This window comes from Neopelma chrysocephalum, unplaced genomic scaffold (genome assembly GCF_003984885.1).
Source record: "Neopelma chrysocephalum unplaced genomic scaffold, ASM398488v2 Primary Assembly neopelma1_22, whole genome shotgun sequence".
NCBI lineage: Eukaryota > Metazoa > Chordata > Aves > Passeriformes > Pipridae > Neopelma > Neopelma chrysocephalum.
The window spans coordinates 5025151-5097239 of record NW_020897689.1 but is presented as its reverse complement, the minus strand read 5'-3'; the positions used below and the strand labels follow the sequence as shown (position 1 = coordinate 5097239).

General features: G+C 40.8%; 2 protein-coding genes and 1 long non-coding RNA gene across 4 annotated transcripts; 2 read left to right on the top strand and 1 right to left on the bottom strand.

The window, feature by feature from the left end:
- Positions 1-18893: 18893 nt before the first annotated feature.
- Positions 18894-35311, bottom strand: LOC113969615. Of its 2 annotated transcripts, none has more exons than XR_003534912.1 (3): positions 35213-35311; positions 32040-32189; positions 18894-19175 (listed from the first exon to the last, which is right to left on the bottom strand). It is a non-coding gene; the product is annotated as an uncharacterized LOC113969615 (long non-coding RNA). The 2 variants fall into 2 exon arrangements; XR_003534911.1 differs by lacking the exon at positions 18894-19175 and adding an exon at positions 30467-31212.
- On the top strand, positions 35255-39016 carry MRPL53 (mitochondrial ribosomal protein L53). The gene is made up of 3 exons (XM_027687481.1): positions 35255-35387; positions 36697-36809; positions 38450-39016. The coding sequence occupies exons 1-3, from the start codon at positions 35299-35301 to the stop codon at positions 38575-38577; spliced, it is 330 nt and encodes a 109-aa protein (XP_027543282.1). The 5' UTR covers positions 35255-35298; the 3' UTR covers positions 38578-39016.
- A 9710-nt stretch (positions 39017-48726) lies between these two features.
- On the top strand, positions 48727-54047 carry LOC113969516 (fatty acid-binding protein 5). Its single transcript, XM_027687347.1, has 4 exons — positions 48727-49019; positions 51813-51985; positions 52934-53038; positions 53168-54047. The coding sequence occupies exons 1-4, from the start codon at positions 48944-48946 to the stop codon at positions 53216-53218; spliced, it is 405 nt and encodes a 134-aa protein (XP_027543148.1). The 5' UTR covers positions 48727-48943; the 3' UTR covers positions 53219-54047.
- Positions 54048-72089: the final 18042 nt, after the last annotated feature.

The window sequence follows — 72089 nt, the reverse complement described above, 5'->3', positions numbered from 1 at the left end:
ACCACTGCTGGGGCGACCAGCAGAGCAGGCAGTGGTGAGGGCAGTGACAGCCTGGTGGCCATGAAGTGTTTTGTCATGATGGGGAGGAGACTGTGCTGGTGAGGAGAAGCTTCTGTGCAGATCAGAAGACACTGCTGAGAGGTAGAAGCACGAGGGAGAGTACCACAGTTGTCCTCCAGGGCTTTTCTTTTGGTGAGAGAGGTAGAAATATCTATTAAAAAAATCTAATTAGTTTGTAAATGAGGGGATATCTGAGGTGATCCATCACGGACTATAAATAACACAGTTCAGAAAACAAAGTTCTTGCAAAGATTCAGTGGGTGGAAGCTGAAACTGAGTAAGTTCGAGCTAAAAATAAAATGTGGATCTTGACCAGTGAAACAGCTTATGACAGGATGCGGTTAGCTTCTCTCTCACATTAAATCTCTAAATCAAGATTAAATTTTCTTCTGCAAAAAATTCTCTCATTCAGTCAGCAGAGAGGAGTTCAGCACTGTGTTCCCAGGGTAAAGGGTAGAATCCTAGAGAGTTATGCTGAAGCCTGCAATGTTGCACCCTGGGCTTAAAATCTGTGACTCTAGAATAACCACCCTTGAGCAATATGTGATTAGAAGAGTTGAAAATGTGTATTAATTAACACTGAAAAGTTAATCAAAGTGGGTTGGTAAATCAGGCAACCATAAAGGACAAACTATAAAAACAAGTTAAGTTTCACCACTAGAAAATACGTAGGAAAGAAAAGCATTTCCAGAGAGTAATATTTCTCCTTCGACATAGCCTTGTGTAAGATAATTAATTTATTGTAGTTTTCTGTGGGTAATGCATACTTAAACGTTCCTCACTTGTGCATAGGTACATGAATTGCAAAAAGTCCATGGAGTGTAGGGCTATGTGGGATTACAGAATTGCCATTAGGCTGTATATTTTGAGCACAGTCTCACACTGAAAGCAGGGATGGGACTTGGGTCCTTCTGCACAGCAAGATTTTTTCTCTGAGTGGAGGATGTCAGCTTCTGTGAGACACAGCTGAATGGCTCCAGCTTTGACCAACTGAGAAAGGCTGCAAATGAATTTGCTACAGGAAAGTAAACCTTAGGAGCATGTAGATGCTTGTGAAATCCTCTTGGGATTTCACTCCTAGAGTCTTAATGCTTCTGGTTAATTGTCAAGTGCCAAGTCTACATCCATCAATTAAATGAGAATGATTACAAACTGTCTCACCCATTGTCACAGAGGCAAAGGTTCCTTTCAGCTCTAATAAATTAAATTAAATTGGCTCAAATCCTGCAACCCTAGACAGATTGGCTTTGTGTTGAGACGCATTAATTTGATTGACACCTGTCCGGTTGACCGGAATGGCTACCAGAATGAATATCATCAGACAATGGGGTTTTGTATGTTATGGGAGGGATTTTACAACATCAGTGGATGGATGCAGCACCTGGGAGAAGCATACAACCAGTTATGTAACATTACTGGCTTTAGGTTAGAATATAGGAGTCTTATGAAGCTCTGAACACCTGGCTAAATATGTTGTTGCTCTTTCATCCATCTCAATTCAAGGTATCAAGCAGGAAACACTGTGTATCTGCAGAGATCAGTAATTCAGTAAGAAAATATATTTCACTGAGGAGATTTTCTCTACAATTCTTCCTGGTTAGCCAATGCAGTTGTGACCACCAACACCTACAGCTTACCTTTGTTGACAGGAAGGGGCTCTAACTGATCTTTACCTTATCTGTGAGTTTTAAAAAGTCTTTTACACTGTAACAGCAGCCTGCTACCAGAGCTTCCTGTTTTTTAAGTTTCATCAGATCAGTGTCTGCAAGTGTAAGTCCCTTTATGGCATCAGTGGTAATTCACCTTTGCTAAATGTCATCTACCTTGAATATACTCTGAGGAGCTGCTGCAGTCTTGCATTCAGTATGGGAAAGCTGTATTGCCACACCAAAAGCCACACAATTGTGATCTAGCAGCAGATGGTTGCATAGAATCATAGAACGACTTGGGTTGGAAGGGACATTAAAGAACATCTAGTTCCAAGCCCCCTGATGTGGGCAGGGACACCTTTCTCTAGACCAGGTTGCTCAGAGCTCCATCCAATCTGACCTTGAACACTTCCAGGAATGGGACACCTGCAACTTTTCTGGGGAAACCGATGCAGTAAGTAGTTGTCTGGGAGCAGTTCAGGATTGGTGTCTACAGTCTGGCTTCCCAACTAGTACAAATCAAGATGGTTTTACATAAGCCATTGGGCATTCTTCCTCTTGAGGCTCTGGCACATTGGACTTGTGAGATGAATGGGAAAAGCTTGAAAAAAGATGTGCATATTTAAAAAATTTACTCAGATATTTTAAAGGTGCCCTTCACTGCCATGTTTTGTAGTTGAATTACACAGCTGTGTAATTCAAAATGCAGTTAATCTGGCTGCAATTTTGCAAACATTTAAAATTAAGGGTAAATAGCAGGGGAACTGAATGGCTCTGGTTATATGCAAATCATATCCTAACTGTATAAGAAAGGTCTAACATTCTGACTTGGTCTAATGAATTTAGGTACAAAAGAATTGAAACTGATAGTAATCAAAAAACAGATTACTGAGGAGGAATATATCAATAATTTCATCATGTAAATCTAACTGTCAGATAAATGCACTTAATGGGGTTTTTTTTCTGGGCTAGTCCTTGTAGATTACCTCATCCTGAGAAATGTTGAGTCAAATTTAATTGCAGCATTATCTTCCAGCCTCTGTTACTAGAAGGTCTAGGAGTGCCACTTCTGTCTTCCTTCCTTTCAATGCTTTTGGTGTGATTCTCATAGCAGAGGCACAGGTGGGTGTAACCACAAGCAAGTACCTCCAGTGAGGAAACAGAAGCAGCCTGTGGAGACAGGGTTGGTGGCAGATGGGCGTGACAGTGGATAATGGTGCTTGTGTTTTTTCTCAGCACTCTGAAGATAAGGGCTCTCTTTTTTATCAGTTTCCCTTACTCCTCTCAGTCATGCAAGCTCAGCAGATTTCAGTGGTTTGCTGCCTGCTTCTTCACGTGCTACAGACTGTCATATCAATCAGTAAGAATGACTCGTGTAGCAGAGCAGTTGGTGCTGGAGATCCTGTGTCTATACCATATGAAGAAGCTGTATTTTTACACAATTCATGATATGATTATGCAACGGCACTGGAAGTTTACCTCTTATGTCCAGGGAAGTGTTTGGAAGATGCTACCTTGAAATCTTCCTTTTGAGGCTGAAAGATGAAAAATCCAATACAGAAGTGGCTTATGAGGCTTTGCTACCTCACAAAGGAGAAGCTATGCTCTAGTGCTTGGTAAGACTCTGAATGGGCAGGACATGGCTACTCTGACAATGGAGCAGTTTTTTGGCATCTCTGTGTTAGGAATTCTTTTTTGTGGGTAGCATAGCACACAGAGAACTAGTGCCATTTTTATCTTCCCAGACTAAGCCATGGATAGAAATGATAAAATATAGGTTTTTCTTATTATATTAGCACAGGCATGGCTCTCCTGTAGATGAAATTGTGTAACAAGATATTAATAATTTCTCACATATTAAGTTTGTGCCTGCGAGGATGAAAAAATAGCTCCTGATGGTGCCACCACATGCAAAGAGGTGATCAAAATATTTTTTAAATTTTCAATATCTAGCATGTTCCACACTTTGCTATTCAATACTACATGCCAGCTGTCATTCATAAATTACTTCAGCTATGTTCCCTTCTTTAATGATAAAAGCACAGTCCTCAACAAAAGCTGGCTCTCAAAACAATGTATTCCATTTTGAATCAATTAATTTTATGCCTACATCTTGATCCGCAATAAAATATATGTGGAATAATTGTCTGCTGGAGTAGAGTTTATGCTTACCCAAAGTAATTAAAACTACATGAGGACAGTTTTGACAGTGTACTTTATCATCGGGACTTATTTTCCCATCACACACTCAGAGGGCAATTTGATGGGCATGTAAACAGTTAATCACCCAGGAATGAACAAGGAAAGCTTTCTCAACAGTCCAGAGATTTCATTTCCTTAGCAAGCCCATCAATACATAACAACAGCAGCATAAGTACCAGTGCCACAGATATCACGTGGAAGGTGCTGGTTGGTAGAGAAGCAGAAGAATTTGGCTCCCCTTTCTCTCCAAAAAAGCTACAGTCTGCTCTACTCTGACCATCTGAATCAAGGAACAAAAGTGATGAGTTACATCGTGCAACACAAGTTGCTACCAGACACTCATGTTAAAAAGATGTTCTTAATCCATCAGGCCATCATTATTTGATGACATGAATGCTTGAAGTAGCTGACATGCAGCATTCACCTTGTTATAAAGATGCATATGGACTTGGCTTCTCCAACTAGGTGGCATTCTCCTCCTTCTTGTCCTCCTGCCAGCCCCTGTCTCATGTTGCATGCTGTGCTCCTAATCCTGCAATGTGGTAGCAACTTCCTCCTCCATGTCCTCACCTGGCCCTGAATGCTGTGTGTTTTCACAAAACAGGTTAAGAAAGCAGTGGTCCTTTTTGGCTGTTATACAGGGTGGTTGCTCCCCAGAAAGACTTCTCTCACAATTACACATAGTGAGAAAGATGGGGTGAACTATTCAAACAAGCTGAAACCTAAATGCAGAGCAGGTCTCTGCTTATGGAACCCTAAAGGTTCATGCTTGTAGGATCAACATACTTGTGCCTTGTGTCTGCATAGATATCGGAAAGACACTAAATGCATCAAAGGTTAATGCATGCAAATGAGGACACCAGTGCACTGTGGATGGAGTTTGGCTGCATGTCCTGTGGCACACTTGTAGCATAGTGCCATGGTGGTGGAGGAATTTCAGCATGCAATAGATCTACTAGAGATGTAAAGCAATATGTAGGAACATGACCCTCTGCAGAACTTGGACAAATGTGAAAGGGTCCTCCTGCTGCAATAAGGGAAGTCTCTAGTATTGCATCCAGAGTGCAGAAACGCTAGTCCTGGATTGTCTAAACTTAATCAAAACTTGTCCTGGATTTGGGGTAGAAAATCCTTATTCCTTTCCTTAGGTTTCTCCCATTCCTGCCACTGTCAAAGAAGCATTGCAAGGAGTAAAATAGGGAATAGGTTCTTCGAGAGCCTGGAATACACAGAGACGTAATGGCAGAGTAAGAGCCTTGGAGACAGTGATGTACAAATTCACCTTTATCCTCAAAGGTTGAGACTGGAAAGTGTTGAGTACTGAGATGAAAAAGACTTGTGAGCTTTGTTTTGTTTAGAAATATGCATTTCAGCAGAAATAAGCAGAAAGGCAGTATGTACCATGGGAATAAAATTACCAAAAATAATGATTACCTTTTCAAAAACAGAAATTCCCAAATTTGTGTTGGTGTTGCATCGTTTTCTTATGGTTTGATTTGGTTTCTTTTAAGTGGACGCCTAAATAAAATACCTGCATCTAAGGCAAATCCTCTGAATTCCTGGGTTCTCAGTTCAGTTGTTGGGCCATGGACCTTCACTTTTAAAAGTTTTGTCTAATTGTACTGTGGCTAGTTTAAAACACAAAGCCATGCAGAAATCTGCTAAAGCAGAATTTGTATCAGAGCTTTTTGCTGCTAGAGCAGCAGTTAGCAGGAGTTGAGTGAGCTTAACCCAGACTGGCAGTGTTTCTGTGAACAGTGACTGCAATGCAGACATGCCCAGAACAGGAAAAGAGGAGTGGCTGCGAATGATGAAGAGAAAGAGTCTATCCCACATGTCACAGATTTACTATGATGCTAGGCAATTGCTTAAAAACCAGTATTTTCTGAGGTGTTTCCCCAACATGCTCCTCATTTTTACACACTGCAGGTGTGCAGGGCTTTTTTGTCCCTTTCTGAGTTAGACTACCAGCAGAGGGGCTCTGGCTGGGTGCAGCGTGTCCCTGCTGGATGCATCTAATCTAGTCTGGAGAGGGGCCAAGCAGAAGTGATAGCTGAGGGCTCAGAGACCTCAAGTGGAAGGCAGGTTTCTGTGTCTGGCTGAGCCTCTACAGGCTTCACTAGTATTTTATTAATTGGCTATGTAAAGGGGTGCCCTATTTGGAAAGGGCTGAAGAGGATCTAGAGTAATCTTAATCTGCCTGGAGAAGACGCTGAACTAAAGTGCCTGCCCGGTTGTCCTGGCTTAGGCTAGGATAAAGTTAATTTTCTTCTTAGTAGCTGATAGAGTGCTGTGTTTTGGATTTAGGATGAGAATAATGTTGATAACACACTGATGTTTTGGTTGTTGCTGAAGCAACAAACTGAGGCAAAAGTCAAGGACTTTTCAGCTTCTCATAGTGCCCTGCCAGTGAGGAGACTGGGGGACACAAGAAGCTGGGACAGATGACCTCAACTGGCCAGAGGGACATTCCGTACCATGTGGTGTTGTGCTGAATGATAAAACTGGAGGGAGCTGGATGGGGTGTGGTGACCCCCTTCTTGGAGACTGGCTAGGCATTGGTTCAGTGGGTAGTGAGCAATTGCGTTGTACATTGTTTGTTTTGTATATTCTTTTATTGTTATTCATATTTTCCTTTCCTTTTCTGTTCTATTAAACTGTCTTTATCTCAACCTGCAAATTTTACCTTTTTTTTCCCATTTCTCTCTCCCATGCCACTAGTGGGGAGTAAGCAAGCAGCTGGGAGGTGTTTAGCTGCCTATCGGGTGAAACCAATAAACTATCATAAATAAGCAAAATAGAATAGGGAAGCAAAGTCCTTCCTCCTCATCCTTGCTGATGAGGTGACTGAGGTTAGAAACTAACTGCGTGAAATAGAACTACCAGATAGAGAAGTCTGAAAGGTTTTATATGTATGAAAGAAAAATACACTGATTTATATTGTTAAAATTCCAATGTGCACAAATAAGAGGTCAGGATGCTCTCTGGTTGTAAAGGCTTTTTGTCTTTTAAGGGAGAAACTCCAGAGATTTGTTTAGAATAACATAACAGAAAAGCAAAGAAGATCCAGGAATTAATTATTTCTTTATGAGGACTTGTTAATTAATTCTTAATTAAGATGCGGTGTAAAAAGAGTTTGCTCTGTACCCACATCATTTATTTATTGAAGGCTGCTTCCCTAGTTAAAAAAGGCAGGGCAAAGCCATTTATATATTTACAGTCTTATAACTCCTTCTGTATAACATGTCTTGACTGGCAGGATCACTGTACCTTATCCAAACAATATGAAATCAGCTGTTCATCATCTCTTGGAAGATAGAGATTCATTTTCTTTAAAGAGAACCATTCTGAGTGGAAAAAGAAAAGTTCATTGTAATTTATAAATAAAAGCCAGATGTTTTCTGCGTGGATCATTGTATTTAAATGCAAATGTAGCCTTTAGATCATGCTCCATTAGATGTACAGGGTAGTGCTTCTGAAAGGATATTGCTGATTTCTGCAATATTCAAGTTATTTAATATGAATTAAAAAGACAACTCTACAACACTCAGCCAGCATTTTGGTGTTATAGGCATTTAAAGTCACTTCTAGATGCCTTCTTTTGAATTCAGTTTGTGTACTCCACTGGGTCCATAGAATGAACAGATCTAAAATATACATGTATAGTACAGACGTACTGTTCACTTTGTGTAGATGTCTTTGATTCATAGCAGAAATTAATTTCTGACTTACTTGTAATTGTAAAGCTCAGTCTCTTTGCCAGTTAATTGCTGCACTAGATTATGCTTCACACCATACGGAAACACCCTTTTAAATATGCAAAGAAAAAAAGCTAAAAATAAATCACAGCTGCTGTTAGATGGGGGTCTAAGATACAGCCAAGGCAGGGGAAAAAAAAAAGGAACTGTCTTAGTTTAAATACAGCCAAACCGCTTTTCATATTGAGAAGTTCTTTTTCTGTTCTCCAAATTATTCATTAATAGTATTCAGAACAGAGAACTTTAAATATAAAACACTGAGATAACACCAGTAATTACAACATGCAGTTTCATAGCTGTAATATTTTTGTACTCTGGGTTACTTTAATGATTACTGTAATAATTTGTATTTGGCTTATAAGGACCAATTTATATTAACACGTGTTTTTTGCTGGTATGTTCAATTTAATTCCAAACCTTGATCTTAACTTGCAACAGCACAGATCTCTGTAGGTGGAAATGAGTTTTCTCTTTGCAGCAGTAATTGCTCCTGACCAGTAATGGTAGCTTGACCTCACCCACACAAGATCAAGTGAATGTATTGGGCCCTGACATGTTACCTCTGATTTCTTACAACCAGCAAAGTACAAATCTGAGAAACACCTCACTACATTCTACATGTTATCCAGAACAGATCTGTGAGGGAAATCTATCATTTATTGCACAGTCACAGTTATTCTGCATAATGCCAACCTCCCCCAAACAGCAAATTTTTTCCTGTGTCGGATCTGTGGGAACCCACAGCACAGGAGTGGCAGTGAGCAAGGGGAAAGTAAAACCTTTTCTCTCCCACCTTTTGCCTTAAACTGTTGCAAAACTGCAATATTTGTTTCACTTGAGGGGTCTAAACTGAACATCAGCATAACCTTCATTTCATTTGTGGTCTTTGCAGGACTTCCCATTCCTCTTTGTAAGAATGGAAAGGAGGGGCTGGGCCCTGCCCCCTCCTTCCCATGGGCGGCAGCAGGGCTGGCTCAGCCCAGAGCCCACTGTCACTCACCTGCCGACAGGGAAGGAGAGCGGTGAGGATGCAGGGCTGGTCCAGGAAGAGGATGGCACAGCTGGCGGGGACAGCAGGGCAGGAACCTGCAGGTGTGCAATGACTGCAAAGGTAGCCTCGGTCATGCTGTCACATAGGGCACTGTGAGCTGGTGCGGCAGGAATGGTCTCACTAAGAAAGTTATTTTTTAATGCTGATCCTTCCCTGTCCATCTGGCTGCCCAGTCGACTGGGACCTGAGATGACACTGCTGAGGGGAGGGTGGTGCTAAGACTGAGAGAGAGAAGAGGGAACTGTTTACAACAGCCTTGCCACAGAGAAAGTGATCTGGAGCCCATATCCTCAGTCGTTCTGCTCTTCCCCATTCTCTTTCTTCAGGCCCAGCTAATACTGCTGGGAAACAGAAGGCAACCCCTCACAGGCAGAAAAAGAGAGAGCTGTTGCAGGGAGAATAATTTCTGAGAAAACATGCTCTGGAAACTATCTTAGCTAACAAGAGGTAGCAGCACGTTCCAGATTAATGACGAATGCATGCAAATTCATCATGGGGACAACCTGGTGATAACAGAGCAGACTCTCATGCAAATACCTGCTCCTGCTCTTCCTTAATCATTATCAAAATTTACATTACTATCTGCGTCCATCCAGTGTACCACCAACAGAAATTTTAACACTTCCAGTTTTACATTAGTTCAACATTTTTTGTGTGTTTGGAGCAGTCTTCAAAATAAAAGTGCCTGTTTCCTGCAGAAAGCATTGACTGACAAGAGCCACCACCACCTGAGACAGGCTTCACCTCTCAGAGAAAAGCTAGTGAAGCAGCTGGGTTACGTACCTAAAAGACTCATCTGCAAAAAATGTCAGGTGTATTCAGGACACTGAAATGATAAAAGATTGCTGGTTAGTAAAGTTCTCCAGGATGTCTGATTGTCAGATGTGGAAACTGAAGCAGTAATGTGTGAAAAAAAATTACTGTCCTCAGTATCAGACTTTCTTGCATAGTGAAGAGCAGGACAAGGTGCTTGGGCAGTATTTTGACCCTTGTGAACAGACAGACACCTGTCCCATCACTAGGGATGGCTGTCTGCTCAGTTCACAGCTTAAAAACCTTCATTTTTTCAGCCAAATTGCAATGAATGATTTTCCAAAGTAGTCTCTATCCTTTATTCTTTCTTATTTAGCAAGTACTTAGCAAGTCTCACCTCTTTGCAGTGTGGAATGAGATTATTTTGGATCATTGAATCCCCTGTTGCAGAAGGTGAACCCATGTCACCTCACTCTTCACTCCTAACTCCTTTACTGATTCCTGTCACAAAACAGGGCTGTAGGCAAGTGCTATCCTGGAGACAGGAACAGAGGCAGTCAGTTCAAAAACTGCTGACAAAATCTTCTGTCCCTGCTATTTTTCTGTTCTAAAACCAGAATTTCTCCCTCAGATGTAAGACATAAATCACAATTTGAGGGAATACCTAATTCTCGATGCCCATTTTGGGCCCCCCATAGGGCTTGGGAGTGCACTCACAGCCAGGGCAGCCTTCTCCAGGGTCCCTGAGTGGTACAAGCCCAGTGGTACCTGAGCTGTGGTGTGCCTGTGCTCAGCCCCCTACCTGGTGTGACTTCCTTCCTCACTCCAGCTGTCTCAATATGGACATATCCGTGGGCTGCATCTGAGCCTGTCACCATCACTGGCCATGCCCTTGGTTTTCTTGCTTGGCATAGGAGAACATCACCCCATCAGTGCAGCGCTGCCTGGGTGGCTGGGCTGTCTCTGCTCCGGGCAGTGCTGTTTGGACACTGCTGTGGTGGACACTGCCCTCTGGGAAGGCCTGTGTCACTATCAGTTTCAGCAAAGAGGCTTTCAATCAATGTACCCCTGATTCTGCTGTTAGAGCTCTGCTCATCCTTCCCTGCCAGAACTGGCATAAGTTACCAACTGTGATGGTTGCTCACTTCAGATCTGTACTAGTACCAGAAAATGAATAATAAAAGCCTTGCTCTTGCAGGCATCAAACAGAGCTAGAAAGCATATGTGCAGCTTGTTCCAGATACTCCTCCACAACGACAGCAAATGGTTTTATTCTGTCTTTAAGGATTTTCTTCATCCAAGGTACTGTGCAAGCCATGACAAATGAGCCACTCCTTAATAACTTATATCAGTTAATGATACTTCACTTCATACTGACAAACCTCAGGGCTTTGCTGGTTATGTGGTGTTTTTTAATTTTGCCTTCAGACACAGTCTTTTCTAATGGGAAGAGATGACCACTGGGGCAGGTGTTCATCCCACTTGCTTTCCTTGTAGTGATTCCATGCTGGCATGAGCCTGACTGCCAGCAGATTCTACCTCCAGCTACCATGTAGGATCTTACCTGGCCTCTGCAACCAAATGAGCCAAGCAACCCACAAGAGTCCCTAATCCTGACCATAAACAGCCCTTCCGTCCAAACTGGTACAACTGTAATGCAGGGCAGGCACATCCTATTTTGGGTGTTACATTCTGGTGTCCCTGCTCCCACAGTGTGCATCGCACGCAGTGCAATTTGGCTGTTACTTCTTAGCCCTCTGACATGGCACTAATGCACTCCAGCTGTGAGGTCTCCTCATTTTCCACCACTGAATTTGATCATATGGAGCAGTAAACTGAAAAACTTCTCAATTATGCAAATATGGATGCAAATGAAGGATGTGAAACCTGGCAAAGGTCCTTAGAGGGCTGCAGAAGCTGGGGCATGCTGTGACCCAGAGGCCATACAGGAGAATGCATGGAGACTGCTAACGCAGGCTGCAGCCTCTCTGGGTACTGTCTGCACTCCCCAGGTCGCAGGGGCAAGAACATGCGTAAGCACACACTGCTGCTTCTCCACAGTAGGACAAAAGGATTGAAGTGGGAATGTGAATTGCCAGTCACTGTTCCTTGCCCTCACAAGCCAGCATGTCACACTGTTTTTTTGAACTCAACAAGCACTGACTAAAAATCTCTTCCTTTATGTCATCTTTGCTCTGCTTGAATAGTTAGTCCAGAGAGGACTGGTTTAGAGAGGAGGAACATGTTCTAATTCCCAGCCTACCTGTATTTATATCTAGCAAGCAAACATTGTCTTCTGCCTTCATTGTCCTTTCTCCGAAGCATTCCTCCACTGTACAATTACAGGCAACAAGTGTGCTCCTCTTCCTACCCTCCTATTAGGATGACCAAGTTGAGTTGCCAGCCTTCTCTCACAGCAGAGACTGCACGTTCTCCTGCCCCTCCTGCCTGCATAACATTGTTTCCCGACCAGCAACCAGCCCAGCAGACAGGGGTCTTTTGAATGACCTATCCCTGCAGGCATGTTCTGCAACCATATTTGCATTTCACGTGATTGTCTCTCGTGGTGGTTCATAGTCATGCTCCAGTCTGTTTGCAATCACATGCCTACCTCTCTTGCTGGCAACAGAAAGGGCCTTGCTGTTACATGGCTTATGTTATTCTCAAATAGATAATCTTTCATTTTATTGGCATTCATCCCATCTCTACTACTGTAGTACTGAAGTTCATCTACTAATTCCAATAGGATATCCAAGCCTCCTCTCTTTTCATGTTACCATACAGGTTCGGGACTTTAACAATTCTTACCCACACTGCTCATATTTATCGTGACAAAATCACTAATGGAACTATTAAAGAAGATGGGTCTTAAGAATGAGGAATTTCTGCTATTAAACTCTCCCTGATTTAATGCTTTGCAGTGCCTCCTGCTCCATTTACTCTACAGACCCTAGATGGCAAGGACTAACAGAAGAGCTTGTGCATAGAGAGCCCTATCTTCACGGAGCTATGTGAAAAGGCAGCTCCAGCCCAGGCAGATTGCAATTGAGATCTGGCAGGCAGCGACTGTTACAAGCCAGCATCAAGTCACTCTGATGCCAGACAGTGAACAATTGATTAGTGAGAGTAGTGGTGGAAGTTTGTGAGATGATTACCAATGTGTTGTGGCTCCAAAATGGTTGGTTTTCCCATCACCCCTGCAGTGAGAGCCAGCTTGAGGAGGGGACAGTTCCCAAGAGCCAGTGACGGCATTTATAAGTGTTCCTTTCCTATAGGCACAGTGCTTGTGCTAGAGAGACTCTGTGGACACATCAGTGTGAAAGAGTAACAACACTGAGACTGGTTATTTTGACCAGGTGAGTGAATTCAGCTGCTCCTGTGCTGGTAGATTCAAGTGTGCCCAGCATGCCTCCAAGTACCTATTTCAGTAAACCATTAGATCAATCCCTGGCCCACACCTGGCCCATGGCATTGAGCACAGTTCTGACTAATGCCTGGGCACGGTTGAAACAGTGTGGGTGGTTTGATGCAGCACCCTGCTTAGGAGGATGAGACAATTTATTAGCATAGATGTAAGCCACTCAATGCCAGTTGGCCTCAGCACCTGGGAGCGTTCCTAGGCACATTTAATTTATTATTAAAGACACAGACTTTGTGAATACCACTGTGGGATACCTTGGCAGTGTGCATGGTGCTATGTGGCCCAGATCTATTTGAATAAGAAAGCATCTTTTTGCCTTTAAAAAATATGAGTACCCTGCTGTTATTTCAGAGGGGCTCAGTGTACCCTCTACTAGTCTGGCTGATGAGGCCATTCCCTGCCATGAGAGCACCTGGCATGAGATGGCTCAGTTGTGCACTGAGCTGCTGCTTAGTGGACGCAGAACCAGTTTTAGGCAAACTGAAAGCAAAATGGCACCGTCTGTAACTGAGCCGAGGTGCCAGGAAGCCCAGTGTTCTTCAAAGTAGTGGGGTGGGAAGTAAACGGCACAATATTTACAAGGATCATGCAAAGAGCTTTGGCCAAAGTGGGCTTAGGACACCATCAGTTTGCAGGCCTGGCACAGGCAACTAAACAGCTCATCTGTCATCATTGGAAGCAGTCCAGGTAGGTATTGCAAGGGCTTTGTGTGCCTGGAGCTTTGTGTGGCAAGAGGCAGTGCATGGGGAAAGAGGTTAAGGAATTGTGATACCATATTACTTTGTCACATTCATGCCAACTGGCAACTTCTTGATGTAATTTTGAAATCTATTAGAAGTTTGGATGAGCCAGCCTGTTTCTTGTGTTTCCTGAAGTACTCCTCTGCCAATGGACTGTGGAACTATGGTCTTTATTAAAGCAAGTAAAAGATATTTAAAAAGAATTTATATAGCTTTGCTGAGAACTAAGGAGACAACAAGCAAAATTTGCAAATGTCAGTAAAATGCCTGCCATGCTCTCTGTGGAGAGGATCCCAGCCCTATGCAGTATCACCTTCCCAGTGATGGGGTTACTTGTTACCAGTATCTCTGCACTTCCCCTCACTGTTGCAGTGGGCAAAAGAGGAAGAGGCCCAAGCCCCTGCGGGTGCCAAGATCCCAACAGATCCCCTGCCCACAACAGCATTTTCCAGGGGATTTCTCAGGTCTGGGGTGCAGTAGTAAAGAAATGGTGGTGGAGCTGGAGCAATCTGCTACATGGACCCCTCTGCTCATGCTTCCTCACCCTCCAGCTACACTTGTGGAGCTTTGATATCCCCTTAAACTCTCTGATCATCAGCAATCTGTTCCCGCCTCCTCTAGCTCCTTGTTCACTGAGGTGGCTGAGATCAGACTCGACATCATTGTAGTTTCTTTGTCTTCCCCCTATGCGCTGGTGGTTGAAGTTCTCTTCCCCAAAAGCCCTCAGTGGCCGTTGTAATCTAGGAAAAGAGCAAGTCCTGATTTACAACAAGGGAATCACAGTATTTTCTTTGTCCTAGGAATGTAATGAAAGAAAATACCTTTTCATAATCTTTCCTTTAGCAAGGTCACATCTTCTGACAGTTCACTGACCCTTTATTTCTTCTTTCAATGTGTCTCTACCAGAAGTGTTTGCCACCTAATTTATTTGATTGTAAAAACAATAGCAATGGTTTAAGATTTCAGTCATATTTATAAATAGGAAGAAAATAATTTTTAGCCTGGCGGAAGGCCTGGGCAAAGTTTAAACATGATCTTTTTTACTAACTATTGTCTTCACATGTCTATCCATGTTTTAATTTATTGCAGATGCTAAGTTGGAAAAGGCAAGATTTTATCAGCTCTCACATAAGAGTGTTTCTGTGCTAAAAAGCCTTTTGTCACTTGGTGTTGGAGCAGCAGATCAATGGATGAAGGAGCACTGCAAGTCACAAGAGGGAATAAGAACTGAGATGACATCAGGCTTCATCAGCAAAGAATCAAAAAATGTAAGCAAACATAAATAGCATCCTGAATAGTGATACAGAAGCCTTTTCACAAAAGTTCTGTCCTACTGTTTCACCCCTCCTGCTCAGGGAGCACTTGGAAGAATCAGACACCCCTCTAGTCAGCACAGTTAACAGAGTTCATAACAGAGACCACCTAGGACACTGTCTGAATGTTAGTAACAGCATCCTAAACTCAGTGAATGCTGTGCATAGATAGAATACAAACATACAGTCACTTCTTGACAGAAGTCTGCCATTTTAAATACTGAAAAGGCAGTATTTAGTTAAAGACCAGTAGAAAAGATCCCTAGCTGCAGGCTTGGATGATAGCTCTCCATCTGGGATTGCTCCTGATAGTGATGTCAGAGGAACACATTGCTTCTTCGCTTGGCTTACACAAAAGCCATCTCATAGCAAATAGAAACTACCAAAAAAATTCCAATCACTTGTCATGAAATTACACGGAATATTTCTCCAGGTAGCATCAGTTTGACATCAGGTGTGACTCCAGTGTGATGATGTTCCTTTCTTCTCTGCTTTGTTCTTAAATTTTACCAAGTGGCTTAGCAGACTCAGGTCTGATCCTACTTTCTCTGCTTTCTGAGCTTTCTCTAAGATTGCTACTACTACTCTCATCCCACTCTCATCAGTTCACAGTGCACTTCATAGGCTACAACACTTTTGGCTATAAAATTTGGCTGTGGGGCCCATGCTGGATGAAGCCTTTGGTAGCCTTGTATTGGGGAAATTGTTGCTGATGTCTTAGCTTGCAGGCAGGTCTGAAACAGCAACCTAGAACAAAGTCTATGTTTATGTCTATGGTGTAGTGCAGTGTGGGTAAAAGCCAGACAAAAGCCTGTGTCAACACTACAAATAACCCACCGTGGACAGGGAAGCTTCAGTCAAAATGTTTTCACAAGATTTTAGGTCTATTTTCCCACATAGCATCCCTCTGCCTTGCAGTCCTTCTGGGCCTATCACATGTGCAGTCAGGGCAGGGCTCTGAGGAAGGCCTGTGTTGTGGAGAGTGAAAGACACCTGGAGAGCGACTTACATCGTGTGTGCACACAAATGCCTCCTGTCCAACAGGCTGTTTCTACCACAGGGAGAGGAGAACAAGGTGCCTACTCAGACTCAAATACAAATACAATCAAATCATTGAACACAGGAAAAAGGATCTCTTTCTCAATGAGACATGGGGAGCAGTGACACTTTTAAGGAACTTAATCCAATAGGAACTTATTGTAGGACACGTAAGCATCAATCTGATAACAGCCCATGTGCCAGGTTTTGTCCTGGGAGACCAAGGTCAGCCTTGTTATGCCATAGTAATATCACTGGGTCTTATGAGTTTTCATTAGAGCAGGGGGAACGTAACTGCTTATTTGGATTTCGCCCTACCTAAACTTAGGCAAGAAGCTGTTCTTCAGGGGAAAAAAAACAGGATTGCACTAGTAGGTATGAGAACTTAAGACTTAGACTTGTCAATCAGGGCTTGACTACATGGGGAATTGGCTGTGATAGTACAGTCATGGCTGTAAGCTGGTATATGTCCACAGACCACAGTGGCATTTCAAGCATGGTCACAGGATTTCTCAGTTTGCCTAGGAGAACTTCTACTTTGCCATTTCAACCAGTATGTATCATTGCAATGCCATTCAGTATACCAGCGTATCTCTGTGCAAGGCTTAGCATTCCAGAGTAAAACTGGCACTGCTTCTGTGCAATGAGTATGTTTCCTTGATCAATTTACAACTTAGGCATGGAAAATCAAGAAAAGTGGTAGTAATAGTTTTTTCTGTCTGGTTGTAGCTAACACCTTCTCTGCTTTTCAGTTATAGCCTGAGTTTGCTACCATTTGCTACCACTTGCTACCACTGAACCATAAGGGGAAGAGAGGAAAAGTACAGAACAGCTGGGTTTAATGAGCTGGAACAGATGTAGGTATTAAAGCAGTGTGTACACTTGTCATGCAAAGAGGAGCTACATGTATATAAATGACAACCAATTTAAATCAAGACTTCACTTATAGAATTTACAACAGGCATTATACCCTGAAAAAGGCTCAAAACTTGGTGTTTTACATTCTTTCATTTACAACAAACAAATCCAAAGCAACTTAATTTATGGGGGCATAAACCATTGATCTATATTTTAATATGTGGTGAACTTTTCCTTCTGGACTATGTAATGGTTTACTTTTACAGCTGTCTGTTCCTCTTCTCTTGCATTTTATGTCAGGCTATGTGGGTGTTTCCAAGGCGAATTCCTAGAATGCTTTGGAGCATTCATTGCCTTGTTGAGCAATCATTTATTCTTTTGAAGACTACTCCAGAGGTGATGCATCAACACTTTGGAGTGTTTGTGTAGTACTCATGTGCAGCTGGAAAGGAAAAAAAATTTAAATCCCTTGAAGAGAAATGTGATAGTTTTATAATTTCAGTGAAAGCATTAAAAATAAATCATATGTTAAGAGGATCTCCATACTTCAACACTAATGCAATCTTAAATGACAGGATCTGGTATTGGGTACATGGATTTTTCTCTGTGGGATTAAAGATGTCAATTTATATTTATGCAGATAAATTAAACTGCTTCATTTTAGACTGAGATTAACTATTTTTCATGCTGGTATCTTGACAGTTTCCAGTATTTAAGCGAGACTGGGTTGAAATCATGATGGAAAAAATGTCAATCTGTAATTTATTCTTTAAATCAATGCAAATAGTTAGTCCTAAGGCTAGAAACTTAATAAAAACATAATGATTATTAAAGATGGCTTAGAGGAAATTGAATGTCCCAAAAAGGTGTTGCTTTTGCAATAATGACAGTATCTATGTTTAAAATTTGAAACAGCTTTTCCTAATTACCCATGAGAAATTACTATTTCACTTTTATGGATTCAGTCCATAAAAGTCTTCCCCTACCATCACACAGCCACCTGGAGACAGGTGGGCAGCAAGCATCACTAGCAACTGGCCACAGGTCAATGAAATCACCTGTCTCCAGAGGGGATTCAGCCTGAGAGAATTTGGCTGGTCCACTTTGCCAAGTGGCTGGTGCTTGACTGGTGTTTGCAAGGTGCCTCCTTCCAAAAGCTCTTTCCAGCAGATGGTAACAGCTGGGTTACGCCTGACTTTGGAAAAGTACAGAAGGAACCCTTATGAAGGACCCATGTGTGATCCTAATGGCTTTTTCTTGTTAGAGGGCTTTTTTTGTACCAGGGCATAGCTCTTGGGGAGGACATGGGTTGAGGGACCTACCTCGATACAGCAGAATATTGGTCTGGATCCTGCAATACAGGAGTCATCCCAGCCATTCCAACGGAATCTGACCTTTGTGAATGTGAAACACATTCCTTAAAGTAAAAGAAGTGTCTTCTTACCCCTGATTTGAAAATATTTATGACACTGAAAATTTTTAATTACTCTAATAGTGGCCATTCAGACACTGTAAGGCAACATAAGAAAAAGCAGAGGGTTGCCTGGACTCTCTGTGGTAGTCTTTTATTAATGGGTGGACTTATGCCACACAATGCTCCATACAACAGGTGATTATGTAAATTACTTCTCTCACTCCATATGTATATCACAAATGATCAATTTAAGCTAAAATCATAGAAAAATATGTGTTTTGATTAAGTGTATCAATAAATGATGTTTCATTGTTCTGCTTTTCTAACAATAGTCTTATTTTACTCCTATTATGCTGTCAATTCATTTTTGAGGGTGCTCTGGAGTAACCAGGAGCCTAATTACCAGGACTATAATGGTGCAGCAAGCTGTATTTTCAAGTCCTGGTTGACATCCAATACTTAAGAATCCAAATTTCATTCAAAGAATTTTTTCCTGACTGCACCTCAAGCACAAGTCAGAGCTGTAACATGTGCCAGTTTCTGCACACTTTCAAAAATTCCAATCAAAAGGAGTTGACTGCAACTTTTCATCTTTATTCAGAGATAAATTACTGCACACTAAATCACAGTTGTTTAACGCAGATAAGGAAGGAGAATGTTCTGCAGACACAGGGATTTGTGCTATCTCATGTTAACATCAGCATAGGGAGTGTCTGCCTTGAGGTCTGATCTTGAATTTTTGGGGCAGTTCTGATGCTTGCATACAATAGGCAAAATGCAGTTCTTCTTATGTGACATTTTTAACTCACTTTCATTTAGAAATGAGATTCTGATGCTTCTGTTGTCTTCATGTGGGGTCTGTCTGTCTATAATTCTCCATCTTTTTCTACTGAATGCAGTGGCCAGCTGGAAGCACACCTCAAATATAATGATTTAAATCCATATGAGTTTCATGGAGATAAGCAGCCGGGTGAAAGGTACAGGCTGTTCTTAGCCTTACTAATTTAGAGACTCCACACTGAGGAGAGGTGTTACATCTGCCTTAAGTGCAGAAAATACTTGGATAAATACCTTTATATCTATAACACAAGGGAATCCTCTGGAAAATAATATCATTAGTTCTGCTGCTCAAAGAACTACTTGCTTAGAGGTGCTTAATACAAAAAAATTCACCAGTCCAACCTACAAGTGACTAAGACAAATTCTTTGTATGTGCTTGTGATGATGGCTGGAAAATACCAGGCAAAGGTCTCTAAAACCAAGACCTTCAAGTGTCAGTGTGAGACCTGATTTTCACTGTTTGGGCTGAGAACGACATTGTCACATCTCAGAGAAGAACACAGCTTCTCTTTGGCAGTAAGCCTCTTGCTAAAAACCTCAAATCAAAGTTCAAAATGCATATAAGTAAGTAGCAGGAAAAAATAGGTGCAGATTTTACTGTAGTCTATCCAACTATAAATCAGGAGGAACTCCTTTTGTATGCAGTGGGATTAAATGAGTTTGACAGCGTTACTGAAAGCATACAGGCTTGGGGTCTTGAGGTGCCCTGATGCAATGACTTATTTACTTGCGGGCATTTTCTCCAAATAATTTCACAGCAGACTGGTGGTAACCGCACAGAGGAATAACACAATCATTTTTACTTTATTACTGCTTCACTAATACTAACATCTGTCAATTACTGCTTTGCTACTGTCCAGATCTAAAGTGAACTCTACGTAGTACAGCCCCTCCATGATCCCTCCATGTCCCAAATTCAGCTGTGGCCAGACAGCCACACCAGGAAAAGGACTGGGAAGTCTGCCACATGAGGAAAGGCTGAGAGAATTGAGTTTGCTCAGCCTTGAAAAAAGAAGGCTTAAGGGACACCTTATCACCATCTTCAAGTAATTAAAAGGTGGCTACAAAGAAGAGGGAGACCCCCTTTTTTTGCAGGGAGTCACATGCAAAAGATGAGGGGTGATGGGTACAAGTTATTCCTGAGGAGACTTTAACTGGAAATGAGGAAAATTTTTCTCAATGAGAATGATCAGCCACTGGAATGTCCACATGGTGGATTCCCCAACACTGGACACTTCTAAGATTCAGCTGGACAGGGTGCTGAGCCATCTTGTTTAGACCATGCTTTTGCCAAGGAAGTTTGGATAAGATGATCCTTGAGGTCCTTTCCAACATGGTGTTCTATGAGTCTATGAAATATAAGGAAGCTGTAAATATTGAGGGATCCCTCTTGTGCTCTCCTTCATTCCAGAAGTCAGGGGTTTAGTGAGAAGAACTTAACCTGCTTACAGAGAGTGCATTCCAAAGCAGTTGGCATGAGCACGTATGTAATTGAAAATTTGCATTCATATGTGAGTGACCCAGCCAGAGAATATCTTGGGACAGATCTGATCAATTATAACAAAATCTTATCACTCAAATTTCAACAGTTCAGCACTAGTACTTCTCACATAAATTTAAGGAAGCATGAACACTCCATGAACAGAAAATAGCCAATTACATTCAGCCAAAGTCTCCTGGGTTTCTTTAAATGTCTTTCATCCAAATATTGTTCAGTCTGTTGAAGATTTTCTTATGCAAGCTGGAAAGATTAGAAATATCTGGTTTTACCTTTGTCTACATAACTTCCCCTTCCAGGCAGTACCAGTACACCACCACTGTCACTCTGGTTTTAAATACTGACACGGAACCAATAAAAACTATTCCTGTTCTGTATATCCCTTGCAGCACAAATTTCTATTTCATATCATCTAAGGTTTTCCAGATTTGTTTCAGTGTTCCACCTTTACCTTTTATTGAACCTAGCAGTTTTGTAGTGTACAGGAAATGATAAATTACACTAGTTTCAAGTGGACAACATCTGTGTTTGTTTCCTGGGGGAAAGCAAAGCTGATATTATTTCCCTCTCTGTGTGAAGCTGCTGTGTGATTCTTCCAAATGGCTGAAGTAGCCACCGGAGTGATCCACATATAAGTAGCCTGGGAGTCTAATTATCTAAGGACCATTCATTTGAGCATATTTAAGGAAGAAAGAAAAATTACCAGGCCAGTTATTGCTATTATTATCATCATCATCAACAACAACATCATTAATTGATTAAGTCGTCATTAATTAATTGATTAATTGATGATGATGAACTGTGCAGTTGGAAAAAAAATGTACTGTTTCCACCTAGAGTACTTCATCAAATTATCTGATTGTTTAGCTAAATCCAAAGAGCGCAAAAGCCCTTTGTTATAACAACAAAAAACTGCCGGATAAGAGCTGAATGAAGAAGGCTGTGAACTGTGAAGCTGTAAATGCGGACACGTTTTCGGGCAGGAGCTGCTCTACTCTGTTTAAGGGCTGCCATCCCAGGGCAGGGCAGCATTTCCCAGGGACATCAAGACATTTCTGCACCCTTGACCCAAGATAACAGCTTCTCGTGGTGGCAACCAACAAGATCTTGTTGAGAGTAGTCCAATGGGGAAAGATGTGTTTCTTCTCTCTGTACTCTTCAAGCCTGTTCACTACTACCACTGCATTGAATCTGTTGTGTTGCTTAACCTGAAAGGCCAAAGGAGTCTGAAGTGTGTTTCTTACGAAGGGGCAAGGGGTAGTTAACTCCCATTATTTTTCCTGTTGAATCTGTACCATGATTTCTTCTTTTATAACACCCACGGTATTGTTTCATATCTCCCAACTATGTTTTTTGGTGCCATATAATAATGAAACATCATGAAATTGAAGTTCTCCTCTGAAAAATTCTAAACTGGTGTGAATTGAAATACTAGTAGATTTATTCAGCAGAGCAAAACCATATGTGGTACAGTACAGCCCTGTAGTTAACTCTCTGGGTGTGTCACAAGAGAGTCTTTGGCTGGGAGTTGTCTTGCAGGTGAAGCCCACTCTGCTCCAGAGCTATACACAACTCTTGCCTTAGTGAGCTGTTTGTGCATACAAATGGCCAGAATGGTCACCCAGGCTGGCTCATGGAGCTTTATCCAAGCAGGTTAAAGACAGGTTCTTTTTGGTTGTGTTTGGGAGCTGGAGATCTTACTTTCTCATAACAGAGTATGAAATTCATCCAGGCAGGTAAGAGGGAAATAATAGATTTTATATCTAACTGGGAAGGCATGGAAGGCAAGCGGTAAGATGACATAATTTGACAGCAAGTCCAGCCATTCCAACATCATCTAGCAGCTAAGTTCTAGCAATACAGTAGGGTTGACTTGTCAACAACTGCCTTCACCAAAATCTAACTCAGGGGCTGATGCCATTTGTTTACCTTCATTCTGTTTGTTAGGTTGGAGTGGGAGGAAGTAAACTATATTCCCAGAAAATCCTCCAAATCTAAGTTGCATTCGTCACTTAAAATTATTTATTGCTGACTTTTCTTTCTCCCATATAAGAAAAGATTTTACAAGCAAACTATCAGTTATTTTCTGACTTTCCCGAACAGTAATGACACTAATACATATTCTATCTCCCTTAATATTTATTACTGAGTATGCTGATCCCTACTCACAAAACAGCCCCACACTCCAAAGAAAGATTGAAAAACACACCAAAAATTTTTTAAAATATTATTTCATTTCCTCTTTTGCAGATCTTGGCAGATAGATGTTTAATGAGACTGAATTCTGTTTGGTTTCCTAATATCAGAATCTTGTGTTGTAAAAACCTTACTGAAGAGAGCTTTTTGTGATATCAGTCCAAACTTATTCCCACATCCAATGAATTAAATTAAAATATTTGCTATGCTTACAGAATCCAAAAATGTAAGTGCACTTCTTAACACATTCTTTGGAGGTACTTTGGGATATCCAGGTCATCTTCATGGGCTGGCAGATACAACATGGGGGTTAGAAGAAAAGCTGGACCTTCCCATAAGGTGGGCAGCTGGAGGACAGGCAGGATGCACCCACTGTCTTAAATAATAGTAAGCACCCATGCACAGATAGCTGAATCCTGTCCAGAATCAGCACTCTACCAGTTCTTTTTTCACTTGGATCCTTTTCAACCTCTGGATGAGTTCAACAGAAAGAGAGATGAACCCATTCGTAAAAATGAAGGGCAGAGAGGGGGATGTCACTGTGATCAGCGAGTTTTCTCCTGCCATCATTCTTCATTTTCCATCAAAGAAATCCAAAGTCAGCAGTCTAGTCAAGAATGTTTCCAGGCTGCCTGGGGCTGTAAGGAACAGGGAAGTTAGGAGATAATAGGGAAGACCTGGGTCCTTAAAACAGACAGCACTGGCTGTAGCTTGCCATGTTTAAGGCACAGAAGACTTTCTGAAGTTCTGTAAGTCAGTGTTCCCCCAGAGCAAAACAGCCAGCACCTAGTAGAAAAAGCAAGAAATAGAGCAAAGAAAAGAAATGTGGGATTCCTTTTACCTTGCATTTTCTCATCATTGTCAGATATGTTAAGGACAGTAGGAAAAGAAATCAGGGTAGCACAAGTCCTACAAACAGCATGATAATGTAGAAAGAAACAGAGATTCTTGGATGGATGGGACCAACTAAGCAATCTATACCTGCCAGGAAAAGAATATCCTTGCAACAGCAATGATTGCAATAACAGCACACAAAAGACTGATTCTTTCTTCTTCAAATGCAAATAAGACTTGGAGCACATTGTGGCATGTGGCATACATGTCTGGGAAACGAAAGGCATCTGATATTTGCTTAGCTTCCAAGAGGAGAGTAGCATTTTGGCACAGCCTAAGAGGCATAGAAAAGCAGGTGTAAGGTATGAATTTCACATTACTTGCTTCTATTGCCAGCATTACATGCTCTGTTTCTTCAGTTGGAATCTCACATTTAGAAGACCAAAAAATGACATTGTGAAGCATACAAGAGAAGAATTACACAAGCTCTGGTTGTTCAGCTGTGCACCAGTTTGAGAAAATGCTTTCTGGGAAAATCCATTAAAGCAAATCTGATATGACTTGCCTACCTGTAACATATAAGTGAGCTTCACAAAGTGCTGGCACAATTAGATACAGCCATCATTTCTGTAGCATTCGGCATTTTTAAAGGAATTTGTACTAAATTCATATTAATTTAAAGGCTATTCTGGCTTTAATGAGGTTTTATTGAGTTGAATTCAGAAATTTCAACAGGAATTTTGAACCAATGTCACCTGGATAAATTTAATGGCAATGAACCACTGACTCTGAGCACAGGCTTTGTAGCTGATCAGTGCCAGAAACAAGCACAGAGAAAGACAGGTTAATAGGCCTAAACATGTTTAATATGCAGGGAATATTTGGGGGAAGGTTTTGGATTAATCTTTTCTCCCTTATTTACCCAGAATAATTACTCCCCGAGCACTGGAAAACAGAAAAGGAATGGATCCAAATGCATTTGCTGAACAAAATGGTGATCCTTTGAAGTCAGCTCCCATGGATTCAGAGGCTCATTCAGGGAGCCATCCCCCCATTGCCCACCTCAGGCAGGGCTGCATTTTGTCACAGAACACCAGTGGGTTAGATGGGTGCATCCCTGCATAAGCCTGGATCCCTGTTGCAATGAATATTAGGTGTCCATGGCCACCTAATGCATTTCCAAGTATGTTGCAGTCACTTATCTTTCATTATTAAACTCCTGAAAATTATTTAACATGATATGGTATTACTGTTGGGGGGGGAGCTTTTATTTGTTTCCTACTCTGTCGTAATTGGTTACCTGACTTCAGTAGTTTCTACACTCAAGAATTTGGTTGGCAGTTCCTCACTTCTCTTTTCTGCACCAGTATTAACTTCTACAATAATCATCAGTTTTCAAACAACTTCTCTTCATTTTGTTTCTCTGATTGATACAATATGTAAAGACTTTAATGTGTGCTTATCTAACTGAGACATCTCTTTATTAGATGCCACCTGAATGAGCTGAACTGAATTGAATGAGCTGAAAAGGACATTTTTCAGCCTCAATACATCCAGATTTTCTCTGGAATGGTTACCAAAAGAACAAAGCATGAGACTTTTCAGCCAAGGTTTCAAGCACTGGCTGACCAGTGCTGCTCAAATGATATCAATCTCCTAAGGGGGCAGAGCAAGCCCTTTAATGTACTGATACCAACCGAAGGGATTAATATCCCTTTTGTATTTCATCTAGATGTTATATATTTTCATGCATACTCTTGTGTTGTGCAAATTCTGTTGAAAAGTGCTTATATGAAAGCAGACTAAGACTGCTTCATGTTTGACTACTTTTCCTAATGGCAAACTTTTCCTAATGGAAAAGTTTCATAAATACATAAAATGTTGTCATTCCCATGGCACTTCGCTTTATGTAGTTTCCTGATTTTTGCTTCAAGGACTTGATCATTCTCAAGTCATGTGGAGCCAGTTATGCATATATTTAAACCCGATGTTGATAGAGCATTTTTATGCAAGGTTGTGCAGTGTCACTCAAAACCTAGTAGTTTTAATAAGGTTGGTGGTGGCTTCATCAGATTTCTGGAAAGGATCAGAGTCCTGATCAGCCATTTCTCTTTGTAAAATGAAATTTTAGCAACACAGAGAATGGAGAGTGGTTTAGACTTGCATTTCTTTGAGTACAGCTTCTTTCTGGCCCTATCTGTCTTTGTGAGACTCTTTTCGGTGTAGTTGCCTTCTCTGACCTGCCCTCCCCACATTTCTAGGATGAGAAGGCACCAGACTATTTTCTTTAGATGGTGAAAATGATAAATGTTTGTAGTTACTAGCTGCAAGGATTTACAACAAATTTGGAAACTGCTGGCTACCGTTAGATGGTGGGTGGCAGTTTTGGGGCTCTTAAGCCATCTGCAGCTCTCAAGCTGTTCAAGCGCAATTTGTTATGCTGGGGCTGCATCCCTGAGCAGAGGGAGGCTGTGCTAACATGGGGTCAACTTGATATTTAGCAGCAGGAGATCCAGGAGAGACTGCTGAAGCCAGCACAGCTGGCTTGCAAAGGAGCAATAGGGTGTCCTGGGAATCTACTGTCATCTCATGCCCACAATCCCTTGACATTTTTAAGTATGGGGACTCTGTGTAGGGTTAGGAAGCTGGGTAACTGTTCCTTCACTTGCATTTTTATTTTATGACCCCCTTTAAGCCTCTTGGAGGTGCTCTAAGAGGGAGAAAGAGGTTCAGCCACAACCCAGTTTCCAGAAACCTTAGCAATACAACAGTCAGAACCTCAGGTATGACAAGTATAGTGGAAAAAAAGGCCTGACAGCTATGATATTCCCAAAGATAATTGGTCTTTACTGAGGAATTGTACCATTAAAGAGTAAAAAATTGAATTATTGACATAAATGCAGTGAAAAATCTGGTAGAGAAGCAATATCTGAAAGCAATATAAGCAATTTTCCCAGAACCCGTTCTTCTAGAAGACTGATTTTACTTATTGAGGTATTGCACAATCTGTAAACAGATAAGAATACTCTGATAGTGGATAAGGAAGATGTATAACATAAAGCAAAAGTCCTCTAGTAAGTTCTGTGACATACTTGAGTACACTCCCTAGGGGCACACAATGTATAAGTGAGACAACACCGATATTAAAGGTCAGATATTGTGGACACAAATCACAAGAAGGAATAAAGAAATCTCCACTGATGGAACACTTTAATGACATGAAACCTCCTTTCACATCTTTAGAGTTTATAGGTATTGACTATGTCTCGAAAGCCCCCAGAAAGGGGGAGGCAGGAGCAGCTTATTAAGACAGTGAAAAGCACAGAGGATTTAAAACTTAAACGTGTCGCTACCAAATAGAACAAATCAATAACTGAAATAGGTTATGTATATGTTTGTCTAAGATTGGAAGAAGAAATCTACTTGATTACAGACATTTAGGGGAAAGCCCACAAAAGACAGAGCAGTATTGTTAGCTACTGTGGGCAGCGCAGGGTGCAGCAGCAGAGACCTTTGGCTCATCACAATTATTCCACAGGAGCTGTCTGCTGTCGTAAATGCATTCTGTGAGAAGCCACAGGCAGTTGCCTCTTTGCTGTGTGCTGCTGCCTTTCTCAAATGATGTGCTCCTTTCTGTGCAGTCACAGCAAAAGCATCACTCTTTCTAGTTTGGACAATGTAGTATTAGTGGAGACAAACCTGTTTTGTGCCTGTAGCATGGCACTGGGCTACAAATGGTCAGACATCACCTTAATTTTAGTATTGCTAATAAACCCAGCTACTGCTGTACAAGGGACACATATACAAGGACAGCTTGCGTCCTCCAAACCTCACAGTATTATTGTACCTGGAGTCAATACAGAATTGATGTGTTTTGCCAGAAAAAGATGCTTTGGAAACTGATATTTTAGTCCTCTTTGATGATATGGATTTGCTGGGAGGGACTACAGTAGGCAGGAAATTAATGTATTCCCTCATTGCAGACATGATGGAGTTTGACTAAATGTAGCTAAATTCACAGCTTCTCTACCTTCCTTTTAAAGTGGTTATTCCTTGAATATTTGTTTGAACTTCTGCAGAGCTCTAGAGCTTAGTATGGTAATACTGGGTCACAAATGTTTGCTTTTCACTAAGTTTCTCAATAAGAAGAGACAAATTTTCTCACTGCTAGAAATTATGTTTGGAAAATAAATATTTTATATATTTTTCTATATTTTATATTTGAAATATAGACAATATATATGTCTATATATTACTATCATTATTAATATCTTATCACTATACGTTGCTCATTCATCAAAAAAATGGGAAAACAGCATAAAAATAAATGCATTGCAAATATTTCTAGTTTTGTATTTTTGATTCAGCAGGGTAATATTTACCCATCAATACTAGAGAGAGAAATATGACTGACCTAAGTGAAATTTGATTCAGCAATTTCAATATGTGAACAAAAGCATTATATGCACAAAACTAAACACAAGTGTTTGAAATCTCTAACTTACACATTCTCTCTTTAATATGTATATACTTCACACAAGAAATTGGATAAAGGTAAGAAACAAATTGGTTATCCTAAGGGCTCTGAGATGTTTAACTTAGTTGATGTAGTTCAAAAGGGGTAAAATGTACATATGCTGTCAGTAATTCAAGACTGGGCAAAAATTGTGATTATTTCTTCTTGTTTTACTCATATGGGGAAGAATCCTTGATATTTTTAAAACATTAAGAATCCCTGTCTGGAAAATCTCACCTCTTGGAACAAGCCTAGCAACCAATGCTCTGCTATCTCTTATCATCAGGGCCGAACAGTGACCACTTACACCACTGTGATAAGTCTTTACTGATTTGTAGACCCTCACAACGTTTAAGTAGTGATTGAGACTCCTTGATCCTGACTGGAAGCCTGCCAACAGTAAGAATTATGTTTTTTAAAAATACTCCTTCACGAACCTTTAGGCCACACAGGTTGAAAACCACCGCTTTGAGAAATGATGAAATTTCCTTATTAACTGGCAATATATGCTTAAATAAAATTCACCAGTTTTGCTATTTATGTGGCATTTCATATTCCTAATTTCATCTATGTAACATAAATTTCCTGGGAATACCTATCTAAATTGTCATCTGCTGCCTATTGTTTCTACAATGTAGCTTCTGTATGTATAACAAACAACTCTTGCATTATCTTATTTGTTCTCCTCTATCTTCTGGCATGCTTACTTCAATTAGTACACAATAATGAAAATATTACATTATTATTGTAATCACATAAGGAGATATCTGACAAACACTTCAAAATGGCTCAGATCTTTATGCTATTAATTGCTGCAGTAAGTCAGTGCATATAATTGACTGCATTGCATCTGGAATTCTTGTGAGACACCACCAGAATCGTACTCTTCTGTGCTGCGCAAGCTATTAACCAAACATGCCTCTCTTATTCTAGTACAATGTAAGACCAATAGATTCATGATCCAGTTGCTAGGGGGTTTGGTGTGGAGGTTTTTATGTAACTGAACATAGGACTGCAAATGTAAAATGAGTTTCACATTAAGGATTTGTGGCATATTTAAATTTACAACCCAGAATATTTTTATCATGGCTTCTCAGCAAGTCAAACTACCTTTGTATTGGAATTAAAATACTAAATTTACTAGCATTTTCATCGATACATTTTCAAGTTTAAAGAAATAGAGTCTTCTAGTCACTCATATGGTAAAAATTCTTTACAGTTACTCTCTTGAGGAGATAACTTTTACTTATGCTAATAATTAGATAAAATGAAATGAAACTTGTTACAGAAAATAGTCGTACAAAAATCCCGTATTTTGATATCTAGTTCCTTTATGTTTGCTGACTAGACACTTTAAGTTTTCAACTTCTATCTGTGTTAAGTAGGTATTCTATGACTTACATGTGTACAATGCCTGGATACCTCCTTGAAGTCTATAAAATAGAAGTTAAAAGTGGTTCATCAATAAGCTTGTAGAATATCAGTTGAAAGTTCTTGACATGGAAAAAATTAAAGAGAAACTACCTTCTCCGGTCACCATGTTCAATTGATTGTGTTGCTATACTTTGCTGACAATACTAATAATTTAAAACATCGATCTATAGGCATGGCTATTCTTAGCAGAAGACAGTGAAAACAAACTGCTTTGCTTACAATATTCACAACACTGAAGCATGCCCTTAGCAAAGTGGTACAAATGTCAATATGCTGCTGAGCTCCTCAGAATCCATAACAAGTTATTCGAAGCACAGAAAAACCTTCAGGAAGTCTTTGAAAATATAGATCAAATTCTAATACAACTGCTTTCCCCAAATCCTGCACTTCTGAAAATCCATCCCATCTTAAACTATGACAATGATTCTGTTAAGCTTAGATCTGTCAAATGGGAGCATACTTGTGACTGTGAGCCACTGTGTCCAAGGTTCTTCAAAGTAAAAATACACACATTTAATCTACCCGGCATTTCAAGAACAGATTCCACACCTCAAGGACTAGGGTGCTTATCTTGGGTTGTTGCCATTCATTTCAGCTCATTTGCTATTATGATAATGAACTTTCTTTGGAAGCAACTGCATATTTTAAATCAACATAAAAATCCAAAAGATAACTGCATGTATTTAATGTAGTATTTATTAGACAGGGAAGAAAAATAGATGAAGTAAAGCTTTTGCTCTATGTCATATGAAGATGTAGCTTGAAAAACTTCAGTATTATCCTCAAGAAATTAAGTTACGAAAGTCAGGAACTGGCACAGTATGTTCTCAGCCAGTTAAATGCTGCTTATTATTTTAGCAAACATTTCTGCTGGCAGTTGTTAACCTCAGGCAATAGAAATACATGTTTGCAGAGGAGTAAAGAGCAACTAGGGAATCTATTTATTCGCTCCTGTAAAAGCTTTTCTGAACTGATATGCAGAGTTACTACTTCAGAAGTAATTATAAACTAAGCTCATTTGAAGTGGCACCTTTGCTGGTTGTTTTTACTTTCATTTTTATTTTTGAAAACCACATTAACAGCATACAACTATTAATTGGTTTATAAATTAAATGCAAAATTGGTAGTACTATTAGTATAAAACCATGCTTGACTTCTACAATTTTCACAGAATGAAGGACCTTTATGAGTTCTTGTCTTTGGGGAAATATTTTTAAAATTCAGTAGCTGCCATATGGTGTAAGAAGACTCAGTTCAAAGGAAGAAACAAAACCAGACATAAAACACAGACTGGTTTATATTTTTATGACTATAACTAGTGTTCCTCCAGTATGGTAGGGAATTCATTCCAACATGTCTTTCAATGTGGCACTAGTATTTTATAATTACTTCCTACAAGTCCTTTGTGATCTTGACCGTCTCTGTGCATTGCTCTTTCAAAGATATGCTTCCTGATACTGCAATTGTCAGAGTGTTTTTCTGTTTCCAGAAATAATTTGCTTCTCCTGTCAGGCACAGTGCACCTTCTTTCTCAAAGAGCCTCTTCTGGGTGGCCATCTGGAAGCATCACCTCTGTGCAAGTCGGGCAGGCTGCTGACTTTGTGTTGGCTCACTTCTCCTCAGCGCTGGCTACTGCCCTGAAGGCAGCATTAAATTTTATTCCTGGACTGATAAATTTCAAGCCTATTGACATTTGTGACAAGACTCAGTGAAAGACTCAGCAAAAAAAGGATGAAGATGTGGAAGAGGGAATCAGCCAAGGACAGGCATAGATGATCCAAGTCTTCAGAACCAAATAAGCACACAGAGGTGCTGCACCTTACCTGAAATGCAGCATTGACAACTCTCTCTCATGCAGTGTTTGAAGAGCAATGAAAAGCCGAAGCCAAATGCTAAAAGCAGACATTCCCAAACTATAGAGAAATTAGATTTCAAGAGTTCTGATATGTGGGCCTTTCTATAGTCAGAAAACATAACAGAAAAAGAAAGCAATTAAGTGAGAAACGGGGAAAAGCAGAAGAGTTCTCCCTGGATCTAAGAGATCCGGAATGATCAATGAGAAAAGAGGAAAATTGACTTAGTATATTTATTACTAAAGTCTTTTTTTCTGCCTGTCTTCATAACTACAGTGTAAATACACAGCTTCAGTTTTTCCTAGCTGTGTGTAGGGGGGTTAGATATAAATCATCTGTGGGCTTGCGGCTACACTTCAGTGAAACTGATGACATGAAAATCCACAGACTTGGGATGAGGCAGTATTTATAATAAAAAAGATCAGCCTGGTGACAGGAATACTACAATTTTTTCCATTATAATAATATATTATTTTATGCTTCTTCCTGATACTATGCTTTAGAAATGTGTATGATTATCACAAGGTATAACAATCACGAATCATTCAGATTCGCAAGGATGTCCCCAGAAGACAATCTCAAATGCAGACATTTAACAGTTCCCAGATTACGTGCTGGAGCTGGAGAGACTGATTCAAGGCATTTCATGGATAAATTATCAGCTTTCCTGGAACGGCATTTAAATATTGTGCTTCAGAGGTCAGTTGGAGTTACTCTGGTGTAAACTGAGAGTAGTCCAACCCCCTGTGGTTAACCACCACCTGGGTTTAAAGGAAGAAGATGGGTTTGTTTTTTATTTGTTTGTTTGGGTTTTTTTAATAGCTGTGTCACTTTGCAGTTTATTTATTTAATTAAGTAACTATAAAAGTTCACATTCTCACCAGAATTATCATCAGCTAAAACTGATCTATCATGTAGAGTGAGTGTTCAGAAAGACTTGGTTGCCAGTAGGATAGCATCCAAGGAAGAGATATTCCTATTCATAGGGATGAGTAAGAACACTTGGTTTCATTTCACAGATACAGGCTATTCTTTGAAAGGTGAAATAGAACACAGAGTCTTTCAGTGACCAGATACCTGTTCTTTCATGTTACTGGGAATCTCTCAGACTTCAAAAATTTTAAAATTACTTTGAAAAAGCAGAGATGGTTTCCAATAACACCAAATAGATGGCTTGAAGGGAAAGATGCAAGTTTTAGTGCTAACAATAGAAGTCAAAAAGTTAACTGATCTAAGCATGAAAAGGAGTAAACAAAATTTTCTCTTCATTTAATTGTGCAAAATGTAACCAAAACATTCTTTATGAAATTACTATCAAAATGCAATGAGAGCAAATACAACACTGTTTTTGCCATGCATATTTTTAAGTCAGTGAGTGCCATAGTACCAACAGTGTGGAGAATGGACCCCTTAGAAAAATCAGTGATCATTCTTTCTTCCCCCGTCCTTTGCTGATGTTATTTCTTCAGCGCCACTGGAGAAGCCAATGGAAATTTTAAATGAAATACATTGAGCTCTTCGTGTCATGACAAAGAAAGATAGGTTGAAATGTCATGTTACTTTTGCATTTTAAATGTAAAATATTCTATGTACCTGGTCCTGTATCTGAGCCTAATAAATAGGAAATATTTCTATTTAAACCAGCTATTTGTAGGTTACAGTGAAGTCTTTCAAAAGATATGTCACAGTAACTTATTTTTTACATTTCTTCCATAAGGAAAGACTATTATACAAAACATATATATAAATAAAAGGTTTTAATGTTTTTATTTTTTATATACATTTAAATAAATAAATAAAATTTATATCTACAAAGAGAATAAAAACTTTTAACATTAAAACTATATCGACTCCACTGTGCTTAGTTTTGCTAGTTAATTTCTTGTCTAAATCTCAGCAAAGAGGATGGTTTTACCCAATGACTGTGTGATTTTCTTTTTTAAGAAAGAGGACTTAGAATAAACAAAGAGAAGCTTCTAAAAATAGGTTATGCATTCCAAGGGATGCTGGATATCTAATGCAATTCCTGTAGGTCGAGAGCACGGATCTGTATTGATTATTCCGCAGGAATTCATAACGTGTGTTTGAATGCCATCGCACCTCAGTTTACTCAACAGTGTCCCAAGCCCTCACCGCGATCCCGGTGTATGGAGCCACTTGCCAGGGAGGTGCATGCCATCTAGTGGCACCCTAACACACGACGACGCCGTCACCCAGACAGATTCACAGAATCATTTAGGTTGGAATATCATCGAGTCCAGCCTTTGACCGAACACCACTATGTCAACTAGACCATGGAACTAAGTGCCATGTCCAGTCTTTCCTTAAACACCTCCAGGGACAATGACTCCACCACCTCCCCGGACAGCCCATTTCAATGTCTGATCACCCATTCTGAAGAAATTCCTCCTAATGTCCAACCTGACACCCCCCCCCGATAAAGCTTGAGACTGTCCTCTCTATGTCCTGTCACTTGTTGCCTGGGAGAAGAGACCAACCCCCCACTGGGCTACAACCTCCTTCCAGTAGCGATAATCATTGAGCCTCCTCTTCTCCAAGCTTTGTGTAAGGTCTGGTAGGCAGCTGCTGGACGTAACTCTCACAAACAAACAAACAAGCAAACAGACATGTTCACTTTCAGTAGCAATGCCTCTCACAGCTCTCTCTCCTGCTTGATATACTGTGGAATACTGACTCTAATTTATCTTTAGCTGCATTGGCAGCTCCCTATTGCTCCTTATCTTCCCCCTCTACTTTGCTCTTGTGAGAACCCACCCAGAGTGCTGGATCCAGCTCTGGGGTCCTCAGCACAAGAAGGACATTGACCTGTTAGAGTGGATCCAGAGGAGAGACATGAAGGTGATCAGACAGATGGCAAAACTCTCCTACAAGGAAAGGCTGAGAGAATTGTGGTGGTTCAGACCGGAGAAAAGAAGGCTCTGGGGAGACCTTACTGTGGCCTTTCAGTACCCGAAGGAAGCCTGTATGAAAGCTGGTGAGGGACTTTTCACAAGAGTGTGTAGTGACAGGACAAAGGGGAATGGCATTACACTGGAACAGAGAGGTTTAGATTAGATATTAGGAAGAAATTCTTTTCTGTGAGGGTGGTGCGGCACTGGAACAGGTTGTCCAGAGAGGTTATGGATGCCCCATGCCTGGAAGTGTTCAAGACCAGGCTGGATGGACCTCTGAGCAACCCAGTCTACTGGAAGGTGTCCCTGCCCATGGCAAGGGGGTTGAAACTAGATGAAATTTAAGGTCCCTTCCAACCCAAACCATTCTATGATTCTCTGATTTTATGACTATACTTGTCAATTCAATTGTATTGAACAAATTACATTTTGGAAGACATTAGAAGCTGCCAGGTCATAAGGATGGATTCAACATAAAGGAAAACAAAGCCAGCCCTGCTTCTTCAGTCTAAAGACTCTATGTACCATAGCATCCCATGAGCGCTACCCCAGACTCTCTGCCTCCTGCGTGCCAGTCTTCCCAGCTCAGGGGCTGCTACTTCTGCTGCAGAGCCCAAGGGGACATTTTATGTCATCTTATGGTAAAAGTATGACTACGTTTTTTTGGTCTTTCTGGTTTTTTTTCCGGTCTGCTGTGTTGCAGAGTCAGCGGAAGGGTTGGGACAGACCGGTCAAGTGGTCCCGCTCCCTCCTCAGCTAGGGAGGAGCCCGGCGCCGAGCGCTGAGGGTTATTAAAGGGGACTCGTAGGACCGGGAGCCCGCCCGGCACAGAGACCCAGCCCCATGGCCGCGACAGGGACTACATTTCCTACCTGCCCACGGGGCAGCAGCGCGCTCGCCATTATTGTGCGTGCCTTCGCGGGGGCTGCTGGGAGCTGTAGTAGGAGGCGGGGAGAAGATGGCGTCCAAGATCAGCGTGGTGCTGCGGCCGGTCAAGAGCATCGTGGTCCGGTTCTGCCCCTTCGAGCCCAACGTGGAGAGCACGAGGTGAGGGGGCCGCGGGGGCAGCGCCGGCCCCGGGGCTGGGGCCGTCCCCGTTCCCGGCCGTGCTCTGCCCGGGCTCCTCTGTCTGTAAACGCCCTTCCTGTGCCCTCCAGGCGCCCGGGTTCTGCGCGTTTCCCGGCAGGCACGAACGCTGGGCCTTTTGCCTTTAATTCTCTTTATTTTGGGGGTGGAGGCAGGGATTATGTGTGCCCTGGGGAGGCAGCTGCAGGTGCGAAGCGAAGCCGGAAAACCTGCTGTCCTAGCAGTGCCCTGGGACTTGTCACTGTAAAGAGTAAGAGGTCCTGGTCCCCGTGAGGGAAATGCTAGCACCTGTTGTTCCCTCTCAGGAGAAGAACCTCCTTCTCCCAAACTTCTACAGCTGCTGCACTTTGGCTTCCGTGATCTTGGTCTTTGAGGGCTTGCATTTATCAGGCTTTTGGAGCTCAGTCTAGGCATAACCTTGATGTTTCAGAATGGGATTTGTTGTAGGGTTCTGCTTATGGTAAGTGTTACCAGGCTGCACACAGGATTCATTCCGTGCTTTTTGGAGGGTCTCTGCCCGAATGTAGGCCCTTGCATGTGGATATGTGCACTGAGCTTTACCAAAGTACCCAGGGAGAAGCCCTGGAGTGGCTGATCCTGTAGGGAATGTAATAACTCCTTCAAATGCTGGTAATGGGAAAAAGTGGAGGCAACAGCTGCTCCTTTATCTGGGTAATTAACTGTTGGTGAAATGTAAGGAATTGTGCTTCTCGAGTAATGTGGGTTCTGCACCAAACAGTCGCAAAATGTTGGCTTGCAATGACTTTACAGACACATGTACTTTTAAAATGAATTTAGTGCCACAGTTTAATTTAGAATATCTTTAAGCCACTAGAACGTCAAGTAGCTGTCATGCATTTCAGAACTTTACAGGAGACCAATGATGTCAAGTAAATAAATGCTGTCTCAAACCCAAACAAGAAAATATTGGCAAGCAAATGACTTATAAAGAAAAACGAAAATTACTTTGCTGATTGTTTTTCATTATTGTTACTAACCCAGCTGAGAGAAACACAGAAGGTGTATACACTGAAGTTTTACAAAATTCTTTGATCTGCATTTTACATGTTAGTATATAAGGAATATCCATTTGGATTTTTTAGAGTGATTCTCATATAAGAAGTTCCTGTCTGAAATTACTAAGTACAAATCCTATTTTGTTTATACTTTGTTGCCCAGCAGTGTCAAGATATGCAAATCAGTTTTAGAAATATACTGACTTTAATTGCTATCTACCACATACTTAATATATTTTCAAATATATTTTCAGAAAATTTCTCCAATGTATATACCATAAAAAAATCCAAGCTACTAATAGAAACTGTGAAGTGACTGCTGATGTGAGACATGATGGATCTGAACCACTTGTAGATGTCATGTTTGGTAAGGAGCTCGTTTTTTTTTAAAAAAAAAGACCTGAGTTGTGTTACAATGTTATTCTGTTCTCTATTTTTTTTTTACTATTTCTCTCGTCCATAAAAAGAAAGAGGGAGTCACTAACAGCCTGATGTCTAGATAAATGTATATATATGTCTCTGTGCTACAGTTAGATCTGATGGATTTTGGATCCAAAAACTGACTTAACTTTAGAGCTGAATGTAGTTGTGTAGTGACACATACTTATGTGACCTTGCAGACAGGTACAATTCCAGGAAACTAAATGTAGCTCTGTTTTGATGTAAGAATCTGTTCAGTTTCTATATTTTTTTTGAATGTTACCTGTGGTGGAGGTATCACAGTCTTGAAAACAGAAAGTTGAATACCTTTAGTTGCTTATGCAACTGAGTAACTCCCTCTGCAGTTTGAAGGAACTGCTCATATGGGTAAGGCCACATGTGTGCAGATGGATTTGCAGAATGAGGTCAATTGTGTACAACAAGTTTCTTGGTTTCCTTTGAGGGCACAGTGGGCAGGCAGGGAATTGATGGTGGAAATTTCAGCAGTTCTGGAGGCGGCCCAGATTCTAGGCTGTGAACAGATGGCTCTAAGCTGCTTTTGTCCTTTTCTCTGGCTGCATCTTCTTTCCTGCTGTGCTGTAATAGACCAATATGTCATGTAGCCCATTAAAGTTTTCATTATTATTGAGTCATGCTACCCCCTTATCTTTAAACTTCCATATATTTAGTGAATTGGTGGAAATGTCAAAAGTGTTGAATGGTATTTATTTTGCTTAGGAAAGTCTACTTATTTCATGTTAATGTTGCTTGTTCCTCCCTCCCCCATGCTTGTCTTTCCCATTCTTGTCTCTAACTGTGATCTGATGTATTAAGTCTGAAGCAGTAAAGCTCAATGTTTTTCACAGTGTAAAACCAAAACAGTTTGTTTCACTTATGCCAAGAGCTACAGCTCTGAACTCTTACTTTTCTAAGAGCTGATTTTTTTCCAGGGAAGTGTTTGTAGCTCTTGTAGTTGGCAAATGGGGCCTGGAACTTGGATGGCATGCACGGTATTGCATTATATGAGTTTGGGTATGGGTTTTTGTATTTGCAAATCTTGCAGAAATAAATAATTAACTTGGGTACAATACTTGTACTGCTTTTTGCCCATTTTAAAATAAATTCTTTCAGAATTTTGGAAATCCCAGTGCTCTCTATTTTTTTCCATCACAACCACCAGATTGTGTAAACCAATTTGTTGTTTTGGCTAAAGAAGTATGTTAAATGGACTGTAGACAACAGGCTGCTAAAATGCTGAGCCATGTGTGGAAATGGTCTTTCAATGCCTTCTGTGCCTTCTGCTTTGGAGGTATAGCATGAGCCATTCAAATATGTGTTCTTACCATAGGTATACCTATACAAATGTTTTCAGATTTTTCAATAATGCAATTCAGAAATGAAAATTAAATGCGTAATGTGTGCAGTTTAATTTGTTTGTTTGGTGGTGGTGCATAATCAGAGTAAGTAGAGTACTTTCTAATCAGACAAGATGAACAGGTTATTTGGATTTATATATACAAAACAATTGCACACTAGAGTGATTGTGACTTGGACTTTGTGATTTCTTAAGATTTTTTCCATTTACAGCTGATGGAGATCGATTAATAATGAAGGGAGCCAACTTGACCACGGTAGAAATGTTAACAGCATTGGGGTCCAGATGTAATGCAAAAGACCTTAAGGAAGAACAGAAAAGCAAGAAGAAGAGTCCCTGAAGAACAGAAAAACAAGTGTGTTTGCATTTACGTGTGTTAAAAACAGCAGACTGCACAGAAGGCTTTTCTCCTATGCAAGAAAATCTGAGAGAGATGGCCAAAACACTGACCAGTTTAACATGCAGAAGAATGAAGCCTTCCAATGTTCCCTGTCTTTACCTGAAGAACATAGTGGATCAACAAATCTAACACCAGTGGGTCAGAGTGGCTTAAGATGCATGACTGGATCTCTCTGAGCAGCTGTGTGTCGGACTAATATCACGTGTATTTGCATATCAGTGTGAATAATACACATTAGCTATTAAATTAATATTGCAATGAAGACAGATATCTTTGGACATTATTTCCTCCAAAGTTTCTCTATGTTGTAGTGCAAAACATTATTAGAGTGGTTATTATTTTTTGAAAACTATTAAATTTAGTAAAAATTTGAAGAAAACTTTCAAAGGATTCATCATTGACTTAGCTGAGGGACAGCAGGCTGCAAATAGAGTGGATTTTGTAATACTGTGTTTATAATGCATCTGTTTTTAAGCTCCTGCCATTTTCTTCCTGTCTTTTTGAAGAAAAAGGGAAGTCTGCTAACTCTAAATATAGCTCAGCAATTAAAGTAACAAGGTAATGGGACTGTCAAGACACAGTAGAGCTACTCATCCCGTATAAAAGTAACTAACTAACTTTAGATATTTACTGAAGTAAATATCTAACATGATTATTGACATGATTATTGACAGACCATATGGTCCACCTTGTTTCAGATGTATTGTTTCCTTGAAATACATCTTAAAGCACTCAAAAGCATCAATTGCCTTACAGCAAATATTTTTCCCCTCAAAAAAAGCATTACAAATGTTTCAGAAAAGACACATGAAAAAGCAGTTCTTAAAATGCTAAATCTAAGATACTGTCTACTTTTTTAAATGCTTATATTAATGTATCTCAAGGTTCACGAAAATATCTTAAGGCTCATGAAAACTAGTCTCTATTTAGAAACAAGTGTCTACTAGGAAGTTCAGAGACTTGTTCGGAACAAGAACCTGTAGTTCAAAGGGAAAAGTCAGTTAGTTTTTTCAATAATTAGAGGAAAGGGCTATCTTTGAAGTTCAGGTTTGCAATATTTTTGTCAATATTTAGTTCTACCTGTTGTTAATCAGATACCTGACTTCTTTAAAACTAGTTCATTTATTTCCGAAGTTAATTTGGCAGCAGATTTAGGACACAAATATGAAACTAGTTTTACCTTACTTTTGCCAAGATTTTTAAATGGACACTGTCCTTTCTGAAAGGAAGATCATTTTAAATAGCACAGGCAAGGTGGTTGTTTGCTACTTCTTCATTAGGTTGCTCAAGTCAAGGTGATGTGTTATATTGGAGAGCTGTGCTAAAGACATAGGGTGTTTCCCATGTGTTTGCAACAAATAGAAGAGTACTGTAGAAGTAGATCAAATATAAATAAGACTGTTCAAAGGACAGGTTTTTTGTTTGTCTGTTTGATTTGGGGTTTTTTCCTCCCAGTTTAGAATAACATCATATAGTATGATTTTACCTGAAGCACCTCTGCAGGAAAAGTGAGAATTATTCAAGTGAAAAAACACTGCAGAATTATTCTTTCCCTAGTTAAACATGTATTCATGTGCACAAAAGCTCTCTTACTGTAATATATCAATGATTTTTGTGATTTTTTTTTTCTTCCTTTGACAGTTTGTACATCAGTTTGTTCAGCTTGTGTTTAAATGTGAAACACTCTTACTTGATCTGTCTTAAATAGTTAAATCTGTAAGTACCTAAAGACTAAAATGGGTTACTTAATTAATTATTAATAATAATTAAGTTTCTGTAGTGTTTCTTTTGGCCCAAGATTGGGGGTTGTATTTATGAATAGAAAAGGGAGAAAAGATTGTTGTTTGAGCTTATGGCAAAAATACATCCTTTCTGTTGTTGAAGAAAGGTGATCTTTTTTTTCTTTCCTTGGATGGGTAGGCATCCCGCTGTGTAGCAACACACTTGTTCTAGATGCTTTCATTTTAACCCAGAGATGCCCAACCTTTTTGCTTAAATTAGGCCAAAAGCCTGCAATGTTGCTGTTGAGAGATGGCCAACAATTCAGTGGATGAAGCTGAGGCTGCGGGTGCTTGTAGCTGCAGTTTGCAGTGGTAAAGCTCTGATACATTTTGTCATGAAAAACAAGTAATGACTTGTGTTTTAATATACAAGGTACAAAGGAAAACCTACAGGACAGAAAAATAAAGCTAAAAATGTACATTCTCAAGACTGTAAGATACTGAAGTGATATAAGCAAGTAATATGGGCAAGAAGGTACTCCTCTGGTGATTATTATGCTGATCTGTAGAAACTAGCTCTCCCTGTACTGTGTCGATAAAGGTACGAATTTATTTTTCAAGTACATTAAAGATAATCTGTAATGACTTTCTTCCCTGAGCATTTAGATAGCTTTGCTGCAAGCTGTTCATATACTATCAGTTCCTGCTGGTGATTGACTGAAACAAAGCTCTCACAGCTTCCTGACATGCACAGTCCAGGGCTGGGTATTAAGGTCAGTCATGCAGAACAAAGCATGTCTGGGTGAGCATTGACTTTGCATGTTGTTGTTCTTTAGCCCACTAATCTCGATTGCCCCACCAAAAATGTGGGCGCTTGCCCAGCTATGAAAGGAACTGGAACAGCTGGAACAGGCCCTAAAAGCACTAGGATTACCTAAATACAAACACCATGTCCATGTAAGGTGTCTGATAGCAGGTAATGACAGTAAAATGGCTAAATCTTTAATACCTGGAGATTTAAGACCAGTTTTAGAATCATCTTAGATCTGTTTATTGTACAAATACGTATTTATTTAGAAGTTCTTATCAGTGCATAGGGAAAATAGTCCTGAAACAGATGAATATGTAATTCAGATAACACTACCTGGCTGAGATATTCCCTTTTTAAGTATCTGCAGCATTGTTTTTAGAAAAAATCTTTATTAAAGATTTCAACTAGGAGCAGCAGTGTTGGTGAACATTGCAAGTGTTAACACACAAGTTTTACACAGCAAGTTTTAACTACTAGCTGGCCCAAATAAGTACAAAATTGCAATGTCCTGATGCTTTTCTTGCAAGGTATAAGCAAGTAGAAACATCCTGTTGGAGGCAGTTCATGCATGCCAGTGCAACTTCTATTCTTTGTTATTTGCAGGGATCTCAGTTTGGGCAATTTCATGCTACATATAGTAGGAAAAACTGGCTGCAATACAGTATTGCTGTGTAAACACCACTGGAGGAGGGAAAGATGTTTTAAATCTCAATTATTTTGAAAATGTTGCAATCTAATATGCTTTTGCTGTTTGTGAACATACAAAAAGTGTAATCTAATTTCAGAAAATTGTATCTAAGTATTTGCCCTGTTGGTTATGGAAGAACCATAGTTTTAGTTTGGTTTTCACCTCTACTGTATGTGAATTTTGAATGACTAAGGAGTTTATATGGTGTAAGAAAGCCAAAAAAAATCCTCCAAAGGTAAATATCCTTGGACTGTATTTAACAGTTCTCAAGATACTTGCATCCAAATGTATCTCCTTCATATGTATACACTCCTTGCAGTTTAAGATTTGCTGGCTCACTGCCTGCCTCACCAACTACACGTGCAACCGGTTTCCCTGAATGCCAGGCCCTGCTTTTCCTCTGGGTGGTTTGGAGTCAGGTTGAGACTGACATGTCACCTATCAGCGATGCCTCTTCTAGATGCACTTCCCTGCCTTCTCCATCTCCTGGCCTAATAGCCTTTTTCCTTACTGGTACTGTTTGATCTCATCCGCTCTCACCTTTTCCCCCTGGAAGGCCTGAGTCACTCTTCTGAGCCTTTTTTATTGTCTACCAAGAGGATGCAGTAGCTTCAAGCAGCCAAAGTACTTTGCTGCTGGTAGACCACTGCATGTTCTCTGCTTCCTGCTTAACCTTGCTCTGTAAGCTGATAAATGTTGGGATGGAGCAGCGTGAACAGGTAGAGGTGCTATTTTGCTTCTGATAATTTTTAACTTGACAACAAATTGTCTTTACGCTGAGCTGGTCTTCTCAGGATTTTACAAAACTAAAGCTGTGCCCAGGGACAGATGTTAGGGGTGTGAAAGCAAAGGAGTTGCTGACCCATTTTGATCATGTCCTGAGAAGTTTCAAAGTGGTACCTGAAAGCAGAGCCTAGAGATTCTGCCTAAGTGGGCTTTAAAGTGGGCAGTGTTAATAGCAGAGGTTTTTTGGGTTGACTACATGGCTTGGATTCAAAAGATCTTCTAAGAAAATTCCTACTTTTGGCATCTCAGGCAACCATGCAGGATCAGCAGGTATTCTCCAGTTTGCACTTCTAGACTTGAAAAGCCTCACAGTATTTGGGTTTATGTCCTTGATTCTGTCTCAAAAGATGACGTTACGTATCTAACATCTAGACCAGAGAAAATCTGTAAGGAGGTAAGAAATTACATTACAGTTCCCTGATTTTTTCCTATGCTTCTGCCCAAGGATAGGTTCTGAGACTGGTTTGGGCACCTTTTCTTTTATGTGCAGCTTAACTTGATACTAATCTAGCTATTTGAAGGAAATGAATAAGTAATCATCTGATTCTTGACAAGACTTAGTATGTTGACAATAGGAATGGGATAATAGTAAAAACTAGCTTTAGCTTCCAAAGGGTTTTACCCTATGTTCTTCTACAGTCCATGGAAGAGGAGGTCTTTTCTGAAAGGTGAGTCAGAATGGGAAGCTAATACTTTGAGTGCCACCCCAGAGAGCCTATTTCTTCTTGCTGTGGGCAGGTGTGAGGAGACTTGTGCTGTTTGGAACCTCCATCAACAGTGCCCCAGGCATCTCTTCCACATCTAAGCCCTTGTCCCCACAGGATGAAGTCCTTTGGGAGCCCTATTCAGGTAAACAGCCTACACATATTCCTAACGCTGTACAACACGATTTTGCTCAACAGGAAGAGAAGCAGTTGCAGTCCCTCTCACTCCAACACTGCTGGGAAAGGTGTTGGTATCCCCATCACAATGCGAAGACCCTTCCTCTGTAGAGGATGAGTGTCAGGCTCTGCCTGCCAAATTTCTATAGCTGTGATGCTCATCTTGTGACATCCTGAGAATAAAAACTAATGCAATAACTATAGTTACAACTATAAAACTTTTTTTTTCCTGCCGTTACCTTCACAGCGGTTGATCAATATCCATAGTAGTGAAACTCTGCTTCTGATATGCAATCAAAAATAATTGCCCCTCTAAAATCCAGTGGGCATATCTGTAGTTTGTGATTCCAAATTTCATAGGCTATTTATTCATCATTGGTAGAAATATTTGTTTTATCATTATTTATTCCAAATCATTTTGACATTCCTTGTTCTTGCCCTTATGTCATTATTGTTCCAGACCACACAGAAAGGACAAAGTTGAAGGTTTTACTTGGGGGTATTTGTCTTTATTTATAGAGCTTTGGGATGGGTTTTTTGTACATCTGTGGTTTCTAAAAGCCAAGCCAGAGTATTTGCTTTCTGAAAGTCTCCTCTGTGATCAGGTATTCCCTGCTAATGTGCTTCTGTTTTATGTGGATCAAAGGCCTTTTCACTGCTAAAACTACAGATATGGAAGATTTTTAGTCACCCTGATCCCTTTTTTAGCATTGTAACGACTGTGCTGATTATCAAATTCTGTAGATAAATAAAAACATTTTTACTCTAATGTGTAGATGTTTGCTATTAAAAGTAGATACTGCTGCTAAATAAAGAGGGCTTTTCAAAGCTTCCAAAGGTAGACACAAGCTAAAACATCTACAGTCACTGCGAGCTGGGCTGGATCTGACATGAGGTCATTTTTGTCTGGAAAGAGGAAAATGAAGCATGGAGTCCTCTTTCCAGTCACTGCAGGCTTCTGGAGCTTTCTCTCTCACCATTGAGGCAGGGGACAATTCGAGAGCAGTCACACCATTGCCACAGTAAAATTTGCCCTTGGTGTAAGCATTTCCCTTTAAACTTGCTTTGAACATGCTGCTGACAACGTACAGGACATACACTGGGGCTGCCGGTTTGTTAATTGCATTATAGTAACGCTCTGTGGCCTCAGCGAGGGCTGGGACTCCAGGACTGGGCGCTGAACACGGGCACATGTGAGCCTGCACATCCCTGAGAGCTGGCTGCCTAGGGCAGATGCAGCAGTATCCAGATCTACAACAAGGATTATTTGGACCCATGCTCCATGCTGGAGAGTAAGATGGCTTTGTTCTGACTTGAAAACAGATGTGTCACACAAAGGTCATTGATAAACACAGGCTGTGCCCAGCTCTTGTAACTCAGAGGTAATGAAATGCCAATATGCTGAAAGATCTTGTGCATATTGACATACAAAGGAAAACTTGCAGGTTCATGTTTTGTTGCTTCATAATTTCTGGTCTAGTATTGCCCAAGCAAACAGCTCTTGAGCTGGAGTAAAGCTTCCTTAGGCCAGCTATGCAACCATAGCACGTTTCATCATGTCTACCCAGTGATGACATGGCTGGGAAGGGAAAACCGCACTTGTATGACAAGGAAACAGAAACAAAGCTGTGCCACCTATGCAATTTTTCCCATCCATGCCTTGGGGCTGAGTAACTATTATTCAAGGACTGCTTTAATATTTTTCCACAGCTAGGGATAGGCTGAAGAGTAAAATTTGGGCTGTGGTGTCCAATTTTCCTGACAATTTTTAAGACTTTCTTAAGAGGTAATGTTGTCTAGAAAAAGCCTACCACTTAGAAAACGTACTGTATATATGCAATATATCTGTATACTAGAAAGAAAGCAAGGTCCTCCCTTTTACACAGTAAAGGAAAGTACAGTGCTAGCAGATTGGGTTCCTTCCAAGTTAAACATATGGGAAGTTTAATGAGTAAAGGTCTAGGGAAAAAGTTACACCTCCTATGGAACCTGATTAGCGATATGTTGCAGATGAGGAGGTGGTGCTGTGCCCTGCCCAAGCAGCAGGTATTGCGACTCCAAAAGACAAAATATGGCTTAGCTTGCATGCCACGGTAATGGCATGGTAATAGCATGGTAATGCTATGGCTATGTGAAGAGAAACCTCAAACTGCTGGCCACAGCTTCCCAGCTCCCACATCAGATGAAGCATCACTGCACGATGCACATCTGCCCAAAGGAGTATAATGAAGGTCTCTGTGCACTCTTTTGCCTTGGTCCTTTTTTTTGCACTTGGTAATGAAGGGCTGTAATATCCTCCCCTCCTACAAGGTGTAAGAGCTTGACTACCTCTGGAAAGCATTCACCCTGGCAGGCCCAAGCTGCCAAGGTGGCGGTTGCTCCTAACTGTGGCTACGTGCTTGCCGTGCAGCTAATTTCCACAGAAAAATTCACACTTCTCATTGTAAATTTGATTTTCCTTTTCTTGGACAACATATAGTCTAATGTGGAAATGAGCAAAACTTCAGAGAATTTAATCTATCTGCACCAAAACAGTAATATGTTGCATAGGAATTCAATGCTTTCTGTAGGAATACATGTATTTGCTGCTTTTCTTTGAGTATGTCTAGAGAGGAGACTACACAAACACAAAAGGTCTGATTGTCATGTCAGCCTTGAACCAGGCAGCAACTGAGATTTACAGGGATGAATCTGCGTGGCTCAAGCAGCTCTGGATATCTGAACGTTTTAATTTGGCTCCCAAAGTAAGAGCCATATTTGGCCAATACACCTACTGCTCTGTCAAGGTAAAAAACAACATATATTTTGTAGCCCAGGCCATTTGTACCTTACTCAGAAGGATACATCTCTGGTCCCTCTAGTTACTTTATTTGCTATGTGAGATACCACCAATTTCAGCACTATACTGTTTCAAAGAAGTTTTGAGATGTAACATTAATGATATCACAGCCAGTAATCCATATCACTGCATTAATTTGCAAAACATTAGAACTTTGTAAAAATTGAGAGATGTTTTTCACTGTATCCTAAGAATCATAAAATAGAAATAAGAATTCTTTTCTTCTTATGTCTTGTATGAACTTACATGCCTAGACCTGAAAAATTTGTAAGGAGAATAAATCAGACCAAATGACACGGGAAGATTCAAAAATGTAGCAACATTGTGCACAGGTATGTAGCTGGAGCTCCAGGTACTTAAGATCCAGGAATACTGTCTCACCACTAGATGGAAATAGTGGATTTTACATCTTCTGCTGCATTATCAGCACTTATACCTGAATACTATTTGCATATCGTAAGCCATCTGCAGCCAGCACTGCAGAAATGTGGATCCAAAATTCTTTGCTAGCATACATGGAACAAAGCCAAGATTTCTATTTCTAGAAATTGTTTCTGCTTTACGAGACTGAAGACTTCTTAATTCCTGAAGGATGATTCTGTTCGATCCCTAATCTAATTGCTTTTCATTTATCCTCTCTGTAAGCAACAAGAGAAGAACTGCAGGATGGACAGCATGTTGGTTCCACTACTCTGAATTAGTTAGTAAACATCAGCCTAATTTAAAATGTACTCTGAAGTATCTTGAGCAAGATGGGGGGGGGAAAGATTAAAAAAAAGAAAAGATAAAAGTGGAAGTAAGTTGAAAGTCTTGTGTTTCAATGTACCTACTTAATAACAAAAAAAAAGCAACATGTCTTGCTTCCTTATGAGCAGATGATATATAGCATTGTTTGCATATTAAAAACAAGCATATAGTCGGAGAAGCAGAAGGTAATTAAAGGCAACTCTGTAGGTAATGATAGTTAAACAGAAGGATTTCTTTTTAAAAAATCAGTTCAAAAATTATCTGCTTACTCTGTGTATGACAACTCTGATTTGCTACAAAGTATTGAAGCTTCCAACCACCCTACAGAGTTTCATCGCTGAAAAACATAAGGGAAAGCATCCTCCTTGCTCCAAAAGTCTTGGCTTCACAGCACCTTCTCATGTTAAATGCTGGAATGAGCATAGAGCCCTTGCTGTCTTTTCTGGGTTTGATACCTTCACCTCAAACTCCTCCAAAAAAGTACTAGCAGAGAAGTGTAGTCACAGTTACTCCATAAAAAAACCCTCCAGACACTAGGTGTATCTTCACATTTTTCTTTTTCTGAACTGGAGGAAGTAGCTGTGGGTTTCATCCAGTCCAATACAAGGTTAAAAGAGACAGAGATTGGCATAAGCCTGATGGTGGAAACAAACCTTTGAAGTACATTGGAATCAGGATTTCTGTTGTGACTTAGAAATAGCAGCTTCCTCACAGAACATGACAGTAAATCTCTCTGCTCACCTGGCAGAATTTGGCAAAAGACTGGCCCAAACCACACAGGGCCTGTTAACAGCGTATATTTTATGACGCCACTTCTGTGCCAGTGTACAGTAGTGGCAGCTGCAGTGTTTTCCTTTAGGAAGCAGGAATTAGGGTATTGCAGTTCAATACAGACTGAAAATAAGATAACAAATATGCATTTTTCCAATGCTAAAGCATGAGGTTGCATTCAGGCTTTGATTTTTTTCCTGTGTACTGCAAGTAAGTACCCACATTAGTTCTGTATTTTGATCAATCTTGTTTGCTAACTGATCACTGTTTGTATGTAACAGGTCTGTTCCTAGGTTGCAGCAAGCTATGGATTGCTATAGTTCAGTAATATGTGATATACCAGTGGGATTTGGGGGGTTGTTGGGAAGGCTGACAATCAATCCCAATAAACTGCTTTGGAATGCTGATGCCTTATTGTTCTGTCTCTGTGCCATATGATGCTTCTTCATTCCTGAGTTATCCTTCAAAAAAGTATGATATATATAGAGCACAATTTAGCATTCAGTGCCCAGGACTTCAGCTTTTTAACTTCCTTGGCGCCAGAATCTCGGAGTCCGGATTGAAGCCCATGAGTGCTCAGTGCTCAGCGCACCCGCCTCTTTCGCCACGGTAGGTGCCTGACGCTTTTGTGTCCGAAGAAGCGTTGAGGTCACGACATCCCTTGGCGTGACGCTCTGTCAGTGTCCCACCGTTCCTGGGCGTTCCTGTCCCGGTGTGCAGAGAGGGGGTGCGTGTGTGTGCGTGTGTGTGTGCGTGTGTGTGTGCGTGCGTGTGTGCCTGTGTGTGTGCGTGTTGTGTGTGCGTGTGTGTGTGTGTGTGTGTGTGTGCGGGCGGAGGGCGGGCTGCATCCTGGCATGCCTGCTCTTGCCGCCGCTGCCGCGGGCGGGACTCGCCGGGCGGGGGCTCGGCGGGGAAGGGGCCGGGGCGCGGCGGGATCCCCATTGGCTCTTCCCGGCGGCACATGTTGCCGGCCCCGCTATAAAGGCGACCGCGGCCTCGCTGCAGCTCGTCCTCCTGTCTCCACGCTCTTCCACGGACGTCGCCAGTTCCAGCGCCGCCGCCATGGCTATCGACGCGTTTTTAGGCAAATGGTGCCTCACCTCCAGCGAAGGCTTCGAGGACTACATGAAGGAGCTGGGTAAGGAGCCGGCAGCTCCCCGCCCCCGGGAGGGAGGAATAGATGGAGGGATGGAGGGATGAATGGATGGATGCTTCGATGCCTCCTCGGGGACGTGCCGCTGTCGCCGTGGCTGCCAGCCGGCGAGGCTCTGTCCAAGGTCCGCGGCGAACGCGGTCCTGGAGCCGGGCCTGAGGGTGGGGTGCAGCCCGTCCGTGAGCCACGAGTGGGCGTCGGCTGCGGGGTTGATGCTGGGATGCTCCGGGATGCGGCACCGGGGACTCTGCGCTCCCCTCCCCCGGCGCCTGGGAGGGACTGCTGGCCGGGAGCAGACCCTTCTTCCCGGGACAGCTGCCGCCTCCGGCTCCGCGTCCTAAAGATGTCGGCACGATGTTTTGCACCGTAATAATTGCTGGGAGCCAGGTATGAGTGGCGGCAGGCACCTTCCCGCCGCCCTGTGCTGCGCCCTCCCCGCCGCCCCCTCCCTCCGCAGCATCCGGGATTACCAACCCCTGCCAGCAGTCCGGCTGAGATTAGACCGGTTCGCTCCTCCCTCTCCGGGTAATGCTCGGGGCAGGGAGCCGGGGCTGCCCGGGGTGGGGGCCCGGGGGGTGGGCGCTGCCCTGGCCCGGGAGGGGCGGCGGGTCGCAGATGCCGCACGGCAGCGCTGCTGCCCAAGCCGGGCTGGCTCATCGCGCCCGGGGCGGCCACACAGACCTGCTGAGCCGGGGCTGCCTCCCCGTGGAGTCACCTTGGGTGTCTCCTGCGGAGAAAGCCTAACTGGATCAGCTGCCTGTGGGTGGCTGGCAGCAGGCTGCCCCAGCGGAGGCTATTTGACTGTTTTCTCCTGTGGGTAGCGGCACCCTTATCTGAGGGGGGTGGTCCTAGCATGCTATTCCTGCGTCCAGGTTTGTCCTACATTTTGTAACACGAAGTAACCAAATGAAGAATAGACCTAACAGATCAGGAGCCTCTCTGCAAGCTCAGATTTACCACCTTCCTGTGAGCGTCCTGGCTGACAGGTGATAGACACCTGGCAGTGTCTGTATAGACCAGGAGCTATTATTTTCTGGAATTTATTCACTGATGAAAACTAGGATATTTTCTCAAGAGGCAGAAGATGTAGCCTTGTATTTAGAGGGAGGAGAGGAAGGAATTTAGGTCTTGTGCTCTTCATGCAAAATACAAAAGGCGTCACTGCAGACACTGATGGCTGTGCACACTCTGCAGACAGTGGTGACTGTAATTATATTTTGAGAGACCTGTCAGTATATGATAGCTGTGATGTGAAAAACCCTTCTGGACTGAGGCCTTTGGGAGACTTTGGAGGAAAATCAAGAATTTTAAGCTCAGCTTTGTTGAACCATGGATTAGGATGCTGTGGTGCTCATGTCCAACAGCCAGACCTAGGCGTGTGCTAGGTTGCAGCTTCAAAGTAGAAATTAAGTGCTGCAACTGCAGAGCACCTCCCCTGTATAGGCAGCAACTTGAGTGTTGTTCGGTTTTGGATTGCAATCATAAACCAGTCACTTTTCCTTTTTACAATTACAATTTAGGCAATTAAATTTACTCCAAGTCACACTTTAGGAACCATTTACAGTTTTTCACCTTTTCTGACTATTTAGAAAACTCTCTGCTTTTGATCCTATTGATGCACCATAAATTAAATCATGCAAATTCTGCTCAGTCAGTGTAAAAGAACGTTTGAGGACAAAGAAGTTTGAATTTCACTCCTTGCCAGATGGAAAACATATGCAACTCATCTTTATTTGGCTGAATTCCAACCTGTAGCTGATCAAATAACTCACTGATGACCCTGGACTGGGGTGACAACAATGGGTTGCGTGTGGGTGGGTCACCGTGGCAATAATTTCCAGTTCTGGTCAGAAAAGCTGGACTGAAGATGACTCGTTTTTCTCTGTGGGCTCAAGCTTAAGGCTCTCTCCTGGAATCTCAGTTGAGTCTGGAGAAGTAGTGTCTGCAAAGTACTTTATTGCTACCTCTCACAGAAACTAATCTTTGCTTTGTGGACCCATCCCTCACCCAGGTATCCTGTGCAAGCCCAGGGGAGTGTTGTGCTGATGCATGACAAGATTTTCTAACTACCCCAGCTGCGAAGCCCAGGCACTCACTGACTTGGTGGCACTTTTGGCTCCATTTCATTGCATATCAGTTCTCTGTTGAGATCTGCACATTCCAGATTGATGGATTCACATTTGTTGCCTGCTACCCTCTTATTTGTATTTTCGTCCTTCAAATCAAGATTCAAGCAAAGCCCTGACACAGTGCATGCATGGGCTGAGGCAAGGTGAATCTCTTTTGCTGAAGAGTTTTGATGAATTTTCAGCCATTCACAAAGCTTATTTCTTCACTTCTTTTGTGATCTTTGTTTTTTTTGTGTGTGTGCATATGTGTAAGCACTGTTTTGCATGATAGTGGTTTTCTAATTCACAACTCGATACTTTGTATACAGGATGTAGAATGTGAAATTTTATTAGAAATGGCATGTTGGCAATTGTGTACAAAATGGTGGAAGGATATTTCTTGAGTAAGTTGAAATAAAGTGTATTCATCTGTCAATTAAAAATGATTTGTAGAATTTTTTAAAGTGCTCAGAACTTGAAGGGAATAAGCTTTTTTTCCTTCCTCATCACTGGATGATTTAAAACATCCTTTTTCTTTGTTGCTCTTGAGCTTTGATTCTGAAGTGTACCTAAGTGCCTAATTAAATTGGAATTAGGTATTTGAATTCCTGTGTGGCCCTAAGCCTGAGGGTTTAACTGACTTTGTGACACTGTGCCTCTTGCCTTGCAGGTGTGGGTATGGCCATGAGAAAAATGGGAAGCATGGCCAAACCAGATGTTTACATTATTAAGGACGAGGACACAATCACCATAAAAACAGAAAGCACCTTCAAAACTTCACAGACGAGCTTCAAACTTGGTGAGAAATTTGAAGAAAATACATTAGATGGCAGGAAAACTCAGGTCAGTATACTAGACTTTATTGAAAAAGCACAGTTCTTTGGGTGTTTTACAGATGGAAATACTGTTTTAAAGTCAATTTTGACATCTACACTAACAATGCTTTATTTGATGCGTGGCTGTCTCTTTAAGTCTCATTGAATAAATAAATTTTTTTTTACGTGGATTAAGTGAATTCCAAAGAGGGAAAATGCTGAAATCAATGGTCTTGTGTATTTTGTTGTTTTCATTTTGTAGGAGAAGCATTTTTTTTAGTAAAACTAACAGACCTCTAAATCCCTGTTAAAGCCAAACGCCACTTCATTTGAAGCCTGTGGAAAAAATGCCATTGATGTTTAATCAGAGGCAATTCAGCCCTAGGGTTAACGTCTCAGTCTCATATTTGCATAACAAGAGAGCCTGGTTCAGTGTGGAGTGGGATCAGAGACATGCAAGGCAGCCCTTTGAATCACAGTCCCTAATCTCCAGTTTTACAAAGCAAAGAGCTTCTCCTTGCACGGAGTAGGGAGAATATTTATCCAAAAGGAGGTAAAACAAAAATGTCTCATTTCCTAGTGTGAGTGCTCTCTGTGTACCATCCCCTCCCTCCAGGCACATACTCTCAATTCATCTATTATTGCAAGATCAGATAAATGTTACACAAAAGCTCAAAGCCCATGTACAAAGAGATGACCAGAGGACATCTGCTCCTGTTAATTGAAGCTGTGAATACTGTCAAAGGTCTGTCTGATGCAGAAATGTTTCAGAGCAGTAAGTGACTGAGCAGTGAGTTATGGAAAGGAGAGGATCAGTAAAACATTTAAGATACTATCCTGGCTTTGTAGATGTCAATGACAAAATTATTGTTGAGTGAGTTGGGGTGGGAATCTTTCATGTGGAATAAGGTGTTGGAAAGCCTCAGTGTCCATCAGATGTCATGGGAAAATATTGATGTTCAGGTTTTTCTTTCAGACCCTTGTCAGCTTAAAAGATGATGGGTCATTGATTCAGGAGCAGGAATGGGATGGTAAGAAGACCACAATAACAAGGAAGCTAGTGGATGGACAACTGGTGGTGGTGAGTTCAGTCCCCCTTTCTGATCCCTGAGTGCTGCTGCCCAGTAGCCTGAAATGTAACTCTGAAAGGTTTTTTTTCCTTATAGTCTGTACTGAGGCAAATTAATAAATCCATCTCTTTATCTTCTAGGAATGTGACATGAATGGTGTCAAGTGTGTTAGAGTCTACCAGAAAGCATGAGGATGACATCTGGTTCGATAGGAACTTACTGCAAACAACTTGGTTCAGTGGACAGAGCTCCTTTTCACTCCATGTTTTCCTTTTTCCTGTTTTCTAGTATTTCAATGGACTGAGTAGCTGAGTGCAATTCTTTTTAAAAGCCGTGATGTAACTATTATGTAACTATTATGTTACTATGAGGCTATTAAATAAAGTTGTCAAATATATGACGTGAAAATGTTTTTACTCTAATGGAATTTTAAAGTGAGGTTTTATAAAAAAATCACTTTGGTTTTAGGCTTTACTATAAACATCCTTCCGTATAAGATAATGAAAGTTACATAGTTAATGCAATTAATAGTAAGCCGAATTTCAACCTAAATCCTTACTTGCTAAAGTAGTAAAATCTAAAATAGAAAAGTCATTCATAGTCAGGCTATGGAGTTTTTTCAAACTTGCATGTTACAAAGTAAATAGCAATGTGTGGATATAAATATGAGATGTTGGTATTTAAGTACAGGAATGTATTTTCAGGTTTAGTTTGTTTTCTCATGTTTCAAAACCACACTTATCTCAAAATATATATATTGATAAGCCAAAAAACGTGATAAACAGGCAAACACATACATGCTTTATTGAAAGGAAGCCTTATTTTAAGAAGACTTTGTTTTCCTAGCAAAACTCTTATTTCATGTCTAGTAACATTCTAAAAATTCTTAACCAAAATCTACTAAAATACTGCCTAAAACTTAAAAACTCATTTTATTTTATTTTTTTAAGACTCATTTGAAACACCTAGCAATGGAGTTTATATGTTTTGAGGTGCCATAATAAATAATCAGAAATATCAGTGTCCTGAGTATTACTTTTACACTGGTTGGGAAACAGAGCCTATAATGCTACTATTCTTCCAAAGATATGTCAGATGAAACAAAAGTAAAAAGGTTTAGGTGAATTTGTGTGATACCTGACAAACATGTCCTAAAAGTGAAACTGTTTGGTGACAGGGACGTTTTCATGAGATTCAGAAACCTGGGGGATTGTGCAATTGCATAATTCCAGTTTGCAGCATGGTTGTTGCAGAATCCATGGCTACTTCTGCTATTTTAGCTGCTCAGTGCATTTACCATATTACTGAGCTTACCCAAATAGCAGAAAAATCTATTCTTTTGTGTTCATCCTGCCAACTATGGAAAGTGACTTCTTGGACCATTTATTTATCCTTTTCATAATTTCATGACTATTTAAGAGTCATTCACTATAATTGTGTCAACTGTAAGCATTTATTGCTGAAGAATGTTTCTTGCAATTTTTTTTCCGTGACTCCTTTTAGATTTGGGCAATCTTCATATTACCTTCATTTAGTATTTTTCCTCACTTTCATGTGAACCCTAAAGATCTATGCTGTATTACCATACAGGATATTATAAACAGAAGAAATCTCCCCATAGAAATAATAGTAATGGAAAACAAACTGATCTGATAAGGAACCGAATAAGTTTTGGATCAAAAATACACTGAGTAGTAGCTGTAGAAGGGGTGCAGCAATCTGTGGTGAAGGCAGGATACGAAAATCCTGCCTTCCTTCCAAAACAGACAACATTACTGCTGTAAGCAGAGTATTACGCCTTCGTTGGGGTCACTGGTCTATCACTTACAACTGCTTGTTTATTCTTCTGATGCTGGGTAGTGTTAATTGTTTATCTTTTGTTTGAATGGAAAAACCTTTCACTGTCTTTTATAGGACATCCGTTTTGATTACAATGAGATCACTTCTTGTAAAGAAAAGGCAGAATAATATCTTTTTAGAGTGACTTCCTTTGGAAACAAGGCTTATGAAATCTGTGTTTGTGTCTGTGCTCTCCAAATTCAGCCAAACATGAAGTAGAGGCTAGAGGTCCCAAAGATAATTTTTCTTCCACAAATGTCATGAAAATAGGTGGTCTGATGAAGGAGATAGACCATTAAAGTACCTTGATGGAAAGACTGCATGTGGAAGTGACATTTTGTTTGACAGTAAATGGAAGAAAAACATTATTAGCTCTCTTGGCACACATAAGAAGTTATCTTAAGCACAGAAGCTGACCAATGGTAGGAGGCAGATCAACAGGAAACTGGAATTCTTTAGAGATAGTTCTCTGAAACTACTTAGGCTCACATATTTATTTGCTTTATTTTGATGTTACTTCAGCCTATGTTGCCAGTAACTTCAATTTAAGTGTACTGTGACCCGGAACTACCATATATACAACCTGTTTGTGTTAGATTAGACCATATACTTAAAAAGATGATTGTTTTATAGTACTGCAAGCCAGGATTTATTATGCTCAAGACTTGAAAATATAGTTAGTTTCCAGTTTCCTTCTATTACTTATTATGCAAGACAAAAGTTTCACTCCTTATGAGTGTGTATACACAATATTTTCATCAGTATAAAATAATTTTCCTGAGGATTGAATAGTTCTGTAGTTCACTATATCACATAAGATGGCAGAAGGTAAGACTTCTGAGAAAAACTGAAAAAGAAGTTATGTATTATCCAGCCAAGACTGCTTTATAATGCTACAGAAATATGAATTAAAGAGACAAGTTTTGTCGTGACATTTTAGTGCATTTAGTTCTTGACATTTAGTTTTTGAAAATACTTTGGAGGGATGAGAAAAACATGTTCAGTGAACTGAAGGTACAAGAAAAACCTGCTGAAAGAGAAGCAGTTTCCATATCCACTCCAACACGTGTTCATTTAAGGTCATGAGCAGTGTCCAATTTATATCTTTATATCTCACTGTCTTCTCAAATTGGTGTAGTTCTGCTGTTTCCTCGGAAGGGGCTGTTGTTATTTTTTTGTTTGTAGAGGGGAGGGTTTAGGTGTAAGATTTTTTTGTGGTGAACTGGGGTAAAGGAGTAGAAAATGAAATTGTTTAGTAATTTAGATTTGATATTCCATCATGTTAGGAAAATCTCGTCTGAGCTTTCCTGGAACACTAATGTGTTCCTGTGCTTTGGGAGAGTATACTGGCTCTGTACAGTGCTCATACTATCAAGGATTTTCCTCTTATGGTTTGGTTATATGATTTCTTTCAAAATTGTTATCCTACTCTGACTGCAATCACTGCAGTTAATACTGGCTTTTCCTCTTCCTCTCCCCTTCCTACCTCACACATGCACCTCACATCAAAGTTTTTTAAAAAGCAAAGTCAGTGGTGGGAAACATCTCAGTTTTCTGAGGTTATGGTCCCAATATTAGCTGTAAGTTGTCCTAAAAAAGTCAGGGATTATTTCTTCAAGTGTGAAGGTCAAGTGTAGGCAGATAGTTTTGCTAAGCCAGTGGCTACTTGGGCTATATTAACTGTGAGACTCAAACATTCAAAAAGAAATGAATAATTCTTTAATTTTTTTTTCTGTTTTGTCAGGGTAGAAGCTAAAAATCTAGTATCGTTGATTCTAGTGAGTATAAACAATAAACCATCTTATATACTTCTATATAATATTATGTCCAATGTATTCTGTTGCTTCACAAAGCAGTCCATTCCAAGTAACTCTTATTAAGGTCAGATGCTGAAAATAAGTGCCCTGTAAATATTTCTCAGCGTCCCAAGAGGGACCCGGGTCCCTGCCCAGAAGCCCCATTTCAGCTCAGTCGGGGGTGTCAGTCTGCACCTGAGCTGGTTATCAGAGGGTCAGTCTCCAGCTCCAACCCTAACACTAACCCTAACCCTAACCCTAACCTGCAGATTTTACACAAAAATTCATACATTAAACTAATTTCTATGAAGAAACTGCCATACTGTTTATATTCTACTTAATTTTTTTTTTTAACAAGAGTAAAAGCAGTAATGCAGATGAGTTCCAATCAGACCTTTGCTGGTGACTTCTTCCCTGCCTAAGAATGTGCTAATACAATGAATGGATTAGAAACCTTTGCACTATGTTGATAATTTGTGATTGTAAGAAAAAAACCCCGCAGTATAAGAGTGGGTGGGAGCCAGTTAACATATATTAATTATCTTTCATGCCTAATTCCAGTCCCATTGTTCAGTCCTGAGAGGATTTAGCACTAATAGGTTTTGCAGAAAATCCAACATCTGTGTAAACACATTTTTGTCCCATGGTTCTCCTTCTAGCTTTGGCTTTTCGGCCCTTGTACATCAAATTAAGTTTTTGTTGACACTTCCCAGAATGATTTTACTTCATGCTATTATTTTAGAGGAAAAGGAAACACTATTACAGACCCCACTCCCAAGACTGAATTTGGCTTCCTTTCCAGCAAAAATGTTTTCAAAATCCATTCTCTCTACCAGGCGGCCTTAATTATATTCTGGAGATATTTACATGTGAAGTTCATTATAGTTTCAGAAGAAATGCAGAGTTTCAGCAACACATGCAATCTAGAATCAGTTTCAGATAATGAATGTCCTACAAAAATCTACTGAATTCCAAATAGTATTGTTGAGACTTTAAAACAAATAACACCGTTGTTATTATTCACAGATGTGCACGCTGAAATTAAATACCAGAAGACAAATATCCCACTCTGAGGACCATGCATACCACTTGTCCAGGACTGGATGTTTGCTCCGCCATGCATAGCATCTGGTACTCTTGGAAATTCCTGCTGGAAATCATTGAGCCTATCTTTGGAAAAGGCATTAGCTAAGGGTGAGCTCAGCTCATTGTGCAGTGCAAGTATTTAACAGAAAGTTGAGGTACTGAGTGCAATTTTCAGGCTGGTCTGACGATGTTTTGCTGTTGCACACACCGTGGGCATTGTCTCTCTGTGTCTTGATGTCTTCTGGGGCCATGTGATATAGTCCTGTATGGTGATCAGCAAATTTAAAATCATGAAGAATAGGATAGCCTGCATCTCTTGACCTCAAGAGAAACCTTGAGCTGAGATCAGAATCTTCACAACAGAATTTCTGGAAACTCCTAGAGTACAAGGGCTCTTTGGATACATGGAAGGTTGAGCTGAAGGCAACTCAGACTGACTCCTCACTCTAGATATTATGGCCAGGCCTTGTTATGGCTTTGCAATTTAATCCTATAAGTAAAGTATAGAAGTAGGAATTATTCCTATTTTATTGCAGAGTGTATTTAAGGCAAAATATCATTAATACTATTCCTTAAACTGTATAAAGCAGTATCTAATACGGGGACTTGCTCTGAGTCCTTTCTATTGTCTCATCTCCACTCATTCTCCTAAACCACCTTGCTTGGTACAGATTAAATTGCATATCAATAAAGTCCAGAAAATGAGATGTTTCTATTCTTTTCATTTGTATTTTTCTACTGGTGAGATGTAGAATGAAAAGGCAAGCTGCATATCTCTGGGGGGGTTTCATGGCTAGGCTTCGCGAACGAAGATTCAGGGAGGGCTCTACCCACGTTTGTTACAAGCACGCTGGTGGGTAAAGAGGCCAATACGAGATAGGCACGTTCGGTTGCAAAAGGCACAGCAGAAAGACTCCTTAGGTGGTATATTCTGCAAGGCACGATTCTTTCTGCCCTGTCTTTTCTCCTCAAGAGTGATCCTGCGTGCTTTCTCAAAAGCATCAGCAGCGTTATAGATGGTGTGTCTCCAGACCTCCCGATTGGAGGCCAGAGTAGACCAGTTATGTTGATCAATATGGCCAAGGCTGAGATGTTGTTTCAGGGAGTCCTTGTATCTTTTCTTCGGGGCTCCTCTCTTGCGGCAGCCGGTGGCAAGTTCACCATAAAGCAGGATCTTAGGGAGGCGGTGGTCCTTCATCCTGGAGACGTGCCCTGCCCATCACAGCTGTATTCTCAGTAACATGGCCTCAATACTTGTAACTACTGCTTGTTCTAGAACAGACGTGTTAGTCACGTAATCTGACCAGTGAATGTTTAGGATTGTATGGAGGCAGCGTTGATGGAAGCGTTCTAGGAGACGCAGGTGGTGACGGTAGATGACTCATGATTCAGATCCATATAAGAGAGTAGACAGCACTATGGCTCTGTAAACACTGATCTTTGTACTGTTCTTCAAGTGTTTGTTACGCCAAACTCTTTTATAAAGCTTTCCAAAAGCACTATATGCCTTTGCTAACCTGTTGTCTATCTCTCCATCAATCTTACCACCCGAGGAGATGAGGCTACCTAGGTAATTAAACTACTGGACTGATTTGAGCTCTGATTGGCCAATGGTGATATGGGGATGGTGGAAGACTTCCTGAGGTGCGGGTTGATGGAGAACTTCTGTCTTCTTTAAGCTGACTTCCAGCCCAAAAAGCTCAGCAGCGTCTGCAAAGCAGGATGTTAAATGCTGCAGAGCTGCTTCTGTGTGAGCGACAAGGGCGGCGTCATCAGCATAAAGCAGCTCCCGGACGAGATCGTTTAAGGTTTTAGTGTGGGCCTTCAGTTGCCTTAGGTTGAATAGGCTTCCATCAGTGCGATATCGAATGTAGATACTGTCCTGATCATCGAGGTCTGCCGTGGCCCTTTGGAGCATCATGCTGAAAAAGATTGTGAATAGGGTTGGAGCGAGAATGCAGCCTTGTTTCACACCATTCTTTATTAGAAAGGGCTCAGAGAGTGCATCACCATATCTGACTTGGCTGTGCTGATTCTCATGAAGTGAGATGATCATTTTAAGGAACTTGGGGGGACATCCTAAACGTTCCAAAATCTGCCAAAGACCTTTTCTGCTCACAGTATCGGAAGCCTTGGTGAGGTCAACAAAGGTTACATAGAGACCTTTGTTCTGTTCCCTACACTTCTCTTGCAGTTGTCTGAGAACAAATACCATGTCTGTGGTACTCCTGTTGGCTCTGAAACCACACTGACTTTCAGGTAGAATTTCTTCTGCTATAGCAGGTATTAATCTGTTCAAAAGTATTCTTGCCAGGATTTTGCCAGCAATGGAGAGCAGAGTAATACCATGGTAATTTGAGCAGTCTGATTTAATTCCTTTCTTCTTATACAAAGTGATGACAATTGCATCACGAAGGTCTGATGGTAGTTTGCCTAGTTCCCAACAGCGCACCACAAATTCGTGAAATTTAGCATGGAGTGCTTGATCCCCATGTTTCCAGACTTCAGGTGGAATTCCATCAACCCCAGCTGCCTTGCCGATTTTCACCTGCTGTATGGCCTTAAGGGTTTCTCCTAAAGTGGGGGCAGTATCCAATTCATTCTTCACCAGTAGTTGTGAGATGGACTGAATTGCTGAGTCATGGACTACACAGCTAGTACTGAAGAGAATCTGAAAGTGTTCAGACCAACGATTCAGAATGGAGGTTTTATCTGTCAGAAGTGTTTGACCATCAGCGCTGGGTAGAGGGCTTTGGACCTGGTATGTAGGCCTGTATGCTGTTTTCAGGGCCTCACAGAATCCTCTGTGATCACCTGTATCTGCGCATAATTAATTTTTTTCAGCTAGATTGTTCCACCACTTGTTCTGGATGTCGCGGAGTTTCTGTTGGAGCTTGCTGCAAGCAAGACGAAAGGCTGCTTTTCTTATGTGACAGGATGATGGTGCAAGGTGTGCTTGGTGAGCAGATCTCTTCTCCCTCAACAATTCCTGGATCTCTTTGTTGTTTTCATCAAACCAGTCCTTGTTCTTCTTGAAGGAGAACCCTAAGGATTCTTCAGAGGACTGCAGGATGATGTTTTTAATATGGTGCCAAAGTGTTTCAGGAGAGGCATGTATAGAATCTATGGAATGGTTTTCAAGCCTAGTTTGAAGATTTGCCTGGAATCTGTCTCTCACGTGGCTGATTGCAGATTGTTAACTTGGAGTCTCCTCCTTGGGATACTGCCCTTTTTGGGTTTGAACTTGAGTTTAAAGTTAAGTTTACAGCGCACAAGTCGATGGTCTGGCATTCTGCACTAGGCATCACGCGAGTATGGTGAACATCGCGGACATCTCTCCGTCGCACCAAGACGTAATCAATGAGATGCCAATGCTTAGATCTAGGATGCATCCAGGTTGTCTTCAGACTATTTTTCTGTTGAAAGATAGTATTAGTGATGGTGAGCTGTTGCTCCGCACAGAATTCTAGCAGAAGTCAACCATTATCGTTGCAGTTTCCAACACCATGCTTGCCTAGCAACTCCTTTCCAGGCTTCAAAGTTCTTTCCTACTCTGGTGTTGAAATCACCAAGGATGATGATCTTATCATCTGCAGGAACCTTTTGGGTAAGGCGGCGCAGGTCAGTGTAAAATTTACCTTTTTCAGCAGGGTCAACTTGGAGAGTTGGGGCATATATACTAAAGAGGACGACGTGTTGCTTGTTGTGTAGTGGAAGGCATAGGGAGATAATGCAATCAGAATGACCTGTCAATAGATTTTCGAGTTTAGGAACAACAGAATTTTTAATCATGAAGCCAACTCCTGAGAGCTGCTTTTCGGTTCTGGGCTTACCTGACCAAAAGAGTGTGTAACCGGCACCATGTTCTCTGAGGCTGCCTTCCTCATGAAGGTGAACTTCACTGAGAGCAGCAATGTTGACGTTGAGACATGACAGTTCATGGGCAATTAGGGCAGAATAACACTCAGGACATCCACTATCCGCATGGTTCTGATGTTCCAACATGCTAGAGTTAATTTAGGTACACCTTTGGAGGCAGGTGCATGCCTTTGTCTTTTGATCTTTGTGTGACCACATTAGTAGAAGATGCCCATTGGCCTGCGGTTAACCAACCGGGTGAAGGGGGAGATGAGCTTTGTTTAGGTCACCTTTTCTAGGCCCCTCTCCGAGTGGAGCAAGCAGTGCTGTCCTTGAAAAAGGCTGCTTGGACATTCAGGGTGCTGCCCCAAGAGACTGTCATCTCCAGTCAGTCTCTAATGACCAATATCCTGAACCACCTGCATGCAGGATTGGGTCTGCGGCTTCCAGTGCACCTTTAACCTGCTGTTTCAACCCTCGCCCATCACTACAGGGCTTTACAAATATGGATAAAGCCTTCGAGCCTGTGCAATGGATTTTTTAGGTGAGACACAGTATGCGTGGAACTGAACCCACCCTTTAATTCTAAGGTTCATCTGCCAGGGCCAAGCGAGCTTGGACGGTGACAGCGAGGTCCTCAGGGTGTAGGTTTAATTAGAGCGTCCTTCTCTTAGATGGATGGCTTTACAGGGCTAAGCGAGCTCCATCTGCCTGGGTTTGGAAATTAGAGTTGTCCTTCTCCTAGGATGGTTGCCAGAAGGCTAGTGAGCTCATCCTGCCCATGGACATATCATGTCTGACCCTTTGATTTTGACCTGTCTGGCATGGGAGACCCTGCCGACGGCATGTACTATTGCCAGCACAGCTTGCAACCTCATAGGGGTACACACTTCCTCCCCACTGAGACCCCACGGCCTGCCAGACCCCCTCCCCCTCCCCCAAATTGGACTGGCAAACTTCTGTGCGCTCCGAAGTTCCTCCTCTCTTCTCCCCTCCTCTGGGGTGGCCGCTGGGAGCCTGCCTGGCGTGGCCGGCTGCCGGGGCCGGGGGCCTCTCTGCTGGGGGTATTGTTTGAATAATCACATTCTTATTGCCCACTTCGTGAAATATGGTCCTTCTGTAAAGAACCAGCTGAACTGATGGTTGCTCTTCTGAAACGGTAACAGAGGAAAGGAAACCAACTGAATAAAACAGAAATCACAGATGCCTCAGTGCCTTACTGTCCTCAGTTTTCTTTCCCCTAGTTGTTAGCACAACACAATCCATGCTTCTCTGAGCCTAAACATTATCCCTCTGTATGTTCTCTTTCTTCATAAAGATTCTTCTTTTTTTCTATTTCTTTTAAAGATTATCAGGTCTCTTGGATTCAGATTCTGAACATCCAGCTGCTGTGGTTAACTGGAACAGGGATTAAGAAAGATAAGAATAAATATAGCAACATCTCATCCGGTCTCTCTCTTTTCTTTAAGCTTTTGTTTCACTCTTTGTTTTTCAGCACCAGGAGAATGAAGAAAACTAAGTGCACAACTTTCCACTCTAACTACGTGCAATGTTATCCATGGCAGCCATCTCAAAAGTCTGATTTTAAAATAGTAAATGTCTGAGCAATATTAGTCCTAGATGTAATTGTTCCCACATGTTCTTTGTTTTCTTATACTGAAATGGTTTTAAGAAGTATTTTCTTCAGTATTTAGTCAGTATGGTCCTGACCTAGGAAAGTAGGTAGATATGTGTTTTCCCCAAAAGCAATTCTCTGCTGGATTCAGTTTTTTAAATAGTGACAGTGTTACTATTCCCTGAATGTAATTTGTGATAATCAAATGAAGTAAACAACTTAGTCTGAAAAGGTCTACTTCCTTTATTAATCTGTTGTCTAGAGCTCCAGAGACCTGGAAGAAGTTTGATCGTATCTGGATGGAACTGGCACTCTAGTTTCAAGTCAGAACACAAAAGTTTGTTGCTTATATTTTACTGCCTTCTGCCTTGTTACCATCTTAGTTTACAGGGTTCTGAGATTTTCCCTCAAATTTAGATCTGTTCCCAGTTAGTTACATCTGTCAAACATATATTGCTTTGGGAAGTTACTCAGTGATATCTGTCCTTTGTAGTCAGTGTTTAAGACACAGTCCATAGAAGTTCTTCAACTAGTTTTTCATCGAGTCTGTAGAGCAGAAGAAGGGAACAATTCAAGTTAAGTATCCTTTGATATTATATGTCCAAAATAATTAGTATTGGAAGAAAGGCCTCCCTTGGGATTTTTCAGTTAAAGAAAACACAGATTTGAAAAATTACCTATCTTTGGAAAATAAGCCCTTTGGAATATTTAAAAAAACCTTGGATGAAGCTCTGAAAACTCACTTTATCAGCCATAGCTCTAATTCATGTAGATAATCACTTATTTGGGACTGGTTGGACATCCCTTCTTGTGAATAAAAGCACTGTTTGTGTGAGAGGTTGTCCAGATATCTACTGGAATTTCCCTTTCCCCCAACTGATAACCCTTCTTTTCAGCTGTGTCTTTGTTCCACTGCGACTGACTATTTTTTTAAAGTCAGTTTTTTTTCTCTATTTACTGAGATTTCTCTGGCCCTGTTGTACTCGTGGCTTTAAATTTCAGGATATGCTTGGCACTTTTCCATAATTTCTTTTACAGGTTTTACTGAAGAGTTAACTTCTGCTTTTAGGCTGAAGCATACTGAACTGGATTTCTGAGCTGGATTACTGCTCAAATCAAGAGCAAAGTGCGTTTATTACAGAGGCACTGATGGCATCTTGTGAAGCAACAGCCTTCTAAATCAATGGAAAGCCTTGTATTACTTCAGTAACATTGGTTTAGGCTTTAGTAACTGCAAGCTAATAGTAGGAATCAAGAATGAAAAATTAATTTCAAGAAACATTGCTGACTCTTTAAAATTAGATTATAAAATTTCCTTCTTGATGTTATAATATTTATGATGGGAATAGAGTTCACAGGGAACACAATTTAAGCAACACATAAAGTTTGATAGATTGATACATTCACTTATTTATTCTGATAGGTTGATGAGGCTGATGCAAGAGAAAGGAGAGATCACCGTTGCTGGTATGGTTTTATTATGGTCTCATGGTCTTATTCTTGGACTAAAAACTAAGAATAATACATGAAATTGAATAGAGAATGAAATATATTGTGTTCCCTTGGTATTATTCTTATTTAATTACCTTATCAGAGAGAAAATATTTCCCTTGCACATTTTATTGCCCCTAAATATTATCAGCATATTTTAGTAGGAAGAATATTGAATCGCATCAGAATATTCAGCTAACATTTCACTGTTAACTTCAGCAATGTTATGATGTCACATAATCAAGGAAAAACTCATCTAGGATCCACTCTTTTTTTAGTTTAATGCTTATTGGGGCATCTTTTGAAGAAAACACCAATAAAACATGTTGTACAATGTCGTGCCTGTACAGTTATTTCATGCCGCAGAAGAGAAGGCTGTAATTAATTTTTGACTACCTTATATGATGGGCTGTTGTCCTTGCAAGTCTCTAAATTAATTCAATGTAATAAAATGGCAGTTACTTAATAAGCAGAGCAACTGTCTTTGCATATTAAGTTGCATGTAGTTACATCAAGGAGAAAAAGGAAAATGTGATCCTATGTTATTACTGTGAATCCAATGGATCTGGAAAAGCCAGATTCATTTTTTGTATAGCTCTCATAACAGCAAAATTATGGCTTATGCTATATGAGATAACTCTCATGACTTCACCTGTTGCCTTTGAAAGATGCACTTGGATGTAATTTGATGTAATTTCAGATATTGTTTGAGAATAATAGATTGCATGAATAAAAGCACAATTTTATTAATACTATTGCTCTTAGTGCTGAAGCCAAGAAGAACCAGTGCAGGTTTTCTCATGTGAGAAATGCAAAGGAAGTTTGATTCTACTGAAGCCAAGTATGTAAATTTACTTTTTTCTGGGATGACTCTGAAGTAACCAGTTTCCTAGTTTCTTATATGCATTGCAATAGTTTTTTCTTTCTTACTTTATTACTTTCTCCCTGGCTTCCTCCTTTCTTCCTTTCCTCCTTTCCTCCCTCCTTCCGTCCTTCCCTCCCTTCCTCCCTTCCTCTCTTTTATAATACATATTTGAGATTGCAAAGGAGAGGTGATGGTGTTACTGCAAGCACTGTTCATTATTATTCCACTTATGTCTCAAAGACATGTATTATAGAAAAATAATAAAAAGCAGAGAAGGATCTTTCACAGGTAGTTTAATTCCTTCTTCTATCCCACAGCTGAATCAACGATATCTGTTGTCCCTCAGAAATAACAGTTGAGCTACTATTATAACATTTCACAAATGGAGATTCCACATTCTTCCCTAGCAATATTTTTCAAATATTGAAGAAAAATTATAGGTCCCTTCCTTTGTTGCAAAGTGTGACCCTGCCCTCTATCTCGTAAGTTGATGTGGATGCCAACATCCTGATTAAGGTCTTTTTCTTCTTATCATTCTTCACAAGTGGACAAATGCTTTCTTGACCTCTTAGTCTTTAAAGATTTTCTTGCCTCATGGCTTTGCTTCTCTCTTTCTGTGTTTTTTGCAGGCTCTGCCTTGTGTATGCAAGACAACTCTGTCCAGTGTTCTGCTCTCTGCATTGCTGACAATGAGCAGGGACTGATGCAAGGACTGATAAGGTCCTCCTATCAAGTTGATTGTTTCTGCAGGTTCTGTTTACTCTGGATTTACATAAGGCAGAGTCTATTCAGACTTGGATATATCACAGCAGCATGCTTAGGCTGCCCTGGTCACTGGTGGTGCTGTGCCCTGCACAGTGACTCTCCTTCTCTGCTGACCCAGTGGGTCATAATTTCTTGGCTCCCCTTCAAGCTTGAGGATTCACGTGGGAAAATGGGAGTATAGTGCTGAGTGGAATGAATTAATCCAGTTTCCATTTTTAACTGCAGTTATAATGTTTAGGTTGGGATGAAGAAACAGAAATGGTTCTTTAGAAGATCCTGAGTAGTTTCACTCTCAGCATCTGATGTATTCCTTTTTCCATATGAGAAGAATTTACTTCTGACTCTGACAGCATACAGCATATGCCCTGGTTCGCAGGGGAGATCAGTTTTCTTCCTGCCATAGTAGAGCATTCTTGGAAAATACATTTATTTCTTATTGCAATCAACAAAGGGACACCTAACAATGGTCCTTTAGACAAGCACTTACAACTAAGCTATCCAAGCAAAATGACAGTTTGCAAAGTTTGAAAACAGCTTTGGGAGTGACGTAGGATCTTTTGTTCATATACTTCTTCTAGACACTTAAGTCATGTAGTTACTGTGGTTTGAGCTTTATCCCTTCATTGGACAAACCTACCCTAAATTGGACCACCCAGTGAGGTGCTTTGCTCCTGCCACGGCAGTGAAGAAGGGTAGACAGGACCTGGAAGTGCCAGATGGCCGAGTTTGAGGAGTAGACTACCAAGTCCACTGCAAATATACTTTGTTGTCTTCCAGAGACATACAGCAGTGCAATCTAACACTAGAAGCCATGATAGAGTAGGAGTTGTGTGAATCACACCACATGCTCCAATCCATGAGTCACACTGCGTATATACGAGCTGTGCATATGTATATGTCTGGAACTGCATGCTCACAAGCTGCATTATAGTAGATCTGTTGTCTAATTGCCCAAAATTTGTTTAGTTATGAAGTAAATTGGTTTTGTTTTTATATGTCCCTGTTAAAGATCTTTAGATGGGTATTTTGTGTTAACAGACAACTGCACAGAAATAGGCACTGTTATTAATTAACTGTAAATACCTGTCTCTGAGGGAGTTTTGCATTATGTTGGACTCCATTGTTTTCATTCTTTCTAGAGACTGCTAAAAGCCATTGGATATTGTTATCTCTACCATCAAAAGTGGTTTTCTTCCAGGAGCCTCCACCATACGAGGTTCTTCAGATTTTGCCCACTTGGGTCACTAGTTTGGGTTGCTGATGAAGAGCAATGCCCTGTCAAGAGCAAGCAAGTCATGCCTCCCAGTCAGCCAGCATAGTTTATGTTATCCTGTCACTGCATCTGACCGTGCCTTCCAGCTGGCTTACCATGGATCAGGGGTGTGTGTGCTCTTGATCTGGTCTTTTTGCAAAGTTCATAAATGCAAGGGTATTGACACGGCCTTCTTCACAGAGCAGTTCAGTCTACCTGAGTTCTGAGTCCATGGCTTGGGAAACATCCACATTTTTCTGTTGAATACAGGGAAAGTCTTGGATAATGTAACATTGCTAAGTGTCACGTTTAGAGGATTACTTGGTAAAGAGACAGAAGTTAACTGGCTATAACATTTTCCTAGTTTTTCATCATGGTTTGGAACTACCTGAATCAAGTCTTGCTCTATCCCTGGTGTTGTTCTTTTGATGCCAGGTTGATGTCATCACCCACAGCTCCTGTGTTCACCTTCTGTTATACAAGAGGATTTGGGCTATTGCCTCACCACCTTACCCAAACATCTATAATTGCCTAGTGCCACCCCACCTGAGAAGTGTTTCATATAGCTGAATTTTTCCATTGTTTCTGTGATGGGTTCCAAAGGGTGGTTGCCTCAAACAGGTATGCCCCATCCCCAGGGACAGAATTTGTTCAGCTGTGTGTTTTCTCAAGTTACTGTAGTACCTATCTTATAGTAGGGATATTGAATCCCTCCTTCCTTTGCCTGACCCACCCCCTACTTCCTCTTCCTCTAAAATATTTGCATTTTTCTGCCAGGACCACTAGGTGTCACAAGTACTCACAATTCAACTACAAAATGCTCTAAAATATTGTCCCAGATATCTTGATATTTCCCTTGTCAAGGGGTCCAAGAATTTTGGTATAGACTTGATGTACATGTGGGAGCTGCTGGACGTAATAAAAAAATCAGATGCCTCAAGCTGGTGCTTACAGAGCAGGTCCATATTTTTTCATGGCAAGCAATTAGCATACAAGGGAGTTAAATCTGTCATCAAAGGGCCTTAGTTCATCTAACCATAGAAAACTAATAAATTGGATATGATCCAAAAGAACAACAGACTGTCTAACATAAGGAAATATCCTGGTGAAACAGGGTGTGTAGAAGTAGAATACAGAAAGAGCTCCATCCTGAAAAAGCTCTTGTTAAGAAAGAGAACAATCCTCAGGTTAAATGTAGATGAGTTTTCAAACTAAAACTAAGTTATCCATGCCAATAATGAGACATATCTTTCTTTTCTTCCCACTCTACTTCCAATATTTCTGTTTATAAACTAACCAATCATTCTTGCCTAGCAGTAAGAATTTTACACTAGTTGGGAGGATATATTCTGAGCTTCCCAGTGGGACCCACAGTACACCACTAGTTGACTCTGTGGGACCCCAAGACACTGATCTTTTCTGAAGAGAATATTTCAATTTTAGCAAATGTCATAAAATGTATTTTTCCCTTAATACTGTAAAACAGCATCTGTTTGTTTGTTTGTTTATTTAAATTATAGGCAGGTGTTTCCATTTGCAAATGTACTTTTCTAAATAAAAACAGCTCTCCAGCACTCTACCACCACAGAGTGCATCCACCCACACTTGTACTACCTGTTCTTTTGCTGCTTTTTGAGGCATGGCTCAGTGCGCCATCATCCTGTGCACTGAATAAGCTACACAAAAGAGTACTTTCTTATCTAAACTGATGGAAACCCAAATCTTCCCATTTGGGGCCTCATTTCCGCTGAACCCTGTGGAAACTACCGGCCTTCGCAGCTTCCCAGCGACACCTGCTTACATCAGCCAGGTCTTCGACTGCAGCAAGGCATAAGAGTGGAAGGAGATGGCCACAGGTGATGAGAACTACTTGACAAAAGGAGTTTATGTATGAATATTAGTCAAGTGAAAATCCTGGGGCTGGTATTATAAAATGCAAGATCACCCTATATCTTGCAGCTGGAGTCTGAAGGCACTGCAGTAGGGCAGGAGGATCTGGATTGCCTACATTTCTTATCTCCCAATTGCTTAAGACCCTTCCCATCCATTTGAAAAATTCTCTGTGAACTGCATGCCAATGGCTCTGTATCCTGGGGTCTGCCACATCACTGGCTTCAATTCTTTTAGCATTTTTCATTGGCTTGATGGCATAAGGAACAATGTGTGGGAGACAGGCTTGAAAGGTTTTGATGCTTTAATGGATCTGTTCTGAGCATATTCAGAAATACATATTTCCTCTTTTTTTCCATATTTAAAAAATATTTTCCTCAAAATTAAAACAGTTTTAAGCACTGAAATCTTAAATATTATATGCAGTTAGGGGCTTGATCAAATATGGTATTACTGCATGACAATCAAACAGAGAGACAGTGCTATAAATCTGGAGTGGCCCATTATACTGTCATTTTAAGCTGGCAAGTTGAGAGCATAATGGCTTTGGGCTGCACCAGATGGTGAATTTAGGCACTAAAAAGTACTCCAGGGCTCCTGGAATAGAATACATCACCCTGAAAGAAGGAAAAACCATTCACTCCTTTTCTAAAATAGTATTTCAAAGCTAAAGATTGACATCGTCATGTAGCTGTGAGTTATTGCTTAATAAAGCTGCATAATGCTTATTAGTCATGCTGTACAGTTCACTATCAGTCAAATTAATCATTCATTCAAGACAGCTAATTTGGTTCTAAATGCACTATTTAAAATGAATGCTGAATATTGCTGTTAGTAAGTAGCTACCTGCTGCACTTCCATGACATTATATTTGGTATATTGCTGCAATGATATAAACTGTGCTTAAAGGTAGAGTTCAGTTCCAGATAACATTTTGTTAGTAACCTATCACGTAAACAAATACAATCAATTATGACAGGAGGTAATTACAGTGTTGAATCATTTTCTTACAACACTTAAATAAGTAATCAGGTTGATTCAGAAAGATTTTGAATTTTACTCTTAGTTAAATGAAGGTGTGTCCCTAACCATAATAGGTGCAATGACAAAGATAAGATTAAGGAGGTGCCAGCTTTCTTCTGGTTTTATATCTGTTTTAAGGTAACTTTGTAACAAGAAAAGATTTTCGTTGCCCAGCACTCTATGCAGAACAGGCATTTCCAATGCAGAAATCTATCTGTCCGTCTCCATTTATGGGGCCTGGCCTTTTTGTGCATGTTTCCTCCACTTACCAACCAGAAATAATAACAGAAAAAAAATGAAAAATGTTACATTTAGTTACCACTGGGGTGTGCCACTTAAAAGGATTAAGTCTGCCCAGTAATTCACTCTCCTTCATGCTGGACGAGCGCCCTTTCCATTCATCTGGCACTTTTTGTATGTGACAATCAAACCACTTGGCAAAACGCTCAGTTCAGTCATCTCTCTCTTCTTCTAAGAGAGAGGAATCAAAGAAAGAAGAAGTGCTGTTTCTTGGCCAGCGCCACACAAACACAGCAGTTAAAGACCAGAGGAAACAGAGCATGTCCCTACCAACAAGGTTCATTGCACCTGAAGTCTGCTTTTAGCTAAGTAGTTAGACTCTTTGTCTTGTCAGCAGGAAATCTCCGACATTTGCAGGAACAAATTCATCCTACTACCCTTGCACACCTATTTTGTAAGAGAATATTCTCCTAAGAACATACCTCTTTCTTCCTCCATTGGTGAGGTTATGCTAGACAACAAACCTATCTGACATACCCAAGTTTTAGAGAACGACATTTAAAAGTGAGTTGAATCCCACAGGACATGTCTCAGCCCACTGGAGCATGTTTAGCCTGGAGAAGAGAAGGTTCAGGGATCACCTAAGTGCAGCCTTACAGTACTTATGAAGAGATTATCAAGAAAAGGGAACCTCAATACTAACTTGAATGGTGAGATAATGAAATACAATGGTCCTAAGCACAAATAGGGGAGTGTCTGACTGGATATGAAGAAAAACATTTCCCCTCTGAGAACAGCCATGCATTGTAAGAAATCTCCCGGAGAACTGTGGGATCTCTGAACCTGGAGATTCTCATGGCAAGACAGGGCAAAGCCCTTAATCACCTGGTCAGAAGACAGAGATGCTCCTGTTTTGAGCAGAGGATTGAAGGGTGACCTCCCAAAGTCTCTTCAGGCCAAAGTGATTAATGATTCTGCGTTATCTTTCATGCTGAAACATCACACACGGGACATTATACCCGTACATCAGAGGTAGACTGTGAAGGTAATGCAGGTTCTAGACAAAGTTTAACACAGAGGATTGTATAAGATGTTCATAAGGTGTCAAGGTCAAATTTAGGTTCAGTTGGCACCTCCAATAATGGACTTTTTGGAAACATGTCTGTTATAAGAACTTGGCACAAGTGCAGTGGCTCTTACTTTGACACAGGGGAAAATACAAGAAGTAAAATCTTCTTTTGGAAAATGAGTAAGAATGAAATAAAGAAAATAGCACAGAAAAAAGATAGATAGTGTGCACAGGTACATGGAAATATAGATAAAAGAGACTTAGAAAGAATGT

Bases quoted from the DNA above. Each gene is read 5' to 3' on its own strand.
- MRPL53 (XM_027687481.1), top strand. From the start codon at position 35,299: ATGGCGTCCAAGATCAGCGTGGTGCTGCGGCCGGTCAAGAGCATCGTG. The intron at 35,388-36,696 runs GTGAGGGGGCCG...ATATATTTTCAG, and splicing joins CCCAACGTGGAGAGCACGAG to AAAATTTCTCCAATGTATAT. The intron at 36,810-38,449 runs GTAAGGAGCTCG...TTCCATTTACAG, and splicing joins ACTTGTAGATGTCATGTTTG to CTGATGGAGATCGATTAATA.
- LOC113969516 (XM_027687347.1), top strand. From the start codon at position 48,944: ATGGCTATCGACGCGTTTTTAGGCAAATGGTGCCTCACCTCCAGCGAA. The intron at 51,986-52,933 runs GTCAGTATACTA...TTTTTCTTTCAG, and splicing joins TAGATGGCAGGAAAACTCAG to ACCCTTGTCAGCTTAAAAGA. The intron at 53,039-53,167 runs GTGAGTTCAGTC...TTTATCTTCTAG, and splicing joins TGGATGGACAACTGGTGGTG to GAATGTGACATGAATGGTGT.